The sequence below is a fragment of the Scardinius erythrophthalmus genome (assembly GCF_964197995.2).
Source record: "Scardinius erythrophthalmus genome assembly, chromosome: 14".
Classification (NCBI taxonomy): Eukaryota; Metazoa; Chordata; class Actinopteri; order Cypriniformes; family Leuciscidae; genus Scardinius; species Scardinius erythrophthalmus.
Window position 1 is genome coordinate 24390476 of NC_138234.1, and position 72089 is coordinate 24462564.

The window sequence follows — 72089 nt, forward strand, 5'->3', positions numbered from 1 at the left end:
TCATGGTTTGCCGCATTACCGCAATTGCTCGTACATTTACTGTCATATTATTTGGAATGTGATAAGTAGTGTTGGGGAAAGTTACTTTTAAAAGTAATCCATTACAATATTGTGTTACCCCCTAAAAAGCAACAAATTGCATTACTTATGTTACTTTACTTTTGTGTTAAGGCTGAGCTTGCTTGTCTGTTTTTAAATAACAAACAAAAAAGTTATATTTTTGGAAATTTTAAAGGCCCTTTAGCACCAAACATATAAGCGTCAGGCTGAAGGAAATGCAAATTCACACATGTACGTATACAGGGCAGCCAGTGCTTAATTTGTGCCGGAACAAGCCGGATAGATCCGCCACCTCATTTGGGAGATCCCCCATCTCACACACCACTCAAAGATATTTATGTTATGACCTGTGTAGATATGTTCAGGAAAATTAAGTATATTAACGATAATGTTATCAATCACTTGCTATATCCTTGTCAAATGTATTAAAAATGAGGTATTAAAGTCCCCCTGTGGTGAAAATCAAGCTTTTAATGTTGTTTTTATGTCTAAGTGGTGTTTTTAATATGCTTTAAGACAAACCATGTGCAAATTCATAAGTCAACACCATTGCTGAGTATTTTCTCCTTAAAACAACCAAAGACAGTCTCAAAAACGGGTTTGAAATCGCTGGTGTTTTTGACGTCACAATCTACCTAACCAATCAGGTCAACGTGATCATGAACGAGTTGATCTCTGAGTTGGTGTGAGTGAGTGGAGGCGGGGCTAATTTGCATATTCATAGAACCGCGCATACTAAATGAGGCGAGGGTGTAGAGTTACATTCAAGCTATTTTAAGGCATTTTTTTCACATTTTCTAGGAAAAAAACGTTTAAATATGTCATTTTGGTGATTAAAGATGAGTTTTAAGGGATAAAATGATTGACTATTGGGGGACTTTAAGAAGTGAAGAAATGGCGCTACAAAGTGGTCCATGCCATGTTTTGCCAATGATCTATTGGATTTGACCGCTATTTGCATTTCTAACACATGACAATAAAATAGGCTAAAAAAACTTGAATGGCCTTCTGTTATTTGTGAAGCGATTTTCTGAAACTTATGTATGGCATAATTGGCTTAATTTGGCTGTTGGAATAATGTAAGTATAGACTAGTATTTTAAATGGGTCGCATAATAGGCCTACCCAACTTTAATGGTTTTATGAAAAACTATATGCATATTTTTGGATCTCCAAAATGAAACTTGTACACTCGCTTGAGGTGGAACATTTAGCCTGTTATTTGACAATAAGAAATGCACAAAGAAACATATTTTGATGTAAATTTCAAATGAATGCGTTACATACTGTACCAGTTATTTGAAAAAAGTAATCTGATTACTTGTGCACTTGTCACTATGTAATGCATTGCCCCCAACACTAGTGATAAGAAGATTATACAAGGTAACATTTAAGTGACAAGACTATGAATGTGAATAGCTGGCACAACAATGCCAGTACCACCATAGATATCTATGGGTATAATATGCATCACATGACTAATAAATAATAATTATTTATTATATTTACAGTCCCAAAAACAATGTTTTCAAATTTATCCACTTGGTAGAGCAGCTTCAAAAAGCGGTTTTCACTGGACAAAATGCCATCTCAGTGTAGAAGGAAGGTCAAAACAAAGAGAAATAAGTTTTTTTTTTTACTTATCTAGATTAATGTGGATGACGCATGAGTGTAGATGCCATTAATTCTATCAAAAACATCCAGAAGACTTTGTTATGGCCTTTGTGTCCTACTTCCACATTTTGTTTAACTTTGACTTTGGGGAAAGGAGATGCCGTAGACGCAAAGCCCCTTGCGATTTCTCTTCCGAGTAATCAGCCGGTCATTTTCAAGGTATGTTTTTAATAGCAACATGCTAGATTTATTGTGCTGGTGTTTGGGAATGCTTATGGGTACTGCTGTGAGTCAAGGCTTCCTGACACTGAACTTAATGGTGAGTTGGCTGGTTTGGAATGTAAAGTTCAGTGGGAACTCAAGGGGTATGTGTTTATGAGTGTAGGAAAATGGAAAATCTCTCGGGCCTTCACCTTTCTGCCCCGGCCCATGCCTCCATCCTAACTGCCCCAAGCCCATACCCATACGCCTGCGCTCAGACACCAAACATCTGGCTTTTGCTTATACAATAACTTACCACATTTTACTAGTTCCCATCAATAAAAGCTTCCTTTTCCATTAGTGGCACGCCACATCAGAACATAACGGCATGTTCTCACATCCACGTTCTCATGATCCTTCAGGGATCCAATAACGTCTACTAAAATTCCTATTTGTATACCAATCAGAGTCCTCTCAGACACATATCTGCTGATACGGGTGTGAAGACTATCTTATCTTGGCTTTTCCCATTGTCTTATCTACTGGCGTTTGGGGCTTTACAGTCCAGATGTTGCTCTAAGAATACTTTTGACATTTGTTGTACCTCCTACAGTCCTATTAAACTGCTTTTTTCTCTACATTTTAAAATCGTGCACTTTACAGTGTACTTACCTAAGAAAGTACTGGGTAATATACGGTAACTACATGGGTTAAGGTTAGGTTTAGGGGTAGGTTCAGGGTTAGTATAGTTATTACATATATTGACATATATGTTCTTATAAACAACAAAGTTATACCTTTTTAATTGTAGGTCTAAATTTTTTATTTACTTTTCTAACCGTCATAATATAATGATAATGATCATATATAGCCATAATGACGCTATTTGAACATAAAGGTCTTTTATCAATGTATGTGTATGGGGGTCATGTGTGGGATGTCATTTACAAGAGGAACTTTTTAACAGTGTAGATTTATTTTGGCGTGCAAACACTTGCACTGGCTTGCACTAAATAAACTTCTGCCCTTAGATGTTGAAAATAACTTGTGAAAAACTTGGATGGCCGTCATGTAAACAACTCTAGCACTTTGAATCTACTCGGCACTTTCAAGACAACAGCAAGGCTGGGAATGCTTTTCTAATCCAAACGTTTGAGGGTGGGGATGTGTCTCCTAGATGTGTCCATGTTAGATGTCGAGTGTAGAAAGAGGTCATCTATTAAATCAATCCATCTCTGTCCCCATGGATTGGACCAAAGCATTTGTCTTCTCTGGAATTAAAAAAATATGCATTTTGGCCCCATATATCCAAACAAAAGCTATTCTATGTTTAGTGATAGTGTAAGACAAGGTCAAAATGAGACTCCCTCAAGGGTGTCACAGAAGGCTGGAGTGATTCTGAAAGTGTCTTATTTTGACCTTGTCTCACACTATCAAACATCTGGACCAGTATGTCTTCAAACAGCCTGAAAAACATCTTATAGTCCATGAGCCAGGGCCCCAAATTTGGTCCATCGGTATCATCTGGGGGGACAAAGTCTCATAGTGATTTTTGGCAAGGTATACACCCCTAGTACTAGAAAAATCACGATAGCAGTGCAGGGGTGGTAGCGAAATCACTTTTTTCAGCTCATGAAGTTACTAACCCCCTAAGATAAATTCTGTTTTTGAAATCTGGTGTATATCTGGTTTAGGCTCATGCTAGGGATATTGTCAATATTCTATAATATGGTGCTTGGTATCGTTGGAAAGGGGACCTTTTAGGCTTTCATTTAAGCCCAGTACTGAATCTGTTTGATAAACACAGAGGTCACATGACTTCTTTAAACCAGAAATAACACACATTTTTTCACAATTTACGCCTAAACTGTATGCTTTCTTTTATCCCTGTGGCATGAAAAAACACCATGGACACAAAACTCAACAACTTCAATAATCAAGGCACTCTGATGACTCAGATGTATAGTCCAGGGCCAAATGGCCTATTTATTCATGTACAGTTGTAATAAAAAGTAATTGTTTCAACAGTGTTGTCAACATAACATTTGTAAGTGGTTTAACAAAATGTTTCTATCATGTATTTTGATATTCACCCACTTTCAGTTAGAATGTCAGAAAGTAGCTCATGCACGGAATGTTGATGGATTTTGACAGTTTGACAAGGTTTTGTCAGTTTTGTGAAAAGATTGTTGGTTCAGTTGACTGGTTATAACAACACTACCAACTATGCCATCTTCAATCAACTTCCATTGAGTTCCAGGGGTATTAAATGTAAGTACAAAATACTTTTTCTCTTGTGCTTGTGAATTGGTGGGGAATAGTAGCAGTAGCTAATGTAAGCTTGGTGTTTTTAGCAGGCTAGCTAGCTTGCAGGCTAAACAGTGTAACAGTAACTGTTACAGTGCAGTCAGTCAAAACTGCTACATTTTACAATCATTCGCTGTAAAAATAGAGAGATGAGCAGCACGCCGTCCGTGGTCTGTGCATCTTCAGGTTTATAATGGACGTGCGCTGCTGTGAAGATGCTGCGGCAGATGTGTCGCGTTTGAGCTCTGTGTTTCTCTTACGAGAGTACTCTCGTGTTGTGTAAGTTTAGCTATGGGAAAACTCCTTTTCTCGAGAATACTGAAGCAAAAAATTATCCTTAATTTTTAGAATGTAAAACGCATTTGCTGCAGCAGGAAAACCTAGGCGAGACAGCTCGTGCGCCTATTGGCTGCTCTGCGGCAACTGCTGCAACCTATCAGTGCGTCACACATGACGTCAGCGCCAATGAGAGGCTCGCCTCGCGCTGTTGTCATGGCCTGCCAAGATGGGTGTGGCCTTAGCCTATAAATACGCATCGCCCAGGTTGCACAATGATTTCGTCTCTTTTCAGCGAGTGACTACACTTCGCTGGATCTCTGAGAGAAGAAGCTGCACCGTCGAACAGCATTATCAGCGGGACAAGCTCGAGTTCTGAGGACGCCGGCTGGATATTCGCGGCCTTCACTCGCCGTACCTGCTGCGCTATCCGGCGCCTATATCCTTTCACTGCTCCAGCAGCGGCGAACACACGCGTTTCTCTCTAAAAGATGGTTCCATCCCTGACCCCGCCCTGTCGACACAGGAGTCCAGCGTAAGGGCCTCTGTCGACACTGAGCTTCTCCGCCTCCTCACGAAGGCCGTGGAGGACCTCGGCCTTGACTGGACTATGCCCGAGGAGCCCACGCCCAACAGGTTGGATGGCTGTTTTCTGCCAGGATGCCGTTCTGCACCTGTTCTGAGGCCCACTCCCTTCCTCCCTGAGTTGCACGACGAGCTCTCCAGGTCGTGGGGAGCCCCGTACTCGGCCAGGCTGAGGTCCTCTGTCTCTTCGACGCTCTCCACGGTCGACGGCGCGAAAGACAGGGGATATCTCTCTGTTCCTCCCATGGAGGAAGCCGCAGCGACGCACTTGTGTCCGCCCTCTGCGGGATGGCGGGCCAAGTCAAGTCTGCCTACCAAAGCCTTCAGTGTTGAAGTGGTCCTACGCGGCCGCCAGTCAAGCTGCATCTGCTCTCCACACCATGGCTGTTTTGCAAATTTACCAGGCCAACCTTCTCTGTTCACTGGACGAGGCTGGACCATCAAAGGATTGTGTGACGGACTTAAGGAGTGCGACGGACTTAGCTCTCAGAGCAACTAAAGCCGCTGCCCAGGCCATTGGCCACAACATGGCCTCCCTCACCATCACAGAGCGTCACCTGTGGCTAACATGGCGACATGTCTGAGTCTGACCAAGCCAGCTTTCTAGACGCTCCTGTTTCACCAGCCGGTCTCTTCGGTCCCTCGGTGAAGGGCTTAACGGAGCGATACTCGGAGGTGCAGAAAACATCTCAAGCTATGAGACACTTTTTGCCGCGGTGCTCCAGCTCTGCAGCAGGCCGCACTAAGAAGCAGCCGCCCGCTTGAAGAACAGCTCCCCCACTAATTATAGCACATTCGAAGGAGGACCTGGTGTTACACAAAGCATTACTGCTGGCCCATCTGGAACAGTTGGGTCTTAGAGTCAACTGGGCCAAAAGTATTCTATCCCCCGCCAAGAAATATCCTTTCTGGGGATAGAGTTGGACTCCGCTCGCGCTGGCACAGGTTTGCTTCGTCTCACGGTGAATCAGACATGCGCAGCAGCTCTGAAACCGTGGATGAAAGCCAGCTGGTACCAGTCCGGCGTGAACCTGGGCATCACCTCATGAATCAAAGTAGTCTCGACGGATGCTTCCAACACGTGTTGGGGTGCCCTATACGAAGGGAGACCTTCTATGGGCCTGTGGTCAGACGCAGAGAAGCGTCTACACATAAGCTGTCTAGAGATGAAAACGGTCGAAAACGCCCTTCAGTTTTTCCTCCCCGTGTTAAGGAACCACCACGTTCTGGTCAGAATGGACAACACGTCAGTGGTGTCCTATATAAATCGCCAGGGCAGCCTCAGGTCCCGGAGCCTTCTTGCAATAGCAAAACGCCTCCTCATATGGGGCCAGCACAATCTGTGCTCGCTGAACGTGGGCCCAGATATGCTATCCAGGGCCAAACTTTCCCCAGAGGAGTGGTCCCTGCATCCCCTGACGGTGCAAAACATCTGGGACATTTTCGGCAGAGCAGAGGTAGACCTGTTCATGTCGCAAACCAACACTCACTGCCCAATGTTCTTTTCAAAAGAAAGAGACGCGCTGGCCCTAAACTGGCCCAGGCGTCCCCTCTATGCGTTTCCCCCGGTCGCCTTGTTACCACAGGTAATCAAGCGAGTCAGGGAGAGCAAATGCTCGATACTCCTGGTAGCCCCGCTATGGGAGAATCAAGTTTGGTTCCCAGAACTGATAGAACTGGGGAACACAGCTCCATGGCCGATTCCGCTGAGGAAGGACCTGTTGTCCCAGGCCCAGGGCGCAATTTGGCACCCATACCCCGAGCTGTGGGCCCTACATGTGTGGGCGATCAACTATCATCATTTCACCACCCAGAGAGAGTGCTGAACACAATCACAGAGGCTGGAGCTCCATCTACTAGACGGCTCTATGCGTCTAAATGGTCAGTGTTCGCTGAATGGTGCTCAGCTCATGACTTAAACCCGCTAGATTGTGAGGTAACTGTTGGACAGCGGGAGAACCCCATCCACGCTCAAGGTGTATGTGGGGGCTATAATGGCTTTTACGAAGCCTGTGAATGGCCAGTCGCTGGGAAAAAATGACCTCATAATGTGCTGGCTGCACAAGTCTAATTTAAGGCTCTCACAAATAAATAGTATGGGTATATTATACATTTTCTGAGTCATCAGAGTGCCTTGAGTATTGAAGTTGTTGAGTTTTGTGTCCGTGGTGTTCTTCCATGCCACAGGGATAAAAGAAAGCATATAGTTTAGGCGGAAATTGTGAAAAAATGTGTGTTATTTCTGGTTTAAAGAAGTCATGTGACCTCTGTGTTTGTCAGACAGATTCAGTACTGGGCTTAAATGAAAGCCTAAAAGGTTCCCTTTCCAACGATACCAAGCATATTCTAGAATATTGACAATATCCCTAGCATGAGCCTAAACCAGATATACACCAGATTTCAAAAACGGAATTTATCTTAGGGGATTAGTAACTTCATAATCTGAAAAAAAGTGATTTCGCTACCACCCCTGCACTGCTATCGTGATTTTTCTAGTACTAATGGTGTATACCTTGCCAAAAAACAATGATAGCATTTGTCCCCCCGATGATACCGATCAACCCCCCTGGCTCATGGACTATTAGGTCCAATCATCATCCGGTCCTCACTCTTCTTCAGCACATCCTCATTTTCAGCATTCTGTAAGTTGTCAAAACTATTTTAAGTGAAGAAGACATTCCAAGAAATGTTATTACTCAACTCCCTCCTTCTTGATGTGCATCTGCTGGAAATCCGACAACTGAAGATTGCAAATGGACCCTGGATGCATAAATATGTGACTGAGAAATTCTGATGAAGACACTTTGAAAATTACATTATGTAATATACATATGTAATAAATAATATACATATATAATAAAGTTACACTGGCGGAGCTAGGGGGTGGCCAGGGGGTGGCCGGGGGTGGCCGGGGGTGGCCGTGCTTGGTCTAAGCTTGGCCACCCCTCTCACAACTGCTGTTTCTGTCTCTTTTTTATTGACAAAAATTGCGTTTTTTAAAACGCTGAACCGTCTCTTTAAGACCACAAAAAACATGAGACTTTTCAGACGCACACTCCAACTTCACCTCAGCGCCAGGCGCAAGCCAAACGAGTGCGAAAATGAGCAAGTGCCGAATGAGCTTCAGCAGTGCACATAGTAAATATAGAGTCAATCTTTCTCAACTGGTGGGTTGCAAGAACGTTTTAAGTCGAATAGTGTGCAGTCAACAACAAACGTAATTCTCTTTTTTTCAGATGCTACTTTTATTTTAGAAGATGTGTGTGAAAGCTTGTGACACTTATGTCAGATGCTGAGAAAAGGGCGGCGTTGTCCTTATTCAGTTGGCTATCTTCGGTAAGATGAGATGTTGTAGGCTACGGCTGACAGCAGTTGTAGGCTACTGTGCTTGCGGTACGCACATCACGCGCAAATGCGGCGTGCTGTAGCTGTAGTTGTCGTCAATTAACTCATGTAAGAATCAAAAAGGCGATTAAAGCTGTCAAAACTGCATGCATGTATTTGTTATACATGCGTCACATGTGTCTGGATTAAAATATTCTGCTATAAGGCACAAACTGATATGTAATGTTTTAATGTCCAAATAAATGTGAGCACTGTGCATTTGTACTAGACGATAGGCATTCATTTTGCGTTAATTTGTAAAGGACAAACAAAAATGGATACATTTTAAATCCATAAAATAACTAATTTTACCTTCTGGCAACATTACATTATGAAAAACATAACATTTTAGCCTACATTATGTGCTGTTGACTTCCGCCTTGTTCACATTCTTGCACATGGGGATTCAAAAGAGAACTTTTGTTTTCCTTTTTAATTTCGGTATTATAGAACTGTTGCAATTATTTATTTTGACAACTAATATAGAAAGTTAAACTTTTTTTTGACAAACTCAGAATTGGTTGAATAGTTCATTGATTATATCAAACGCATTGAAGGTTGGATAATCTTTGGACTACAGTATTTATCTGCATGTTATCTCATCCATGAAGATGCAACAATGTAGAACAAGCTATTGGAGATTTTGAGAACCAGAACCAAGCTAACTGAGCAAGTTGAACTTTAGCTATAGAGTGTGCCCTTTTATTACTATTTAATTCATTTTAATATGAGGTGTTGGATAATAATAAAAAAATATAAAATTCACTCAGCATTCCATGATTCCTAATTCACTATCTCAATTACAATTAAGTACAAATTAACTTTATTCAGTTGTGTAGACACTAAAACAGTCCAATACATAAATATTTTTTTATGATAAAATAATTAATATTTCTGTGCCACCCCAGACTGGTTGCTGGCCCTTGCCTGGCCATCCCTATGAAAAAATCCTGTCTCCGCCACTGGTTATATACTAGTAATATTTTTATTGTAGTTATTTAATATTGTGTGTGTGTGTGTGTGTGTGTGTGTGTGTGTGTGTGTGTGTGTGTGTGTGTGTGTGTGTGTGTGTGTGTGTGTGTGTGTGTGTGTGTGTGTGTGTGTGTGTGTGTGTGTGTGTGTGTGTGTGTGTGTGTGTGTGTGTGTGTGTGTGTGTGTATTAGTGCACTGTAAAAAATTGTCGTTTCAACTTAAAGTGTTCATGCTGCCTTAAAATTTTAAGTTTAGTCAACTTGAAATGTGAATATGAAGTTGTACTAAGTGACAACTTGAATATTTGAGTTGACCAAAGTAATATTTTAAGGCAGCACGAAACATTTACTTTTTTCAATTTAAACTGTCGATTAATCGCGTCTAACATAAAAGTTTGTAAATATACACACAAACAAACACACAAATATGTTAAAATTATTAACACATTTAACGCACCTGTCCCAGAACTAGCTCACCTGACATTTCAACTCCTTCTGTGATGGAGCCAATTAGAATGCAGTTATAGACCCCTAAAATTCAAGATATTGGGGCAAAAATGCCCCTGTATGAATTTTTGTCTCATATTTATATCATATGTGATATAGTTAATATCACACAAGTGCTGTTTTTATTTCCGAATAGCACAAGTGCAAATGTGATACTGATTTTATACAACTTTTCAATACATAAGAAGTTAATATTTTTGTAATATTTTAGACGCAACATTGTCCGTTTTTGTCAACGAAAATGATTAAACAATTGTGCATCTCTAAGCAACACAGCAGTGTTTCTCAATGAATTCACGTTATGAGCGAATCAATCGGGTGAACCAATGATTCAATGGCCGATTCATAAAGAGAGCCATTGACTTCATTCGAAAATGAATCAGCCATTTAAACAAATGAATGAATGATCCACTGGCAGTTTTAGTTTCTTATTTAGAGAATTATTTGATTAAAAAAAAATATTTCATATTCCATAAATTAATAAAAAATTCAAATTTGGTCTTGATTTACTCACCCTAATGGCCTCATGACCATTGTAGCCTAAAAGATTGTCTAATAAATTCTTTTGAATCAAATTTTTGTTGTAATGTTTTAATTTTATGCCTTTCTCATTTAACACAATCATGACTTTAAATGATCATTTGGTGGTTATTTCTCAGCTAAATTTGATGTGTGATTAATTTGCATGAGAAAGTTGCAATAACATTGTCAAATAAGTTTTTTAGTTATTGTAAAAAGTAAAAAAAAAATATGAACAATTTTCACATTTTATAAATGTGAAGCATTAATCATTAAGAAAAATATTAAATAAAAAGCATTAATAAAACTAAAAAATAACATTTTATCACTATGTGTGTTTAAAAAGTCTAGTTAGTTAATTATATAAAAGCCACAAAAGACTTAAAGGTTTGGTTTACATGAGTTCAATCTCAACAGAGTGAAAAATTGAGAAGTATCTTCCAAAACGCTAAACCTTTTGAAATGTATGGTATGATCATTTGTAACATATCCTCTCATTATTATTTCTGTCCAGCAGAAGAATTCAGTGCCACTATTCCACTATACAGACAGAAGAGAGGATGAATAGAGGAGTGACGACATAAAGAGCGGAGATAGAGATCTGCAGAGGTAGCACGTGCCCTGTTGACCTTCTCACCGTATCCAATGAAGAACAAGACTGTCTAACTATTGAACCAACCTTCCCAAAGCTCCATGGCTCCATGAATGTGCCTCACCAACCAAAGTGCTAAAAACAACATTTCACGCCGTATTACCCTCAATAACTTTAAAACCCCGTCACTAGAGAACTCCGCCTGATAGTAAATCCTTATTACCCAAATAAGGGTTCTTTTTCTCCCTGTGTTTCTGCAGTTCAGTGCGCTTTAGCTTCATAAACATAGACATGAGATATTTTTGTAAAGATGATACCATAATTTTCCATCCTTGATACTGTCCTTAAACTAAGGTATTCTTGAAATGCCGCAGATAGCCACTATTAGTTCTGCTAATAATGCACTTAAATGTTTTTGTCCAAAATTAGTCATACTTTTTGTTTGAAATGTGTTAAGAAAAAAGTTTTATGCACTTAAGGGAACCACCATGTTGGGATCACATACTATAGCTTTGGTAACCACAAACTTCTGCTTTTGCAGAAGTTTTACATTGAGTAGGCCTGTGGATGTACTGTTCACTGTTATAAATAACTGCATTTTACTAACCATGAAATTCCTTGTAGGTTATGATCTGTTGCATTTCAAGCAGCATTAAGATAACAAAGTCTGGCGCGGTGGCGTTGCCTGCTGGTCTTGAATCAGCCTACACACAACCAAGACAACAGACTTGAAAAAAACCCAAAAAAACTAATTTTGGACCACTCCTGAGATCTTTAAAGCGCATCTGTCTGGCAGATTTTCTCCTTACCGCCCTGCATCAGCACCTGTGTTTATACACCTCTGAGACTGAGCGTGTTTTTAGAACTGGGCTCTTTTTGTGGGGGGTCTGCAGGCGGACATAGCGTATGGCTAACGCTACTACGGCGCGCTTGAATGGATCCTTAGAGTGACCTGCGGTGAGGTGAAGGTGTGGAGGTTGGTTGAAGATGCTGGAAGGTCATGTGATTCTGGCTGGGAGGCTTCCTTACGAGAATGTGGTGTGAAAATAAACTTAGCATGAAGCTGGGCGTGGGGAAGGAAAGACACCAAGAAAGAATTGAATTGATGTGGAATTATCTCTCTAGTCTCTAATGAGCTCATCCTTTCCTCTACCCCCTCCCAACTGACAGACTGGATGAAACGCAGTCTCTTTTTGAAGGAAAACACAGTTTGAATTAGGTTTCAATGAAGAGTCTAGTTAGCCATTAGCTAAGTCAGATTTGGCGTAGGCCTATGTCTTTTTTTGCCAGGTATTAAAATTGTTAATCCAGGGTATTTTTAACATATTTCTGGGTTATATTGTTGTATGTCACATTGTATGTTAGCAGTTCACTTTGTATACATTTCCATTTGCAATAACTTTAGCTCTGTTAGGGGCCATTCACACAGAACAAGTTTTTGCGGTTAGAGACGCAGGAAAAGGAAAGGAAAAAACACAATGTCGATGCGAGACGCAATGGTCAAGCACATCCGTCAAGCACGTTTAAGAAAAAGAATGGAAAAGTAACGCAGTAGAATGGAAAAACGTGTTCTTGGCCTTGCTTTGGAATGTTGCTTCCTACCATAGACTTAAAAGTGATTCTAAAAATTGTTTCCGTGAAAAGCCTTTTAGTGTCACAATTTTATCTTGCGTTAAAGTTAAAATTATATATTGAAATTTCAAAGGTCTCAAATGCAAAACTGTTTCAATGATGTGGCATAGTCGTAGCCAATCAGAACGTGATGTTTATCACACAGTTATGAGGAGCCAGTGAGATTCCGTAGGGGGCGGGGCTACCAAGTGAAACCAATTGAAAGCAAGCCAATTGAAAGCAAGGGTCGCGGCTGGTTAGGACGAAAACGTTCAGTGTTTTGTCACTTTGTTGTGCTTGGGTTGAACTGTCAGAAATTTCAGTATGAATTTTGTTTTAAATAAAAAATAAATTTGTTTCAATATAAATTCACAACTTTTAATTAACTTTAAATGTTTAAGATTCATAACTTTTAAACATAGCTACATTTTCAAGATTTGAGTGATTTAAAGGGGTCCTATTATGCCCATATACAAAGTCTTGATTTTGTTTTTGGGGTGTATTAGAATGCTTTCATGCTTATTACAGCACCTCTGTCCCCAGTCTGGCTTGAATTCGTCATTAGTTCCTGTTTCGAAGAAGCCCCTCCTTCTAAATACGAAATGTGCTGTGATTGGTTAGCTGGCCCAGTGTGTTGGGATTGGCACCATGTCTTCGGGAAATGTCATGCCCCTTACCATAACTGCGATGGCGATGGCGTCAATTTCAAAACAATTCAAGCCTGATTCAGACTTAAAAATGTAAAAAAAAAACAAGAGGATCGTCCAGAACGGATTTCATGTCCGGACTTTGCAAGCACGGATTTCACAGGACGTTTCAGAGTGGTATGGGTTTTTTTGTAATTTTTTTTAATACATTTTAAATACTGTGAGATGTTATTCACCATTTAATCAAAAACTATGGAAATACAAACAGTAATCGATCACAAAACCATGGTTAATTTTCCTAAGGAGCGGTGAACACTGAACAGCCTTACAAAAGCGAGAGCTTACAAAAGCTACAGTAAACACTACATCAGTACTGTAAAAATGTTAGTTAGCAGGTGAGTGGAGGCAAAGCTTTGCCCTTTGTTTACATTGTAACAACATAAAAACTTATAACTGGAACTGTTAATGGAAAACGCAACTAACAAATTAGTTTTGGAAATGGGGTGGACAAAACACTGTCTTCTCTAATGCAGCTCAACCAGGCCTCGTCCCCTTTTTTGCGCATTCTGTGGGCTGAGATTATTAAAAATGAGTAACATTATGACTTCACAAAGCCCGGAAAATTCGGGTTGTAGTCCAAATGAGCCGTTCATTGTAGATCTTGGAAAGTGGATTCTGTTAAATAAAAGATCTCCCTTTGAAGTGGACTTTGAGCTTTGTAACCTCACAGATCTTTTTATGCTCAGTCAGCAACATTACACACCAACTAAAGTTGAAAAAGTGAAATAGCATAATAGGACCCGTTTAAGGTCTATTTATTCCAAGGATGATAACCATAGCGATACCTACTGTACAATTATAAAGAATAGTGAACATACCACCAATACAACGATAATAACACGGAGGAACAATATTGTTAGAATCACTTTCAGAACGATTTTTTCCAGGTGATGAGCAATAAAAACATTGACAGCCAATCAGAATCCACCCGACTTGGTGTGGACTCTAAGATTGTTATGTTTATTGTCATCGTTATTGTTCTGGGTGTGAATGGACCTTTAGTCATATCCCCTTCAGTCTCTATTAAATTGTAGAAAGGGTCTGTGCCGTTCAACAGCAGTTTTCCAAAGTATTTTTAGCTGTGGGTCAACACGCCCATAAATGGTTCATGTTGAGGTGCCTCCAGGGAAGGAGTTTTATCAGTAATAAAGTGCCTCATATCAAATCACCGCTTCGCAAAAGGGTTGTTGATTCTCACGGCATCCATTCCACATCAGCTCTGAAGAATTGTTTTCTATGGACTGGAACCAAAAGATTAAAACAGAACCCTCTGAGGAGGCTGACAGTCACGACTAGCGTTAAAGGCTAAGCCTTTTTTTCTTCATTCGGAAAGAGTGACAACACATTAATAGTATTTGATGGCTTAAAATTTGTCCTCAAACGACATTTTAAGTTTTGTTTAGGGTATCGAATGAAGTATATTTTGCTGTAATACATGTTTATGCAAATGAAAAAGAAATATGTTCAAATGCTAGTTGGTGTCCAAGGCTATATTTACATTGGAAAGCGCTAGGCACTGAATGTTTAGCTTAACACTCAGTATCTGTCAGCCAATGCTTTTCAAGACGTTGCTTTTTCATATAAGACCTTTGGAAATGGCCGTTGAATGATTCCACAACACTTCGAGTAAATCAACAATGTTGTGTAGCGTGTTAGTCCTAACCGTTTGAGTTGAATTCCTACACAAGAGAGGAATTGTGTTGGATATCTAAGGCACTTGTGTGTACCTGAGTCAGAGTGTGAATGCGCTGTGTGTCTGGCCGGTTTAATGACACCACTCATGGCCCAAATTACACTCAACTTGCTGTGTATGTTTGGAAAAATAACACTTAAAGTCCTGCAACACTGAATCTCTTGTGTCACATCAAGAGGTTAAATTAGCGCTACATACAGCTAGCTAATCCTGTTGACATCCTTGGTTATTTTTTTGCCTCTTAATCTCACTTTTTTGAACTCTGTGATACACCAAAGGCAAAACTATTTAAGTTAACTATACTGAAGGAAAAAAAAAACAGCCGAATGTGAGGAAAGAGAGGGATATTTGTAAAGGTAAACAGAGAGGCTGCCCTGGGTAAAATTGTCAACTTTAATTGCTGCTTACAGGAAACTCTCCTCCGAATTACCACCTCTGGCTTTACTAGAACTGCCTCCAGCTATAGTCTACAATGACCTGAGAGAAAACTATTTAAAAACTGCAATAAATGCCATACTAATTTACAATTTAGGAGGCGTTTTATTATTACTGTCACATTTTTATATCAAATTGTCGTAAGAAGACATATAATCTTTTCACAAAACTCAATGCTACAAAGGTGGTTATTAGCATGTTGCGTCGCAAGGTGGTTTCTAATTGGTCCGCCTCCAAGATTCCTGATGGGAAAACTGGTTTAAGCTGGTCTCCCACTCTGGTCAAGCTGGTGTTCAGCTGGTGTTTTTGGCTGGACCAGCTAAGCCCAGCCCTCTAAACCGGGTACGACCAAGACCAGCTAAAACCAGTAAACCAGCTTAGGCTGTTTTTTTCCCAGCAGAGATATTGTGGTTTCTTGTCCGTTTAATCATTCGCAAGTTGAGTCTAATCACTCATAAAAGTAAATAGCATGTTTTGAGTTGTTATTATGCCCGTACATCTGCGAACATAACTTTGCATGTTTACTTTCGGATAATCCTATTTATTGAGAACTCAGACGGTGTGTTGCTGTTATGAAAAGAAACCCAGGCTCGGTGAAATAAGCACAGGCAATTGGGATCTGATCCTAAAACACGTCGCCTGCCGCTACAGGAAAAGCTTCAGACCTGCGGCAGTCTAAACTAAACAGAATGGAGGTTTTAATCCCAGTTAATCTAGATTGAAGAATGAGGTTTACTCTGGGAACTCACTGGGCTATCTGACCATCAGCTCTGGGTTTGTCTACGTCCCTTAAACTGGCATAAACATCCTGTTTATACTGTGAGAGAGAAAGAGAGTGAGACATGTTAGTGTAACAATGTTTTTGTCCACGTTTTACCATAAGCAAGAAAAATGAATGATCTTGTGAAAATAGTAGAATAAGTAGTATTAGAATTAGTAGAAGTATTGCCTTACATTTTTAAGTACAATCAACTCGGATGTTTTAGTCAGTTCAACTTAAATTACATTAAACTGACTTAAAAATATTAGTTGAATCTTGCCTATTTTTTTTTTAAGTTTAAAATAACTTATAACTTGAGGAGTTAAAGCAATGTAAAAACATAGGTTGTCATAACTTATTGATCATATATTTTTTTAGTGTGAACGTAAAAGCAATAAATTACATTACTTTAAAATTCCTCTGGCTAAGTCACATGATAAATCCGTAATGCTCAGGCACAACGCAGGACATCATGTTATCCCAGACTGGTTGTGACATCCACAAACAGGACCACAAAAACATGGACCACAAATATTCTTCCTCATTCTGTTTACATTGACAAACTTGTTTATTATTTCCCTTAAACACCAACACAGCTGACCTGACCACTGTCAGCCTGTGTCCGCCTGAACCAGTGCGTGAGACAGGCAAAAGTGACTTGGCTGGATATATCAATGCTGTCACCACGATGCGGGACAACCTTCGTAAATAACTGCTATTTCTAGAAGACTGATATGAATGAAGACGTCATCTTGTGTCAGTGTATAATTTTAGATATTACTGTAAAAAGTTCGATTAATTTACTGTCTACCTCGTCTAGAAAGAACACTTTTAAGAAAGTCTTGAGGTGATGTTGCCCCCTTCTGGTGGTTTGTTGGTACCACTGCAAAACCACAGATCATTTTGATGGTGTCTGCTTTAAAAATAATCAAAACAAATAATGATAAAATTAAATATCTCGAATACTGCACAAAAAGAAAATATATTACTATCAGTGACAAACTGTGCAAACATTCTAAAATGAGCTGTTTTCAGCTTATCTGCATTTCAATGTCTGTAATGTTTTCATTGCGATAGAAAATTTGGCAAATGGCAGGAAATGGTATTTATGTTTATAAAGGCCCGAGTAACTCATTAATTTAAACTGTCAGTACTTCTATTTTAAATGTTTCAGCGGAAATTAAATCATGTTTTTTATTCGGTTCACCAGAAGAACATGCTTTCCAACACCTTAAACCACTGGAAAAATATATGAATCAAAATAAAGATTACATTTTTAACAATATGATTCGAATCTCAATTCTTCGTTTTAATAACGTGTCGTCGTTTTTAATTTTTCAAAATCCTCAAACGTTCTGTTTATTTTAGTTTTAAGTTTGATTCTAAATATGATTCTGTGGATTCAGACGTTTGGATTCGAAATGAATCGAACTTCACAAATTTGAGAAGAAAAGCCTGAGTTCTGAATTAAACATAGAAATGTTGTTTTAGCCTAGTCTATGCTAGTTCCAGTCATTAGTTAGGCTAAGGCCGAGTTAATATTTTTGCCTAATCGTGTGTTCGATATTCTGCTATTGTTTTGGCGATTTCAGAAAGGAACACATTAATAAAGTAAGATAACTGATGAAATTACAAGTGAGTAATTAGTACAGTGATTTGATAAATCAGTTTATGTCCAGGAAATTTGAGCTATAACGAAGGATTATTCTCAAAATGAGTGTCTGCTTTCATTTTAACAGCTCATAGAAAAGGGAACGATATGATATAGGCTTACAGTTAAAGAGAAGTGATGACTGGAGAAGGACTCGTGAATTGTTGAAGCCTTGTGGATGCGCATGAACATGCATATGGTTTATTAGTAGGCTACTTTATGCTGACTAAATCAAAGTTGAAGTTGCAAGCGATTTCTGAAAAATGCTGTTGATAAATGAAATCACCAAAACAAACACGCCCCTACCCAATAGGATCAAACCCCTATCTTGATAGCTCCACCCCCCTATTAAGTGTATACGCCCCTTACTGCTGATTGGCTAAAAGTGTCTTTTGGCTCTCTGTGTGATGCACTTTCAACAGCACTTCTCAGAAATCGCTTACTGCATCTTTAACGACAGGAAGAGGGTTGCCTACAGACACTACCCCCTAGTGTTTTTCGGTAATATTAAAGTCCCCCTGTAGTCAATAATTTTATCCATTAAAACTCCCCTTTCTCAAAAAATTCTTCATGCCTTAAAATAGCCTGAATGTAACTCTACACCCTTGCCTCATTTAGTATTCGCGGTTCTATGAATATGCAAATTAGCCCCGCCTCCACTCACTCACACCAGCTCTGTTGCCGATCATACATTAACCTGATTGGTTACAAAGTAGTTTGTGATGTAAGAAACACCAGCGATTTCAAACCGCGTTTTTGAGACTGTCTTTGCGGTTCACTGCCGTTTTAAGGAGAAAATACTCAGCAATGGTGTTGACTTATGAATTTACACACGGTTTGTCTTAAACCATATTAAAAACACCACATAAAAAAAACATTAAAAACTCTATTTTCACCACAGAGGGTCTTGTTCATTTGCAAAATGTTAATTTCAAGTTATTTTAAGCACCAAGGCTGTTGAGTTTGTTCTACATTTATTGATCATTTAGTTTTCAGACAAGTTTCTCAGAACACTCCCCTCACCCGTCATTGGTCAAGAAAACAGATAGCCCCGCCCCTGACGCACTCCATTGATTTCATCCAAGGTTGTTGTGCAAATGTATGTTTCTCATTTTATTGCATATGTGCACAAACATATGTGATATATGACAGATTTTTTTTGCATTTGTGTTTTCATTGCAATTTTTTGTGTGTGTTCGGTCTTTAGATCAATGAGACCGTATATTCACTTTCATTCTGAAATATTCAACCCAGAACCTTAAAGGTATTATGGTAATGTATATGGAATTAAAGTGTAAGTTTCACTAATTAGATCAAAATATTTATTGATACATACAAGCAATTTTGATAAAATAATTTGACATAATTTTGAGTTTAAATGAACCCAGCTGACACCTTTCTCATGAAATATTTGGGATATAATATACATCTGATAACGACTTAAGGTTTTGAGTTCTTACTTTCTCACTTTGATTATTTCTGATTGCAAGTGTATGTAAATGCAAACGTGAATGGAATCAGTGTTTTGTGTCTCTGTGTCAATGAGCAGGATATTAAACAAGCTCTATTATCTCTAATAAAAGCTTTCTGAATCAAATGACATGGAAGAGTCAACAGAACTGAAATATATGGCAATCAACTGGAATTCAATCTGCATCTCTTGCATTTGGTTTTACAGTCATATTTTCTCATCTGTCAATAGCCAGAAAAAAGGTCAAAATCAGCAGAGAAAAAGTCGGCCTACTTATTTAATGCAATATAATTGAGTATTCCTCAAAATAATCTATTTTAAATACAATGTATTTGATCTATAATTTATCATTTCAATTATTTTAAACATTATTTATGAATGTTGATTTGTTCCACAGCAAATAACCCGTCAGCTCTTTTCAGCCAGACCACATCCTCTGAGAAACTGCACAGGTGTTGGCAGACTTTACTGTTGATTTCTGATCTGAAACCAGTGGTGTGGTTTCTGTTAGTCACTAGGATTGGGCTTTTGGCAATGAAGCATAGCTTATAGAACAACAAGGCAAAAGGACAACCCGTACTGATACACACACACTGTTATACATGATGAGTTTATCTGCAAGCAACACACTCGCCACTCCCCCCTCATCCTCTCCATTGAATCTCCATCTGATTATTTGCACAGATCACATGGAGTCTACATGCCATCCAATGACAAAACAACACAGTCTGAGAGCATGTGTGCAATTCAGGCCTTATATTCAAGTCAAGTCACCTTTTATATAGCGCTTTATACATTTCAAAGAAAATACTTAAAGAAAATAATGTCATTGTTCAGATGAAGTCAGTTCAGTGTTGATTCAGTTCCGTTGTAAAGATCATCAATTATTAATTAGTTCATTTCATAAAGCAGTTCTGCAGAAAACAGTGATGTCATCATCCAGCTCAGTTCAGTTCTCATACAACAGCGTCAGTGCAGTCAAATCAATAATATTGTTGAATATTAAGTGTCCCCAACTAAGCAAGCCAGAGGCCACAGTGGCAAGGAACCTAAACTCCATCGGGTGACAGAATGGAGATAAAAACCTCAGTTCTCCTCTGGCCAACGTATGAACATGGTGTGATAATGATTCAGGCAAGTCAGAAATCAGATTGTGGATCGGTTCACAATCTAGCTAGCATTCAAATATTTCATTCAGTTCCTTTTGCTTGAAGATCGGATTCATCACGCCGGTATGGAGCCGAAACTGGTCATAGGGTCTGTGCAGTGGACTTGTCTGGTTCTTGTGGTCTCTGCTGAAGATCTGCGTTGATGGCTGTCGTGTCGACAAGGTCTTCACAGAGGATTGTGTAGTAGACGGGGTCTCCGCTGAGATTCAGGGCCGTTGTGGTCGTCTTAGGGTGCAGGTTCACCATCTGATCTGGATATGGACACGGCTGACGGTAACCTCTGGATAAACAGAGAGACTAATATTAGCATGGACGCCATTCTTCTTACGATGTAACAACATTGGGTGTTATGGGAAGTGTTCCCGGTTCCAGTTGACCTATTTTTTGCAGCCTAACACTTGCTGGTTCTATGAGCTGCTGTGTTTTGGACCAGCTGGAGTTTGTTTATTATGCGTGCAGGGCAACCACAAACCATTCAAAACAAGATCTTTACAATAGACTAACATTTAAAGTGCTCATCCAAAGGGGTTTTTGGATTTGCCTTTGGATTAAATAAGAAAGTCATATCCAAGTCATCCAAAACTGCGTGCATTAGGATTTAATAGTCCAGTTTGTAACTTTAAAACATGTTTGAAACATAAATATCATATGGAGTCTTTACCACATGCATTCTGTAACCACCGTAGACATTGAGTTGGTGAGTTTTTCAATGCTCATTTCTTAGAGTTTACCCGCTCCCGTGCATTATAGATCTTTTTTTTTTTTTTTTATAATTAGAAAGTTGTTTAAGAACAAATAAAAACCTACCCAAATCATATGCAACTTATTTAATCCCATTATTTAAGAATGTGTATTTTACTCCTTTAAACAAACTACTTTACATTTTCTAAACTGTAATAATATTGAATAATAATAATAAAGTTCAAAACAATAGTGAAAGAATGTGTTTTAATCTTGGTCAAAAACGGTGGAAAACTACTGAAAAAAAGAAAAGCAAGTTAAGACCTAAAAGAAAGTTGCAAACAACAAAGTAACATAATTTAATATTAATATATTTAATCATAATATTTTGAAATCTATGGGGATTTTTTTTTTTTTTTTTCAATTTACAATGTAGGCTAAATCAATCAGTTAGCCTATATATTCAAACTGGAGCTATAAATCAAGGACAAACGTCGCACAAATGTAGTCAAATATAGCACCAAATCAGCATATTAGAATGATTTCTGAAGGATCATGTGACACTGAAGACTGAAGTAATGATGCTGAAAAGAACCAGTTATTTTAAATTATAGCCTATAATGAATTTTCACAATTTCACAATAGGCCTAATTTACCTATTGTTGATCAAAAAATGCAGACTTTTTCAAAAACATCTTACAGACCCCTTAAATTTAGTCTATAGGCTACGGTATTGTATGTTTACATGGATTGTGATCGTGATTCATATGAGACAAAAGAGTTGGAAATATATTAACAATAAACACTTTAAAAATATCAGATGTAGGCTACCAAATATGGTAGAAGTTTTGTAACCTTTTTCACGAACCTGAAATTAAACATCTGCTTATGTGACTGTACACTAGCCATGTAAAAAAGGCTCACGTGAAGTCAAGACAGTTGCAATTTAAATCATATTTGATCACTTTGAAAATACACAATCTATTTTAGACCCTTCGAAGTATATTTTGCTCACAAATGTTACCGGTGGGATCCATTTCTATTCAACACAAATATATACACCGCATAAGAGAACCTCTAGGATTAGTTTGACATGGTTTGGTAACTATCATCAGTGCTGTTAGTCAGAATGTAAGTTCAATAGGAGTTCTACACAACATCCGGGCATTCCACCGCTTGCGCAGAATCGGAATGGCGGAGGTAAGTGAGCTGCGGGGCTTGGGGGAAGAACAACACAGGGATTAAACGTTTCAACCGCTCCGATACACTTTAACCGCCAGCCGCGCATTAACAGACAGCTTAAGACCCCGGCCGTCTGACCGACCGACGCAGAAAACGGCAAAGATAGTCGGTCACTAATAAGGAGGAAGTTAAAATGGGAGCACTCCTCAGCGTTTCGCCACTCTATCTATCTCTCTGTCTGTACGCGTTCACGAGCGTTTAATTCGCCAGATCGAGCGCCGTACGAAACAACGGGAGAGCTGCGCGAGCGCTGGTGCTGAAGTGTGTCCCAGGTGCGCGCGGAGCAGGACGGATGGCAGGTCTAAACTTTCAAAACTTCAGATATACTGTCACAGCCTCCTCGACTTCCCTAAAACTGTTTCCTTCTCGCACCGGTTCGGAGTCACGGTGCAAATGTTCAGCACTGACTTACAGGAAAGCGCCTGAGTGACTAACCGCTGCAAACTTCAGCAAAGCCCAAAGAGGTCACATACAGATGCGTTAAACCGTTAGGAAAAAATGAGAAAAAGACACATTAAACATGTTTGAGGTGCTTAAAAATTCTTTACTTTGAGTTTTAGACTAAGTCTAGAAGTGTCTATGAGGTACGCCTTGAGAATTAAGTTCAATTTTGAGGTATAAAGTCATTTTCTAAGGGAGGCTTGTTAAAGAGACACGATGTGACTAAACCATGTGTCTTAAAAACAAAGGTTCTTCATTGGCACAGATTGTTCCACGGAGAACATCCATGGAACATTTCCATGGCACATAGTGGAAAAAGGTTCTTTGGATTATTAAAATGTTCTTCACACTATGGCATCACTGTGAAAATCCACTTTTGGAACCTTTATTTTTAGTGATACTATTGCAATTTTGATCAATTTCTTATCACATTTCTACCGTAGAAACAATAACTGCTATTTTGGTGTGAACAATGTTTACCATGGTACATTTTTGTAAGGACTTATGTTCTAAAAAATCTAGTATTAGTATTGGAAATAGTCTTCTAGATTCAATATTTCATGAAGTAGTCTAAAAGTCTTTGAAGAGTAATTCACGAGGTCTCCTGCCCCTTCAGTCTTAATAGTTAATGGTAAACAAACTTGGCTTGCTGTCCTCGATGGAGGCTCGAGCTCCGAGCTAAACTCTTATGAAGGACAGGACTGAATTTTTAGGCTCCTCCCGAACCTACGTTTGGAACAATGATTTAAACAATGTAATTTTGGTGAAAATTATGTTTTTTGTGGGAAAATTTTGTAAGGATATTGTCAGATTTCTTTTTTGTCAAATCAACTTCGATAATGAACGTGGTTCAGATAACATACTATTTTGAGTTTCTGTTGATTAAACCAATCTGTTCAATGAACTCAAAATTTGAAGGCAACCAGGTTGGTTACTTTTTTTTAAGTTAAACCAACTATTATTTTTTACAGTGGCTGGCCTATTTCATTTTTCCACATTATCTTTGTATATACAGTGGCTTCAAAAGTTTTTTGGACACTTAAGTCTGAATATCAATGCTTGAGAATCAAAATATATCGGTGCCATCCGCCTACAAATAATGCAACACCTATTCTCAAAACATTTTTATAATCCATTTGTCCAATTACTTTTAAATTGAACCAACATTTAGCAATGTAATTGACTTATAATTGAATTATTGATGTGAAATATGTATTTTGAGAATTCTCTGCTTTCATTGTGCTTTAGCTGTGCGAATGGGCTCCAAGGAACAACGGCACAGTCGTGTAGACATTTTCCACCAGGGCTATGCGGCGCCACTGGAGGCCCCTTCCCGGGCATCCACGTTCCTAGAGGAGCAGGACTGGAACTTGGCAGCCCTGCGGAAGCAGGCGGTAAAGATGGCAACCAAGACCCATTCAGTGAGTGGAACAACTTCTTGCTTTGCATTGATAGATTAAATTAGCTTCTAATTACAAAAAAAGATTGTTTCATTTACCTTTCCACAGGGTGGTGAGATGCCACTCGAGCAACTGCTGGCACTTTATGGGTACAACATGCCTGATCCTGTCCTGGAACAACAACAGGAGCCGAATGAGCTAGCAGCTAGTCTGCCTGAAATAACACTGGACAAGGTCACTATCACTGGTTTACTCTTGGGCTTGTCCTCCATAGAAGATTTAAAGTAACATATTACTTCTTATAATTGCAAATAAAGTCTGTAATTTTGTAGGTTCAGACAGGTAAAGATCTGCTCTCAGGTGGAGAGGATGTGGACAACCATTCCCCTGCTGATGACTTCACACTCTCCATCACGTCCCATGCATCTGACCTCTTACACCACCTAAGAGGTAACACATTACATTACAATGCCTCTTATTTTACTGTTCTATCAACTCCTAAGTGAATATTTTTGTAAGCAATGTCATGCTAGCTGCCTTATTTTTATTTTGTTAAATCCGATTTTTCTACACTGCGCATACATTTGAAACTTAATCATATTTTTCTCTGAACCTGTTCTTAATCTTGCCAGGTGATGACAAAGACACTTCAGTCAGCTGCTCCGAAGACGACTCTGAAAGCACCTCTAACCCCTCCAGTGATGGCCGAAAGGTAAAAAAATGATTCATGTTATAGTTTACTATGTTTATATTTAATTTAATTTTAGCTTTATTTCAGTGACCAAAAATTATTTTAATAGTTTTAGCTTTGGTTAACAATTATATTTAATGAAATTTTAATGGTCCGAGAATAGAGCCTAGTGGGACACCATAGTTAAAAGTATCATAGGCCATTCTGTGCCAAATGAATAGTTTTCTGACACAATACTTACAAATTTCACGTTGGAAAACATGACCATTATGTTTTTTAAAAGAAATTTATACTCTTTGATAATAATTGTATCAAATTGAAGTACTTTTGTAAAGTACCAAATCAGCATATTAGAATGATTTCGAAAGGATTATGTCAGCTTTGCATCACATGGGTAATTTACATTTTTAAATATTTTCAAATAGAAAACTGTCATTTTATATTAATTATTGAATTTTGTATTAATATTTCACAATATTACTATTTTTAATGTATTTTTGATCAAATAAATGCACCAATGGTGAGAATAAGAGACTTCTTTCAAAAACAAAAAATTTACTGACCACAAATGTTTGAACAGTTGTATCTATAAAATAGAATTTATAACGATTTAAAAGCTTAGTGGAAAAACAACATTGTAGTAATGCTTTTATGCCATGTTTTGGTTATCAGGACATCATGGTGGGCCCCCAGTATCAGGCTATAATTCCTTCTCTCTGTACACACACTTTTTATGAAAGAGGTGAGTGTCTTCTCTCGGCTGGTGTCCTTTACACTGGCTCCAGGGTTGTGGTTTCAGTGGTCTATTTTGCATAACCGACCTGTCGAGTCCCCTAGGACCCACACCTGTTTTGTTACTGTTATCCCCAGCCTATGAAAATGAGGACCAGTTGTTGTGGACTCCAGATGTGTTGTCCAGTCTGGCAGTAGAGAAGTTTTTGCTTGAAGTCCAGAGAAAAGGAAGTGACAGTGGACCTTCAAACAGTCTGACCACAGGAGATATAGTCAAAGACAATGAGCAGGTTGGGTTGAATCACTCAGATATAACTCTTTATTTTTCATGCATTTTGGAAGTGGCTGAATTGGAGGGTGAAGCATGCTAGCAGTGTTATTTTAGTATTATTTATATACTATTATATTTTGAATTTTAATATTTTGACAGTATTTCTTAATGTGTTTCAGTAATGTTAGTAATTTCAGATTTAGGAATGTTAGTATTTCAGCATATATATCAGTTATTTTCCATTTAATTTAGTATGTTTTATTTCAGCTTTATTTCAATTTTTAATCTTTAGATAACAATAACAACACTGCTTTCTAGACTGATTTATTGAATTTTGCTTAATTATTTTTATGACAAATAATAATGTATGACGTGTTTGACAAGTTACATCTTGTAATTAAAGGAGAACTCCGGTCAATTTTAACATTGAGCTCATTTTTTTGTAAATTTGGAGTGCTGTCAATACAGAGAACAACGACAAAAATCGGTGTTGCCTACACCATGTTATCCTCTTTTTAAAATTTGCACCCTGTTGACTTTAGCCTCTTAACATCCTTGATGTGTCATTACAAGTGCACAGGTCATTTGAGTGATTCCTTCAGAGTGATCACGGTGAATCTGACTGCAGTAAATGTGAAAGATATGAATAAAAATTATGTTATTGACAGCACTCCAAATTTACAAAAAAATGAGCTCAATGTTAAAATTGACCGGAGTTCTCCTTTAAACTTTCACACACACACGCACACACGCGTATGTATATACAGAGGTTGGACAATGAAACTGGCCAATATAGTGTTGGAGGTTTCATGCCTATAAATGCGTGGCCTGATGACCAATCTTTACTGATTTTACATTCCATCAGGTTGAATTAGCAGAGCAATAGCATAGTTGTACATGAAACACAATCCACACAACATAATGGGAGACATATCAGAGTTCAAAAGAGGACAAATTGTTGGTGCATGTCTCGCTGGCTCATGTTATCCAGGATAATGTCGGCTTACCACCATATTGGATGAATACCACCAACAGAAGTAACTGTAGACACAAGAGGAAGCTGTCTGAAAGGGATATCCGGGTACTAACCTTGATTGTATCCAAAAAAGCATAAAACCACAGCTGCCCAACTCAATGCAGAATTAAATGCGCACCTCGACTCTCCTGTTTCCACCAAAACTGTTCGTCGGGAGCTCCACAGTGTCAATATTCATGGTCGGGCTGCTATAGCCAAACCTTTGGTCACTCGTGCCAATGCAAAATGTCGGTTTCATTGGTGCCAACAGTGAAAATCTAGGGCTGTGGACAATGTGAAGCATGTATTGTTCTTTGAGTCCACCTTCACTGTCTTTCCCTCATCCGGCGTGGGAGTTATGGTGAAGAGAAGCCCCAAAGAGGCTTAACACCCGGACTGTTGTTGCCTAGAGTGAAGCACGGTGGTGGATCAGTGATTGGGCTGCATTATCATGGCATCCCCTACTGTGCTCAATCAGCGCGTCACTGCCAAGTACTACCAAACCACTCTGGAGGACCATGTGCACCTAGTGGTTCAAACATTTTACCCTGAAGGAGGTGCCATGTATCAGCATGATAGTTGTGACAGCAAGCAAGACACAGCAAGACTAGTGACAGTATGGTTTGATGAACACGAAAGTGAAGTTGAACATCTCTCATGACCTGTACAGTCACCAGATCTGAATATTATTGAGCGAGTCAGGAAACGTTTTCTTCCACCAGCATCACATAGTGACTTGGCCGCTGTTTTGAAAGAGGAATGGCTCAAAATCCCTCTGGCCACTGTGAAGGACTTCTACCTGTCATTCCCAGGACGAACAGATGCTGATGCTGTATTGACGCCAAAAGGAGGCCCTACACCATACTAATAAATTATTGCGGTCTTAAACCAGGTGTTTCAGTTTCATTGTCCAAATATATAAACAGTGTATATACATATATACAATTTAATCTCTCTCTCTCTCTCTCTCTCTCTCTCTCTCTCTCTCTCTCTCTATATATATATATATATATATATAATGAAATTATAATGGTCCAAGAATAGAGCCCTGTGGGACCCCATAGTTAATAGTGTCAGTATCAGTAGACCACTCACAAAATTAATCAAGTTTTCCAACCCAGTACTTTCTTAAACTATGTAGTGACATTCAAAATAAATAAATAATAAAAGTAATATTTAAGATTAGTCTGCATTATTTCTAATTATATAAGCTTTTTTTTTTTTTTTTTTTTTTACAAAACATGTTGGAAAATATGATCATCGGGTTTTGTAGACTTCATACAACTCTGGTGCTACTGTCATTGAAGCAAAGCGGCAACATGCCACATAAAAAGACATTCTGAAATTACATAGATGCATTTCCACTAGTGGTTTCATTCTTTTGTATCTCGCTGTACGTTTTTATTGTCTTTAGTGGGTCATGTTTTGATCTTTCAGTGGTTGCACTTATCTCTTTTGTAGGCTCTTTATGAACTAGTAAAATGCAACTTTAATCCAGAAGAGGCACTAAGAAGATATCGCTTTAATGTCAAGGTTTTCAATGGTAAGACCTCTGTATTGTCTTTCTCAAACCTTCTTTAGCAGGAATTGACAATCCTGATATGTATTGCTGGTTAATCTCAAATATTTGTAAAAAAATTCCCAGAAGAGCTTTGTGCCTGGAGTGAGGAGGAGTGTCGTAACTTTGAGCATGGCTACCGTGCCTATGGGAAGAACTTCCACCTCATACAGGGCAACAAGGTGAGTACCAAATTTGTCTTATAACATAAATTGTTTCCCAGTAGGATTTGCTGCTGATGTTTCTACTTTTAGAGAAATTAGAGTGCCTTCATGTGTCGGTCTCTCTTATTTGGTCCAGGTCCGCACGCGCTCGGTGGGTGAGTGTGTAGAGTACTACTACATATGGAAGAAATCAGAGCGGCATGAGTATTTCACACAGCAGGCCACCAAGCTGGGTCGGAAAAGGTGCAATCTACCATCTGGGAACACGTGAGTGTGTTTTTTGTTTGTTTGTTTGAAGTTTTCACATTTTTAGAATAATGATCTGATGATATTTAAATGGTTCATGTGTCTCTTAGAGAGGATGCTGAGCCGGATGGAGATACTGGTGATGTAGAAGGTGCCAATCAAGGTTTGCCAAGTAGGTCTTCCATTCAACTCCAGCCTCCATCGCCACCTGCAGTCATGGAGCTGGATAAACAAGGTACGCTTTAATAATTCTTGGATATAATACTTACTTTTCCACATGCATATGTATTCATGGAATCTTCCATTGCGGCCAATTTTTTACAAGCTTCTTCATTAATGTTCATTTGTTTATGTCCAGCATAAATGCGTTTTTCTTGGTTTTGGTCTATGATTTGTTTCATTGTTGTTTTCCATCTGCCAGCATTTTTCCTATTGTGTTTGTGTTCTTTTATGTTCCGTCACCTTTCATTTGGTCGAACAATCCAGAGGAGAGCCTGAATTGCGCAGCTCAGTTTCAGGGTCGTCCACGACGAAAACGCACACCGCGCTTCCTATTAAAGCCCTGAGCTTGCTGCTCACAGACAGCCTAAAACTGACAGATATACAGGTAAAAACAGAAGTGGAGAAGTCCCGGGAAATGGATCATTCCTGTTATGTAGTGCATTTTCATGCCCATATCATATATGTCTTCATATAGTGAATAAAATATTAAACTCACTTTTTTATTATATAAAAAATAAAAATAAATCATCTTTTAAAAATGGTAATCATATTAGTTATGTCGGCTGCTTTACTAACCTAAAAATGTACTTAAGGAATATTCCTGAAAGTATTGCAAGATTTTTTTTTCCTGTATCTAATCAAAATGTTCTGCACAGCTTTTTTTTTTTTAGGGGTGGAATATTTTTTTAATTTTTAATTATTTTTAGTGCTGTTAAATTGATTAATCACATCTAACATAAGTTTTTGTTAACATAATGTGTGTATTTTATATATATAAACATTACACATATATATATATATATATATATATATATATATATATATATATATATATATATATATATATATATATATATATATATATATATATATGTATGTGTGTGTGTATATATGCAGTGTCCGAATTGTGTCAAAGCTCTTGGGGGGTCCCCACAAAAAAAAAAAAAAAAAAAAAAACGTAATAATATACATATTTTCATTTATTTATTTCATATAATAAAGTATAGAGTATTTTTGTGGATTGAGCTCGGTACCTCTAGGGGGGTCCGGGGGCATGCCCCCCCGTAAGAAAATTTTGTACATTTTAAAGATAAATTCATTAATCTGGTGCACTTTGAGTCCCCCGAATCTGCTGTTAAAACTAAATAATCCACCCGCCAACCTCCCGAACCTATGATATTCTCTGATTTAGATATCTGCATCTGATCATCACATTTCAATTATTCAAATTCTCAGTGTTAAGCATGATAATATGATGAAATATCACACTGTAGGCTGATTTAAAATTAAGATTTATTTAAAATAAAAGTTCTTCTTTTGTCAAAATTACATTTCCAGCCTAAACAGAGGCTTTACTCCCTTCAAACTTAAATTGTCAATGTGTCATTACATCACTGTTGGAAAACACTCTTATCAGAATAATTTTTTTAGCTTTATAAAGGGCATTTCTTTCCCTAATTTGTACTCTCTATACTCTTTCCCTACTCTCAGGGAACTGAGGTTACGTTAGTAGCCTAACCGAGTAGGCCTACGTTATTTCTTATTTTATTTTTTTTATTTTATTTTTTAATCAGGGCATTTGTTCGGTTGGGCAAGTAGGCTACAATTCTCTTTCACTTGTCCCTTAAAAAACTCACGCACGTGTCCCGGACAACCGTTAATGTCGAAATTCTATTCAGATCAGTAAATTACCAAACAATCATAAAAGAAAGAAATATTATCTTACTGTCATCGTGAGGTGAAAATGAGGATCCACTCTGCCAGACTCTTGTGAAAGTGCTTATCTATAGCACGAAATTTATTTCTCGTACCATTTATTCGCCAAAAATAGTTTTTGCGTGCATATATGATACGCACTTTATGGCGTGCAGGCCTAATACGCACGTACTCCACACCCCTAATCCTACCCAAGGGGTTTGCAGTGTGTATCATTTACACGAAAAACAAACAAACAAACAAAAAAACTATTTTTGCCATATAAATGGCACGATCAATAAAATGTATCTGTTTATAAATTTGAGCGTCTTTTCAGACGCAAATCTAATTTGAATTACTTTCTAATAGGAGCGGCAGCGAAATACTTTGATTAAATATATATATATATATATATATATATCCTAATAAATTATGTTTCTATTATTTTAGTTTTAATGAAAAACCAGGGGACCCCCGAGGTAATTTTTTTGGGCCTTATGGGGGGGTCCCTTGATGCTTATGGGGGGTCCCGGACCCCCCCAGCCCCCCCTCAATTCGAACACTGTATATATGTATATATGTATGTGTGTATATAAATGTGTATATATATATGTATAAATATGTAAAAGTGTGTGTGTATATATATACTGTATATACACAATACACAATACACACACATATTTATACATATATATACTTTTATATACCTTATTTATACACACATATACACATATAATGTGTGTGTATATATATATATATATATATATATATATTATACGCACACATATATTATATGTGTTTAGGTGGAATTTTATCGTGATTAATCGATTTGACATGATTAATCGATTTGACAGCATTAATTATTTTATAGGGTTTTTTTGTCCTCAATATTACTTTCCGTCCTGTTACTCAGTTTAAAACATTCCACACTGTGAGATAAAAATACAGAAATCTGTATATCAAAATTTTACAACTTTATCTGTTTTTTTACATCAGTGTTGTTTTGTTATTTTTAGTATTTATTAATATTCTGATCTAGCGTTTATTTTTTATATTTTCAATTTTTAGGTTTAGGTTTTATTGTTTTTATGTGCTTCATCTTTTTATTTTTTCAGTTTTAGTTTTAGTAACTTTAGTACCTCAACAAATTTCTTTCAGTTAGTCAGCATTCTAATTTTCTAAGTTTTTCATCTAATGTTTATAATAAAATATAGTTATAAACGGTCAAGTCCCTAACTTACTTACGCCCTATTCAGTTCCATCCTGTTCATTTCTTTATTTCCACCCTGTTATACTTTCATAACATTGTAAAAATAATGAAGCTATAATTAAGTTAAGTGTCTGAATGTGACCAAAGCATATTTATTAAATGTGGTAGTGCGTAACAGGAATGATCCAATCACTACAAGAATAAACAGAGTGGAACTCCTTTGGAAAAGTTGTCTTTGTGCATGCGTTTTAAATTGTAAAACAGAAACTCATCATACATCTACTCGTTTTTTCTTTTCTGTTTTCCCCCAAATGCTCGACCACTTTTTCCTTAATATTTTCTTATTTTTCCAGGTTCTGAGCGAGACATTGGGGAGCTGGAACTATGTGCAGGTACTTGTTCTAGCCCACAGGTGGAGCAGTTGTTCAGACAATCTTTGCCTCTCCCACGAGCGCTCCAGACGCCAGACATAGCCTCCCCGTCCACCCAGCTTTACTTCTCCTCACTCCCCCTAAGTCACTCCGTCCCTTCATCCCAGCCAGACTCAGGGCTCCTGGGAGCAGGTCTTTACCAGCTACAACTGGGGTCTTTTCCTGAAGATCCTATACCTGCCTGCTCAGAGTACGTTGCCTCACGGAGGCTTCAAATTGACTCTTCTTTGCCTTCCTCGCCTGTCCCACCCGTCCCAGATTTTGGGGTACTCGGTAGCCTCTTGTGCCCCCCTTCCTCCATCTGCTCCGCACCCATCCAACACAGCAACTCACCCATTCAGCGAAGGGAAACATTCCAGATCTAAGCAAACGTGACAACTGTCATTCACCTGGAATTTGCAGTTGTTGCTCTTCATGCTACTCCAGAAAAGCCTGTCTTAAAGGGATAATTCAACCAAAAATGAAAGTTCTGTCATCGTCACTCACCCTCGTGTCGTTCCAAATCTGTTTGAACACAGATTTTGACCATACAGTGAAAGTAAATGGGGTCCAAAACCCACAAGCTCCAAAAATGACGTAAAGGTAGCATAAACGTAATCCAATAGCTACTAAAAGTGCACTACTTTTATCTGATGTTCAGATCCCCTTTTCCACACTTTTTTATTTCATATTTCTATATATTGTGTTCTGCCAGAGAAAGTAAGTCATACAGTTCTGGAATCGACATGAGGGCGAATAAACTTTGACAGAATTTTCATTTTTGCATGAATGATCCCTTTAATCAAGGAATGTGTTCAAGAATTCCTCATTTAAACCACGCTGTCTTCAACTACTAAACTAGTAACCAGGTGTTTTAGGGAGCTGGTTGTCTCTGTCAGACTACTACATGCAATGAAAGTGTTTTTTAACTACCTAATTGTAAGCTTCTTTGGAAATATGCGAGGATTTACAGTCCCTTTGAAATATTTGATGGTCTCGTTTTGTAAGCGCTTGCGCAGTAAATTCTTTCTTTCATTGCATGTAGTTCTTATAAGCTCTCAGAACTTTAATTTTTAAATCTATTTCTTTTTGCTAAAGCATAAAATGTTTTACTTGTAAAGAAGATATCATCAAAAATGAACTACTAATGCAGTTGCTTCGTCCGTTCATTCGTTGGCTTTCCCGTTGTAGGTTCTCTTTGTGCAATAATAATAAAAAACACAAGTTCCTCAGGGGCTTCGATCGTTTCCCTCTCGGTCTGGTCCGTCGGTACTTCAGTACTAAGTGTTGAAGAGGGTTTTTAAATGGGTTATGAATATACGCTCCGTATGCTTCGCCAACAAATCCTGATGTAAGTGGCGGATTCACTCTATTAAGTTTCTCAGGTTTTGCAGCCAGTTGTCTTTGCGTGATGCCACAACCTGTCAGCCCACCATACTACCCAGAATCCTTCACTTTCCAGACAAACTGGCACCGTCAAATCTAGTGCAGTACCTCATTTGTGACTGGACTTCTGTTATTTAGGATAAAAAGCATCATGTATTGTCATCCACATCCCCTTATATGCTCAGCTTCAACATGTTTTCTAATTGGCTTTCAGTTTTGTCTGTAGTTTACACAAGGTTTAGAAGATACGAAAGGGAGTCGAACACTGCCTTGACTTATTTTACTTTTTTAAAGCAATTTATGTATTACTGCTCCTGTTATATTGATTTATTGTCCATGTTATTATATTTTGTAAATAATAATAAAAAACTAGAAAACAAACTGTCTATATACTCTATCTATCTATCTGTCTGTCTGTCTGTCTGTCAATATATATATATATATATACTCACCTAAAGGATTATTAGGAACACCATACTAATACTGTGTTTGACCCCCTTTCGGCCTCCGAACTGCCTTAATTCTACGTGGCATTGATTCAACAAGGTGCTGAAAGCATTCTTTAGAAATGTTGGCCCATATTGATAGGATAGCGTCTTGCAGTTGATGGAGATTTGTGGGATGCACATCCAGGGCACGAAGCTCCCGTTCCACCACATCCCAAAGATGCTCTATTGGGTTGAGATCTGGTGACTGTGGGGGCCATTTTAGTACAGTGAACTCATTGTCATGTTCAAGAAACCAATTTGAAATGATTCGAGCTTTGTGACATGGTGCATTATCCTGCTGGAAGTAGCCATCAGAGGATGGGTACATGGTGGTCATAAAGGGATGGACATGGTCAGAAACAATGCTCAGGTAGGCCGTGGCATTTAAGCGATGCCCAATTGGCACTAAGGGGCCTAAAGTGTGCCAAGAAAACATCCCCCACACCATTACACCACCACCACCAGCCTGCACAGTGGTAACAAGGCATGATGGATCCATGTTCTCATTCTGTTTACGCCAAATTCTGACTCTACCATCTGAATGTCTCAACAGAAATCGAGACTCATCAGACCAGGCAACATTTTTCCAGTCTTCAACTGTCCAATTTTGGTGAGCTCGTGCAAATTGTAGCCTCTTTTTCCTATTTGTAGTGGAGATGAGTGGTACCCGGTGGGGTCTTCTGCTGTTGTAGCCCATCCGCCTCAAGGTTGTGCATGTTGTGGCTTCACAAATGCTTTGCTGCATACCTAACGATTGGTTATTTCAGTCAAAGTTGCTCTTCTATCAGCTTGAATCAGTCGGCCCATTCTCCTCTGACCTCTAGCATCAACAAGGCATTTTCGCCCACAGGACTGCCACATACTGGATGTTTTTCCCTTTTCACACCATTCTTTGTAAACCCTAGAAATGGTTGCGCGTGAAAATCCCAGTAACTGAGCAGATTGTGAAATACTCAGACCGGCCCGTCTGGCACCAACAACCATGCCACGCTCAAAATTGCTTAAATCACCTTTCTTTCCCATTCTGACATTCAGTTTGGAGTTCAGGAGATTGTCTTGACCAGGACCACACCCCTAAATGCATTGAAGCAACTGCCATGTGATTGGTTGATTAGATAATTGCATTAATGAGAAATTGAACAGGTGTTCCTAATAATCCTTTAGGTGAGTGTATATAATCATAATGACCAATGCAATCACAGCTGACGGCTTGTCATTTCTGAAGCATGAATATCTGTGTTCTGTTTTCATTTTAATTACATCATTAGGGGATGTAAATATGTGTAGACTGATTAAGAAGCCTATTTAGTACTGTCAACATAATTCTCAAACTGCACTAGTTTTACTGTGTGGCCTGTCAGTGTCCACTAGAGGGCAGATTAACATACAAATTAAATGTAAAGCAAGCGGATAAAGAAGATTGAACTGAGGCACAAGCTTCGGTTTACACCCTACATTCTAGGCTGGACCTTTAAAAAAAACTGTGTAATACTAATTAGAATAGTAATCTGCCATTATTTCCTGATGTGAGTGACGCCAACTATAGCCAGCTATCAGCTAGTTTTTTTAAACTAGCCTACATTTTGAAAGCATTTGAACGTCACCATCTATGAAGCATTCAGGAATTAAACTATTAAAATGTTTGCTATACCCTACCAAATAATGTATATAGCTAAGTACGTAGGCTACTTTTTAGGTTTTATTTATATAGCCTAATTGTAATATTTGTAGTGTCAGTGACGTTTCCATAACGTAGGTAGCCTTTGGGGTGTGGCGATGTTAACGTGCTAGAAATACGTTAGGTGTTCCCTTAACTTTAAAAAATACATTGTTTTGTGTCATATATAGGCCTATCATATTGGCAGAGGTGTGTTCAGACAGTCAACTAAAAATATCTATCTATCCATCCATCCATCCACTTATTCTCAGAAATAGGGCTACTTGTAAATCACAGCATGTCCAGCAACAGATGTAACGATGAATGTGAAAGATACATGTAGTAGAATGAATTGACCAATTTAATATTTATGGAATGATGTGCAATAAAAATAGCCTATGTGTGTCATGCTCAAAGTGCAGAGATTTATATCCAGGCGACTGCGCATGCGCCTCACACTGTCAGCTAAAGGTGTGACACGGCGAGAGAGAGTACACAAGCGCGAGTGGGAACACAAGTGGCTTTATTTTTGGAAAAGGAGTGGATGCGTCCTCAAAAATCTGCTGAAGGGCTGGACACAAGTCTTTTCTTTAACAAAAGCAATATGTGCACCTACGCGGCACTGCCGTCAGCATTTGAAGTTCTAGATATATAAAGTCGTAAAGGACGCGAGCGTTTCACCGTCACCTATGAGCTGAAGCGGAGCACGAGCACGAGCAGCGCAGGTAGAACAGCAGAGCCGGAAGAACTCGCAATACTGGTCGCGTTCACTTTGTTTTTCTTCTTCCAAGTGGATTATCTTTGACATTATCTCATAAATGAAGTGACTTTTAAAGTGCTAGTTTTAAAGTGCATCCGAGCTAAAGAAATAATGACGGACTTGAGGAAAAAGAGACTCTTCGTCCTGGTTGACGTGCTGTGTGTAGTTGTAGGTAAGCGAGTTCAATGTTTCAACGTTCAGTGTCATATTCTGAAGTTCATTTACAAAACTTCTGCTACAAGTTATTTTTGAGGGCTTTCACCACGTTATTCATTTCTTTATTGGGATTTGTCTTTTTAAACAATATCTTAGGCTATGTAACTGGGTTGTTGACAAATAACATACACTGACGTTTTTTAATCAACAAAATTATTTTAGGAGAAATTATGTATTTTATTAAGAACTTTGTTTTGAAAGCTTGTTTTCAGTTTGTGCTTTATGACAACAATACGTAAAATATGCAAGTATGTAAAAACAGGTTTATGTTTAACCTGTGTATATAATCTGATTGACCGATTTTTTTTTTTTTTTTTTTTTTTTTTGCCTGTATAATTTATAAATGTATACAGCATTGGTTATTATTAGTCATTTAAACATAAAATATGCTTTTGTTGTGAGAGTTAACATTTTTTTAAATCAGGTTTGTTTTCCTCACAAGTTCACACTTTGCAAAATTGCCTTGGCTTTGCACTAAACTGCAATATAATGTAATATATATTTACAACTGATCTGGGAGTGTATTTGACTTTTGCCGATATTTTATGTATAATATTTTATTGCAAAAACAGGTGCTTTAGGTGCAATGTGAGGGGCCTATCTTTAGAAGATTTTCATATTTAAATATGTATTGGGAGGTGTGTTCTCTGTGTTGAATGTTGAGTTGCATTCGTTTCTTTTCCTGGATTTTGCACGTTCAGGAAGTTGAGTATTTGTTTATGGAAATGTGATCCAAGCCTGTCAGTATTTCCCACAGTGTTTGGCAGCCTGTAGTGCCACAGAAATGTTCCTCATCTTGCATTTTTGGCTTTATTTAGGGGTTTGCTTGCAGACCAACTGTGAGACAAACTCAGGGACCATAAACATCCTAACACAGTCACATTTACGGGAAGATTCGACTTGCTTCAGTGGTAAAGTGAGTGTGGACCATCATGACCATTACTTCCTTTGGAAACATTGAGTTTGAGCCCGTTTTTTTTAACCACATGAGGTAACCCTACTATGAGATGAAGTTTCTGCACCTGCCCTTTGAAGTCTGTGTTGTGTCTGTGTTCTCCAACCTTCAGCTTTGGATTTCACGAGGGCTAGAATGTGCCCTAGGCATGATCCTTCACCTTTACACCTTTACAGGTGCAAGTGTCTCTCGTTTTGAAATGATCCATGTTGTAGACAGGGATAGACAATATTGTCCGTCTAGTCTATAAAGGGCATCAGGTGGTTAGGACAATTTCGGATGTTTCTTTTCTTGCATTTAGGCTATAGGAGGCTCAATGACATATGCGAGAAAAAGGAAATTCTTCTTAAAATCTAATGGATTTTAGAGACTAGGATTCTAGTTTAAAATGGATGTGCCACATTCTTAGTGTAAGATATGAGTTACATATAATTTTGAAATTCCATTTTCAGCAAACGTTTAAATGTAATCACTCAAAAAAAAATGTCATGTGGTGCAGTGTTGTTATAGTAAACTAAGACCATTAGTTTTTTTTAAATAGTTTTCGTTAATTTAAATAAAGCTGAAAATAAAAACAAAAAAATTAGATTAAGAATTATATGACCTTTTTTTAATGTTTTCTTGCCAAGTTAAATTACTAAAATTACTTAAACTGAAATAAGCAAAAAACTAAATAGTAGATCTGCATGATTAATTGTCGGACAAAATGGCGGATTCGGCAGATGGCGAATTATGATTGGTCAGATCGCATGTAAATCAAACCCCCTGCGAAGGGTGAAATGACAATAATTCAACTGTCTATTAAACCTTTGACAAGTATGATCACAGCAATTCAAATCTGTTTCTGCTGCCGCTGACCTAGAGAGAGCAATTATCATGTTTAAGTATGAAACAGCTTCACAAAGAGTCTTTTTAAGTTTCATTATTTCTGTGTTACAAAAATTTTGATTATCACAGAAGTACTGGGATAAAAGTTAACAGTGTGGAAAAAAGGATAAATCACCTTTTGAAAGTAACTTGTCGCTTCTAATAAGTATTGTATCGAGTGCATTGTTACACCAGTAGGTGGTGACAAGCGACTGCTAAATTTATTTGTCATTGAATCATTCAATCAAGAGATTCTTTCAAAAAATCTTGATTCATTCAGTAGTGAAACAAGTGAAGTGTAAATGAGTGAGTCATTGAATCATTCATTCAAACCATTAAGAGTTTACGTAAAAAAAAATATATATTTTTCGTACAACAGAATAGTTTACCAAATACGAACATTCCATCACTATTACAAACCTTATTAAAGAATTTCCAACTTGTTGTAAATATATTCAAATGTACCGCTTTCTGCTAGAAATTAATGTAATGTATGGGAGAAAGGGCACAACTAAGAAACCCATAACTACATTATGTATGGATAGTTTGGGTTCTGACATAAAAGATAGTTCAAAGTCCTATAAATTTGAGACATTTGGCCTTGAGGTAATGAAAGTACAGAAAGATTTACTGCAGCACAGGTGGAAATATTCAGTCATTTTCAAATAAACATCAGCCTCTCAGATTGCTGTATTACTAACAGAAAAGTCCCTGAATCCAGTTGACTGCGAATTTCGGTAAGTGTTTCAGGGACTTAATATCCTTTTCCCAGCCCTGTATTTGACATTCAATCCAGCCCACCACCCTCTGCTTCTCTTTTTCTTCTGTCTAAGTAAACTTTCCCTCCACACAAACACAGTCTGGCTTTTGGTTTCGCTCACAGGCTAACGGTGTGTATTTTAATGCTGCCTTTCTTTATGATATTTTACATCATCAGTCATTGAGTACTGACAGAAAAAAGAGTTGACATTTAATATTCTGCCTCTGTTCTTCTGTACTGATACAGCAAGCCAAAGTCATAAGATCAGCATTTTACTTCAGTGAAAGTGAAATTGGTGAGAATTATCTAAGCTTATCTGTGGCAATAAAAAGCTGAGCATTTGGCTCAGTACTGAAGGACTTTCCAGGCCTTCCTTCCAGGTACCTCTAGTGTATTTTGGTATGTTTTTAATAAAGCTTGTTATTTCTTAACTTTCTTAACATTAAATTGTGAAATTGTTTCACCCTTCTAAACCTCACTCCGATTCGGGTCACGGCACCAATGTAACCTCCCTGGTTCTACTCGCATTGCTCCAAGCAGGATTCGAACCAGCATTTCCGGCATGGGAAGCGGGTGCACTAACAAGATGCTAAAGACCACTGCCTCTAGTGTCAGTCACTAGTGCGCCTCTTGAGGTCAGGGAAGTGAGGTTTACATGCACAGCTCTTGCTAGCTGGCCTCTGTTAGACTCACCCCTCTAAACCTCACTACCATCCGGGTCACGGCACCAATTGACGCGTTTCCACTGTCGGCCCAAAATCGATCATGCTTGTGCGTGCCAGGGCCAGTCGCGTTTCCACTGTCACTTCCAGGGCTTGATCGGGCCTGCTCAGGGTTTCCTCTGGCTAACAGCCAAGGGTTATTGGCCCGCCTAATACCTTGGTCCAAAGCAGGCCAACTGGGGCTTGAGGAGTGTACATGAACAAAGGCAGAGTCAGGAGAGGGACAACATTGCTGCTCATCTCCCATGCTTTATATCAGACTACCAGCTTACTCCAACATTTAAGACATTTTAAAAAAATTCAGCTCAAAACTCACTTTCAGACACCAGCGAGTTTCTGAAATAACTTCAGAGCGCGATCCGATGGGGATTCTAATCTATTTTTTATTTACATGCGATGCTAAAGGCTACTTATGCTAAACATTGCCATAATAAATATACATGGTAATGGAAAATACCAAAGACAAAGAACTTCAACATTGTGTATTTATTTGGTTTCATGTTTCATCCATCTCTTCCCTGTCCCTTTGTTGATGCAGATGCAATGCATTTGCATATGTCATAAATTAAACATAGTCCGGTAAACTCGTATAACTCCTGTTTTCTGCTTGTGAGCTCCCTCTGTTGCTCCAGCTGAAACAATAACAGTATAGTGAGATGGAAAAGATTGCTCAAACCTCCTCAGATCCCATAATTTCATGGAAAATAATGATAAAAAATAAATAATGATAAATATGGTTTGATTGAGCATGATTGATGTGCAGTCCTGACACAAATTAATAAATTACTGTCACTGTGAAAAAATTATAGCGTAAATTATTGGTCAGATATCGATGCTTAAGTATTTAAAGGAGAACTTGGTAACTTTTTTAACTTAATAAAACTGTCTAGAAATCATTTGGATGGTTAAACAACCTGTTCTGGTGATACTGGTGACTTTCCCCGCTCCCCCCAGCGTTCCCAGGCGGAAAACCAACCTTGCAACTTGGGGACTAGCGTCCCGGCAAAATAGAAATTGGAAGTCTCGTGAGAAGCGGGAACGAGAACGAGCGCGAAACACGAATCGCTTTACGGCAATTTAACATAAACACACACGCATGTATGATGTATTACCAGATTACCCACCTCGGTAGACAAAGCTCCACACGATTCAGTTGGCTTGCTCCGACCAAAACAAACGCACATGAGCAGCGGTAGAGAGGGGGAGGAGGCCGCCGCAAGTGAGTTTTTTACGACCGTGTTGTGACATATACGCCCCCCCACAGCTGTAGGGGGAGCTCGTGTGGAAAACATGCGACAACAAAAGGGAAAATCAGCGAAGAAGTGACTAGAGTTCGCTAGAGTTGCCGAGTTCTCCTTTAAGTAAAGTAAAGACCAAACGTCATGTTAATTTTACAATCTAGCTAGTTTTCAGTCAGCTAGCTTCACCATGCTGGTGATGTGGGATTTGTGACGTTGTTCTCTGAAGGCGTGTTAAGGGTGGGTTTTAGGGTAGTGCTGCGGGGCTACTGGCCCGACAGTGGAAACGCAAATTGATTTTGACCTCGGTGCTTGAGGTCCGAGGCTAGTGGCCCCGCCTGGCACATTGTTAGCACAGGCTCGCATTGGCCCGAAAGTGGAAAAGCGGCTAACTTAACCACTCCGAGCGGGATTCAAACCAGCGTTTCTGGCATGGGAGGCAGATGCTATAACAAGGACGCTAAAGACCACAGTCACAGTCTCTAGTGTCAGTCTCTAGTGCGCCTCTTGAGGCCAGGGGAGTGAGGTTTACCAACACAGCTCTTACTTGCTGACCTCTGTTAAACTGTTGTAACAGGCACCTTTTTACATTTCATTTTATTGGTATTTTTAACAATTTTCTCAACACAAAGATAATTGTTATATTGCTCACAGGACCTGTATGCAGATCCTTTTATCCAAAGTGACTTACGAATGAAGAATTGTACAGCGAGCAATTAATGTAAAGTAGTAATGAAACATGAGTGCTGCGATCCAACATTTTTTCAAAGTGCAAGCTAGGACAGAGATGGAGATGTAGACTATGTGTGACAGTTAAATAGTAAAATGAAGTAAAAAAGCCAGCTGTTCCGGTATAAGGTTCCACCAGCAAGGAATAGTGAAGGTTTTTAGCATCATATCATTGCGCTATAACCTATAAAGACATATTGCCACACGATTTGGATTCATTCCCTAAAACTACTGGGGAAATATGGGAGAACGACAAGAACAATTGCAGGATGTTGGAACCGTCATTCTTTATATTTCAGGTCTTGGATAAACTTGTTCAGAACCATCTGTGTGAGATAGCAATTGCAACATCAACAAAATTGTTCAGATATTGGTCACATCATGAGACCATTAACATAATGATGCTTTTACATTAATCACAGAAGCTATTTTTAAAGCAAAACACACTTGCTAAACACTATTAGCGTACCAGCTAACCTGTTTCCCACGCAATATTATACATTTCCATGGTTTCCAAGAGTGTAAATCACACACTAGCATTAGCGTGGGGAGGTAGAGGGCTGGGACAGATAGACTTTGGTGTATGGTGAAAGAAAAGAGGAGGAGGGCGGGTGTTTCTTCTTGAAGTAGGATTCCAGACTCTCCTGCGAGGTTGTACGCTCAGCACATAGCTTCCAAATGAGTCAGGCGTCCTTGCCAAACTACCGCGCAGGGAGTGCTGCCGGCAGACAGACCGCCCTCAAAACTCTCACTTAAGGGGCGACAGGCTTGTATTTTCGTAACACTTATGATGGTACTCCAGAAAACCCACAAAAAAAAGTCAAGAACATCTCATTTTCATCTTCAGAGTAGAAACCGAACGTGATCTTTGTGGGTTTAGCCGCTATGAACTGGGTTTCAAATGTTGAAATGAAGCCAGAATGTATCAAGTTAGGTGTTGAAAGCTTAATATATTTGTTGAAATGCCTGAAAATGAGTTAGAATACAAGCGGTCAATAAAAACATAGGGTTTGATAATGAAAGGTGGCGAGCCAATGTCAGGGTGAAGGTCAAAGCCAACCCTAAGAAAACAGGCTACTCCCTCACAGGCTGTGTGGTGTAGACAAAAACAAATGGGATTTTCGTCAGGGTTTTCTTATTTTCAAGTCCTGTGACATTGGAAATGCACCAACTTGTATGTCCTTGAAACTGCAAGCAGTGCAATTCAGATTTACTGTAAACGTATCAGCTAAATGTTCACAGAATTTCAGTTTCTTGGACCAACATTGCCTGTGTTGGGAAAGCTACTTTGAAACTTTAGCTTCCAAAGTTACAAACTATTTAATAACTAGTTAACCATGTAAAGCCTGACATATAAAGTCAGAAGGCCGAAGGCAGTTTATTAGACAATCTTTTTATTTTTTATTTTTGATATATCAGAATTGTATTTCTCATATATGATATAGGAGAATATGGAGCTCATATTTGAGAAGTAAAAAAACCCCCACACAATTGCAAAAATATGCAATTTGGTGCAGTCGCTGATATTTACATGGCCAAAAAGTAAGATTAAATTCTGATAGCTTGTAAAATCAGTGAGATATTTATAACAGTATAACAGACCACTTATATAAAATGCACATAAATATCAGATGTCACTCTAAATCTCACAATAATATGACTTAGTAAGATATGTAAATGCTCAGTTTTTTGATCAAAGCTTAACAAAACATATAATGTAATGCAATACAATGATGCTTGAGAGAAAAAATTATCATATATGGATAATCATGTAAACTTAAGTTGCTTCTGTCCAGTAAATGTTTGTCTTGAAATATTACTAACAATGTAAAAGTCATTTTTAGTTTATCGCTTTTTTTACACAACCTTAAAGTGAAAAAAATAAAAATAGGATTGAAAATAGCTGAGCTAGCTGATGCTAAAGGGAAAGTTCACTCAAAAATGAAAATTGTGTCATTTACAATGATGACTCTATGGTGTTTTTTCCTGTGGATTTTTTTTCTGTATAAGATTTTCTGTGATACTGTGATTCTGTGAAAGGAGTTATTTATAGCAGTGTCCAAGCTGCTCTTTTCCCTTTAATGAAAGTGATTGGTGACCAAGATTTACATACCGACTTTAGTTTGTTTAGTCCTCACACCAAAGCATCATTATGACTTCAGAAGACTTGGAATATAGTGCACATGTCATCTAAACTACTCCTGTAATGCATATTATTTGTCCTCTTTGAACCTGTACAGTCCCTGGTCCCCATTCACTTTCATTGTATAGGAAAGTGAGCAGCTCAGACATTCTGATAAACCTCTGCTTTCCTGTTCTAACTTCACCAATTTGAATAACACAAGGGCGAGTATGGCAATTTCATTTTTGGGTGAACCTTCTCTTTTGTGACTGAATGAAACTGTTGGTTTGGTCCAATAACGGCTCTGGCGTTCCTCCAGCGGTGTGAGGGGAAGTGTTTCAACTCAGTTAACTCAGATTGCCAACAATTATCTTCCTACATACCATAACTGCACATCAGATTGAACCAAATATAGCAACACTCAGTTCTGCCCTTCATATTTATAGTGTTTGTGAAGGAGGATGCTCCAAACAATCTGGGAAACCATGAATGAATGAGGTGGAGACTACAGGAGTGGCAAGCTCATTTTTGTCTGTGGGATGGGCAAAAGGATGTGAATCCTCAGCCACTTCAGCAATCACCAACCCAGAAACATTTTACTCTCTCCTCCCCCTCTTGATTTAGTCTCTATATTGCTTTGTTGCAACTCAACTAATGCAACTCAACTCAACTTAAAATTGGGGTTGCAAAGGGCCTGAAAATTTCCTGTAAATTTCCAGAAACTTTCCAAAAGTTTATGAAAATTTACAAAAAGTCTGGAAACTTTGCAACCGTGGTTAAAATATTTTCATTGTTTTTTCCATTAGGAGCATGAAGTCATTCATGGTTTACTCTTTGCTTACCGTCATGTTATTCCAAAACTACATCACAGTCTTTATTCTGTGGAACCGAGCGCCGCCACATACGATCAAAGATAATGGTGACCAAGACTGTCAAGCAATGTTGTTATTGTTTACTAAAACTAAAACTAAAACTAGAAATCATGGTCATTAAAGATGAAATGTATTCCTATATAAATATTTGGTGGGAAAACTGAAACTGAAACAAAATAGGTTTTCGAAGTACTAAAATGACTAAAACTGAAATGCATATAAAATAAAACTAAATATACATATTTAAAAAAAGAAATAAACAACATTGCTAAAGCAAACTAAACTGATAATATAAAAATAAAAGCTAATTCCAAATATTATTTGAATATTAGAATAGTATATAAATAATACAAAAAAAACTAAAATACTAAATTGGACTTAAATTCCAGGCTGTTTCTCACACAAAACTATGACTTATGACTTAGGAAGACTCGGAATATAGAGCAGAAATTGTATGGTCTTCTTTAATTTGAAGCCTATCCACTTTCAATCCTTTCTTCAACTTTTTTTCAAGTAAAAAATGCATGATGTTAGGTAAATGACGACTTTTAATTAATTAACTATTCAGAAAACTAGAGTACATTCCTTTTACTTGCATAGCATGAAGGGGGGAAAACACAGTCCATGGACTCATAAAAAGAGCTCATACCAAAAACGGGGTCCCTTAATGTTTTACAGGAAATTTGACTTCCTGTACCTTCAAATGGAACTAATTTGTTTCAGGGAATGGTTGGAGGGGGACGGCTGGTGGCAGTTGAGACGAGGTTTGTTTTTCAGTGCAGCCCCAATATTGCAATGTGTTGGGTGTCAACTGTGACTTTCTTCAAGACTTCTTGCCCTCTCACTTCTAAGCGCCACATGTCTCCCTGCAGTCCTGTTTCATTGCGTAATTAAACGTCCGCCAAACTCGCACCTGCCAACTGAGGCTTTGAACTCGAACCGTTTGAAGTTTTTTGACCCTTTAATGTACCTTACACTGACTTAATTCCTTGGGAACACAATCTGGAAAATATTTCAGAAGTAATGCTCATGAATTTCACTGACGAGTACCAGAATATACTGCTTGGCCTTTTTAACTGTGCAGTTGACAATTTAGACTTAGTTCTCAGTGTTTCTAGGTGTTTTAATTGTGTTTGGCATTAATCAATGACAGTTTGAAATGAAAAACTACTCCTCAGGGTTAATTTTTCCATTGATCATAAAAATCTGTATCAAAAACCTTTCAGTCTTACTAGTCTTTTTGTTTCCTAGTAATGTGTCTCAAGAGTTGAAAAGCCTGGAGAGGAAGAAGGAAAAATGAGACTTAAGTTTTATTGGGCATTTATTTTCATTTGTTTGGAGATTATACAGCTGGCAAACATACAGAAAAGGCCATCCAAGCTCAGCTCCAGATCCTCAGAGTGTCTGAATCTCAAGTTAGTGTTAAAACTGTAGCCATTGTTTGGGGTCTCGAGTCCCTCAACATGATGATCAATTGGAGGGATAGTTTATTTTTTTATTTCATTGCTTGTAAACGGTAAATCTCCGTAATGGCAATAAAACTAGAGGTTTACATTCTGTAAACAGATTTTAGCAAGTGGATCACATCCTTTCGAGCTAACTGGTTAACTAAGGTAAAGTTGTTTTGTTTTTGTTTTCCCAGGAGGTTTGAACAAAAGAAAACAAAACTTATTTGTAAATATTTTTCAAAAAATGTTTTTGAAATCTGAAAAGCAAAAGAGATCAAAACATATTTGTAAATATTTTCAAAAAACATTTGTTTTTTTGTTTTCCAAGCTGCAAAACAAAACACATATTTGTAAATATTAAAAAACACTTGTTTTTTGTTTTGTCTGGTGCAAAACAAAAGAGAAAACATTTGTGAATATATAAAAAAAACTTTTTTTGTTTTGTAAAATGCAAAACAAAAGAAAACAAAACATTTGTAAATATATACATCTATATATAAAAAATGTAAGGTACAAAGCAAAAGAAAACAAAACATTATAATTGTTAAAGAATAAATCACAAAGTTGGGCCACATCTGTTTGAGGCCGGAGTCTGATTTAACAGTAGTTAATTAGAGCTGTTTGACCTGAGGATACAATTTGACCCAGATTTTGACAATTGTGAATCATTGCTCCAAAATTCACAATTGTTAGTTCAATAATATACAGCGTAATAAACTAATGACTGATTTTGGGGCAAGGTTACATGACCAGTGTGTTTTTATTAGTGCACCATTGAGGATGTCATTATGATGTTTTGTAAGTGAGTGTGTGTGTTCTCACTGTCCCAGACCAGTGTATGGAAATACAGTGTCATTTCAAACACCCTTGTTCTTTTGTTTTTGGAATACAAAGACACTCATTTGTTCTTAAGTGACTCTCTATGACTCGATTACTCTTTGTCTCTTGTCGTGACGTGAACGTCTCAAGAATACATTGAAACTCAAAAGGACTTGTTTTGGATGTGTTTTTTGCACCATTGCATTTCAACTCCTAGTTAGTTCAACATCTCTAGTGCTAAAACTTTAAAATTAAATTTCAATTAATGAATTTTTAGTTGTCATTAAGCATCAAGATTAACTTGCTAAGGTGATTGATTGGTTGTTTTTTCATATGACCCAACAATTCAATTCAGTAAATAAACCCTTTTTCTCTCTGTCTATAAACTGACAAAATACGAATTTAAAAACAGGCAAACTTCTAATTTTCTTGTACGTTTCCCTGGTGTTTCCATATCTAGAACATTCATTATGAAATTGTAGAAATGCTTTGTTGTTTTAACAAAACAAAAGAAAACAAAACATATTTGTAAACATTTCTTTGAGGCAAATTATTATTAAAATTATAAAATTTAAAATTAAAATTATATATTATTTCTAGTTGGAATATATTCTTCTAAATTCTGTTAGTAAGCTCCATATGTGCAGATTATGAGCTTGTTGTTTGTATATTTTTAATGGCCCTTGTAGAATAATATTGAAGAATAAACCATGTGTAAATATCACGGTGAGCCCAGAGTTAAATTTTGAGATGGACCTGACCGTCTGTCTCACAAATGCTCTTGTACATTGTAATACCGCAGTGGTATAAATGGCACTTGAGCAATCCTGGATTTGTGTGGGATGCTGCTCATCCATATTTAGACATAAACTGAGTCAACCATAATGTCCAGAATCATATTTTTGGCTTGTACCAACAAAAAACATGTTTTCCTGCTGATGTAGCATCTTCCTGATGTTGACTGGAAGAAACAAGGTCATTTACATTCTTAGCCTGCTTAAAATATCTACACAAGTATATTCCATTCAAACAGCAAAACGGTTTCTGGCAGTTAAAGATATGCAAACCTACTAGAACACTGTGCTATTATATGTCCAGAAAATGGAATTACAGGAAGTAGAATTGCTCCTACTGTTCTCTTTAAGTGCTGTGGCTTAGGATCACGTGGTTGCAGAGTGATTTTGTAACATTTCCAAATGTCCCAAGGTCATTTTCCATTCATTAAAGTATCACGCTGTAGCAACAGTCAGACATGTGCATCTCCAGCCACATCAGTCCACCGATCAAGGCGTTGTGGAAAGGATGTCTAGGCTGTGGGTGTGTTCAGGAATGTTTATGATGTGGCACACAACATGTTTTTGGGTTAAGACGGTGTGGTCTGGTGACTTCCTCATAGCTGTGGGATAAATGTGTTTCCTTGTGACTCTGGAAAAAAGAGGTACTATAAATACACGCTGCTTCCATGACTTAATTCAGATGGTGTTCTGAGTGTTACTAAAAAAGTCTATACAGTCTTATAGTAAATAGTTGAGAGAAAACCAGGTGGCAACCGATCTCTCTTTTGAATCCAACATGGAAGTGACTTAAACTGCAATTCATCGACTGACCACTAGAGACAGGCTCCAAAAGAGAGTCAATTCCATAGACCCCCATGTTAATATGCCCAACTTTACAGCAGAAAAAGAATATGCTTACAGCCTCGTACAAAAAGTGGTTTTGGTCTATACAGCTCATTTTGCCCTTCATGACAACTGTGAGGGGGGTGAATTTTTTTATAACTTATCCATTTAAATTATATTAAGCCTTAAAGTTCTGCATAATTAAGGGCGTGGCCACTTGAGTGACGGGTGGATTGCCGCTGCTTCACTACTAGCCGTTTGTCTTCTGTCTGTTAGCGTCACGCGTCACCTTAGCTAATCCCGCCTCTTTGCCCATTTCCGGTTATCCGGGAGACACGCACGGTGACGCGCTGCCAAGATGGCGACGGCCAGCTCCTCCCACTTTGGGTTTCAAAAATGCTCTTCAAAAACCTACGGGTGACGTCATGGACACTACGTCCATATTTTTTTACAGTCTATGGAGAAAACGCATGTTGTGTAACACTATATTGGATCCGCGCATAAGCTCTTAAAGTGACAGCAGCCTAATAAACCTGTCTGTCATGTTAATCAAAGAACAACAACAACAACAAAAACTAAAAGAAAATCACTTGCTGCACTTGACTGAAGAACTTTTGTAACTGTAATTGTAAGTATTAATCTGTATTTTTAATAAAATAACACTGGATAGTCTTCGCATTTGATTACTCTTGATTATTTCGTACCTAAATACTACTGTTAGACCCACCTGAAAAACTTGCCATGTTTATTTAATTTGTCTCTGTATTATATTGTATTTATTTGTGCTATCATTTGCAGTTTGTTTATTTGTTCTTATTTTATTACTGACTACCTTTTTTTTTTGTAAATTTAGTTCAACGATTCAAATAAAGCCTTCATGTGCTGTGTGTAAGCTATTACAACAAAATTATCTTAAAATTATGAGGTATATATGGCAATTTCCCCTGTGATATCGAAAATGGTATCTAATATCGATACTTTATAATGTAAATGTATTGTTTTTGGTATTAAGGTAGTGAGAAATGGTTAGGGAAATGTTCTTATGAAAATAATGCCACAATGGAAAAATAAATAAAGTTATGCAATTATTTTTTTATTTGATGTATGATTTTCCTAAAAATAAAGGCAGTGTAACAAACATACAATGATGTATACATATAATGAAAATAATATAATGTTGGTATTGTTGATATGTATTTGGTTCTGAAATGGCTGGATAAAATGTACTTGTCATGAATATATGGAAATTTTATTTTCTTGAGGTGAAATATGACCCAGACAGGTTCTTTCCAGGTTTTAGGAGATTCACCCTGTATATTCTCCACATTAGTCAACTCATCATTTAGGAAGCAGATATTTATTTCTCTATGTATTTATTTTTTTATCATCTCTTCTTCTTATTCCTGTAGCTTCTCTGCCCTTCGTTATAATGACTATCACATCCCGGCCATACGAGCGAGAGATCTACTGCCAGGACGAGAGCATCGGTTACCCTGTAAGGCCGGACACCATCACGCACGTGACGCTGGCTGCGGTCACCATCACCTGTACTATCATTATCGTGAGTCGCTCATTCATTCATCTCCATCATCCCTCCCATGATCTCATCATCCCTTGAGTCACATGCTGATCCTCAACAAAGTGTCCGTTCATGACTCTGCACAGAAGAGGGGTTTATTATGCACAACAACACAGCATTTTGTGCTAATGGACACATTTATGACAAACCTAATGTAGCGTAACCGTTCTGATCCTTGTTGAAAGCTACAGAAATGCATCACGTTACTTAACTTTTACCTCTTCTGTTCCTCTAGATATCGTCCGGTGAAGCGTATCTGGTGTACAGCAAGAAAATTCACTCCAACTCTACATTTAATCAATATGTATCGGCCATCTATAAGGTGCTGGGCGCCTTCTTGTTTGGGGGAGCTGTCAGCCAATCACTGACGGACTTGGCTAAGTACACCATTGGGCGACCACGTCCACATTTCTTAGCAGTGTGTGCCCCCAAAGTCTGCAAAGGATACGTGACTGCGATCAACTGCACTGGCAACCCACGTGATGTGACCGAAGCCAGGTATGTCTCTCATCATAAATCCTTTTAACGCTTTGATTTCAGTGAATTTCTGTGAACTATATGTGATTTGTGTGTCGTAGGTTGTCCTTCTACTCAGGTCACTCCTCCTTCGGGATGTACTGCATGCTGTTTCTAGCGGTGAGTGGTGTAACATTGGGGACCCTTGGGATCAACCAACAGTTTGGGAGTGGGACTATTGGTTTTTGCAACCAATGGCAAATGGGGAAACATGTTTGAATAGGCTTTATTTCTGCAGTTTCGTTTGATTTTACTAGAGTCACTAAAAGTACCCTCTGGTGCTGTTCGGTCTTTTTTGGCTGAAAAATGTTACATTTTAAGAATTTTTTTACTTCATCAGAATAGTATTAAACTCAGTTAAGGTTTTGGCACTTGCTATGTGAACACACACACATACACAGTGGCATAACGAGCCAACACCGGGGCGGGCCCCTCTACTACAACACGTGATGACGCTAAGCGCACCAAAAAAAAAAAAAAAACTGCTGGTGACGGCGCACCATTACACATTGTTTCTGTTACTGTCACTGCTATATACACATAGGCCTAGGTCCAAATACATAAAAAAAGATGTTCAAGTCACTTACATTATAGCTGCATTTTCCAGGCTTTCCTCTGTGCAAAGTTGTCGATCATATCCTTAAGATCCAGAGAGCGCGCACGGGCATTCTCAATTGACAGTGTGACTAGCAATAACCACGGAGCTGCTACTACCAACGGTCGCTTCTGGTGCTTTACTCGCTTGCACTCTCTTGCTCCATCTCAATCTCGATCTCCCCGTGTCATCTTTTTAAAGAAGCTTCCTATTTTGGGTAATTTATTAATTAATTTGTCAAATTCCTCTTTTCGTTTGCGCTTTTGAAAGCCACTTTTGTGTTTAAAATTTGATGACTCCATATCTGTCTCAAGTTCAACGTTTTTTACTGTTTTGCACGCAATCAGTCCCAATTTGAAACAAATTACACCAAATTCATCATTGTTCGTTTCAAACATTTATTTAATGATCAGTCAAATATGTTGTTGTCATTATTTATTCAAATCAATTCGCAAAAAATTCAAATGCGATCAGACTAAAAGTAGTAAAATGCGATAGGGGGACCCGGCTGTCAATCAATATCTTCCAGTAACGCGGGCGGGCCCCTGATTGGTCCGGGCCCATAAGCAACCGCTTACCGATAGTTACGCCTGTGCACATACACACACACAAAAAGGTTAAATGGTCCTGAAAAAAATAGTCACACTTGTACTTGACCGCATTGGAATCAAATGGGAAACGAATTTAATCTAGTGGAAATGTTTGGTACTGCGCCCAAACAAAATCTTACTGAAAGCTCAATGTTTGATCAACAAAACTTGTTTAGATTTATTTGGTTTTCTCACAGTTTTAGAGCAAAACGTGTTTTGGAAAATATATATTTAATATAAAATAAATAATTTATTTAAAATATTTACATAAAATATTTTATGCATTTTCCATCATAATAAATTTTAACTTCTATTAATTAAAAAAAAAAAAATCACTTCAACAATAATTTGCCATGTGTCTTCTTTAAAAAAAAGACCAAATTTAAGTCTGTGCAAAAAAAATTAAGATTTATGACAGTTTAAAGGGTTAGTTCACCCAAAAATGAAAATTCTGTCAGTAATTACTCACCCTCATGTTGTTCCAACCCCGTAAGACTTTCGTTCATCTTCGGAACACAAATTAAGATATTTTTGATTAAATCTGAGAGCTGGATCACTCCTCCACAGGCTTATGGACACCTTAACTTGCTGGCCCAGAAAATGTATTAAAGACATTGTTAATATAGTCCAAGTGACTCCAGTGGCTCAATCTTAAGTTTATAAAGCGACGAGAATACTTTTTTTTGTGAGAGCAAAAGATTTCTGAATCAGGTTCAAATTGTTCACGCAAATTCGCAGTGTTCGCCAACAGAAAGCTGCCTGGTTTCAAAGAGACTTGTATATGAGCTGTGCTTCATAAAATTCGGTCACATTCGAAAAACTATGAGGAATCCAAAGGAGTCCAAATCCACTATAAAGAATAGATGGTGTGCGGGTATTTACAATAATAGGAGTTTTTCGTTGCAGAGTTTGCAAAACCAAGAAACTAATTTAATGAAACTATCAGAGAATGATACATCATTCTTAAACGTATAAATGCTAAATGCTAAAAGCTCACTGAGATAAAACTGTTTTCGCCATTTGCTTTCATTATTTCCTCTCAACAAATTAAGTCATTATCGTTCAGCAAATGAAAGACTCCTCTTTTTCTTTTCTTTCCCTAGTTCTATGTCCAGGCCAGACTGAATGCGAAATGGGCCCGTCTTCTGAGGCCAACCATCCAGTTCTTCCTGGTGGCCTTTGCTGTGTATGTAGGTTACACCCGCGTGTCCGATTATAAGCACCACTGGAGCGACGTGCTGGTGGGGCTCCTCCAGGGGGCGCTCATTGCAATTCTCATTGTAAGTTAACACTTTTTCTTTTTAGAGCAATTTTACCCAACATTTTTACATCTGTCATCATTTCCTCACCCTCATGTTGTTCCAAACCAGTATGACTTTCTTTCAAACCTCAAACTTTTTTTTTTTTACCCCACTGAATATTTCCTTTTCTGGTAAAGTGACCCAAAAGTAAGAGGCCATTCAGTTTAAAATGTAGCATTATGAGGTCTTTAACTCTTCTAACATTCCTTGTCTCTTACAGGTGCGATACGTGGCGAATTTCTTCAAGGTCCGTCCTTCACCTCAATACTCGAGTTCAGAGGCAGAAGCAGAAGCCGAGGAGCAGAAACACAGCTTTCGAGGTGGACCACCATAACCATTTCGGCTATTACGGACCTGTGTGAGAGAAATGAGAACAAACACTCGCACTACATCTCCCACAAACCACTGGACTGACGGGAGGGGACGGAGCAAGACTGCACATGCTCACAATGGTCCTCCTTGAAAAAGCTTTAGTGTCTGTTCCTTTGTTTCAAGTGAGAGAGAACTCTTTATACGTATTTAATCAACTTATTTTAATCAAAACGATTTGCCGCGGATATTAAGGGACCGAATCTGTTTTTTAAATCTGCGCACTGGATCAGGTTTTACGTACAACATGTATCTTTGTTTGAACTGTAAATCTTACTGAAATAATGGTGAACCAAACAGAATCCCATATTCTGTGGTTTAAAATGTTGGAAATCATTGCTTGTCTGTGTTTTTCCAATATTATGTGCCTTAGTAATTATATCTAGTATATAATTATAAATAGTAATCTGGATTGCAGAAAGTGAATAATGTCATAAAATTGTTAGGATATCTTTTTTTATCCCCCTATGTTTAAAATTTAAAATTGAGATACCACTACAACATCTGCAAGCCTTGCGTAATTTTTAATTTTCGCATTCAGCTTCATTGAACTTTGTACTTTGTGAATTGTTGTTTACATTTGTCTAAATTCCTAATAAATATTTGTAATAATAATCTGCTTGTTGTTATTAAGTACCACACTTTAATGTTATGTATAGCACTACTTTAAATGATAAATATCATAAAATGTCTACATTTGTATTCTAGTGTACTTGGTACATTTAATGTTTGCATATCCAGTTAGCATATTTTAATCCAGAAGGACTATGTCAATAATATATGTATTTATGTAAGCATGAACAAACATGAATTCAATCCACATGCAAACTTTAGTTTTTCATACCCTAAAGGACATATCAGCCAGAAGTGGTTGTCAAACACTTTTTATTTTATTCGGTTTGCAAATGTAGTTTACTTTAGCCATGTTCTACTGGGCACTTTCCTGTCAGTCCAGAACTGCAGTAGCCAGACATCTAATGATGACCATCTATTCAGCCACAGCTATGACTACAAATGCGCTAAGCAAAATTAGTTTTCTTTCAAAATAAAAGTCTCAAGAGTTCAATCAGACCCCCAATTCCATGTCAGGGTGAAGAAATTGAGAAAGAAATGCACTGTTAATTATATTCTATGATTTTTATAATACATATAAGTAATATTATAGGCCTAATTAATACAAATATCTCTTATTTAAAGTATATATTATAATATTAGACCTATATAAAATTTTGCACTGTGATTCGGTATGAGTGGTTGTTACATGCGCTAAGTTCATTATTTGTATCAAAACATATGTTAGTATGAACTGTAATCGCTAGTCAGGATGGTAACAAAACTTCCATCCTACCCTTGTGTTCCTAAACTGCAATGGTAAGACAAAACCCCTCTTGCTACTCTATATCATGTTGCGTTCCTTTTACCTCAGCTGTAAGTTGTTATTTTGTGGGTTTCCATCTGGCCTGATGCCTCTGCTTATGCAAGACAAGATTGGGGTTTAGAAGATGTCAAAGAAAGCATAGGCCGTTCAAACATATTTAACACCTTTATTTGTTTGGGGATTATTGTCTGTTGTCACACCACTGTGTTCAGAACTATTTTAGCTGTGTAACCAGTCCTACTTGACCGTGGGAGGCGTGGGAGGCTGGCACGCTAACAAGGACGCTAAAGACCTTGAAATCAGGGGAGTGAGGTTTACACGCACAGCTCTTACTGGTCTACGTCCGTTACACTCGCCCTCCTAAACCTCACTCCCAACCGGGTCACGGCACCAAATGTAACCAGTCCTACTCGACCCACTCTGAGCGGGATTCAAACCAGGGTCTGGGAGGGAGGCACGCTAACAAGGACGCTAAAGACCTTGGGATCAGGGGAGTGAGGTTTACACGCACAGCTCTTACTGGCCTACACCCCCCCCCCCTTAAACCTCACTCCCAACTGGGTCACGGCACCAAATGTAACCAGTCCTACTCGACCCACTCTGAGCGGGATTCAAACCAGGGTCTGGGAGGGAGGCACACTAACAAGGACGCTAAAGACCTTGGGATCAGGGGCGTGAGGTTTACACGCACAGCTCTTACTGGCCTACACCCCCCCCCCCTTAAACCTCACTCCCAACTGGGTCACGGCACCAAATGTAACCAGTCCTACTCGACCCACTCTGAGCGGGATTCAAACCAGGGTCTGGGAGGGAGGCACACTAACAAGGACGCTAAAGACCTTGGGATCAGGGGAGTGAGGTTTACACGCACAGCTCTTACTGGCCTACACCCCCCCCCCCCTTAAACCTCACTCCCAACTGGGTCACGGCACCAAATGTAACCAGTCCTACTCGACCCACTCTGAGCGGGATTCAAACCAGGGTCTGGGAGGGAGGCACACTAACAAGGACGCTAAAGACCTTGGGATCAGGGGAGTGAGGTTTACACGCACAGCTCTTACTGGCCTACACCCCCCCCCCCCTTAAACCTCACTCCCAACCGGGTCACGGCACCAAATGTAACCAGTCCTACTCGACCCACTCTGAGCGGGATTCAAACCAGGGTCTGGGAGGGAGGCACACTAACAAGGACGCTAAAGACCTTGGGATCAGGGGAGTGAGGTTTACACGCACAGCTCTTACTGGCCTACACGCGACTAACCAATCAGAATCAAGTTTTCCAGAGTGCTGTGTACAGGGCCTAAAAATTACCACTCGCTAACTGCCAAGTGCGAGTAAAAATCAGTGTTGGTGATTATGTGAAACTGTATCAATCGCCAGTTGGCCGCTAACATTTTTATGAATTCTAACAATGCAAAATTGTGAGAACGTGAACAAACGTGAACGATACTCGGGAATGTTAACGAGCCAGTGATGCATCATCACTAAAGTTTAAGCCTAGGCAAATTTAAATATTCAAGTTCAAGAAGACACAAAAGGAAATTTCAATTCGTTACTTGCACGCAGTATGGGAAGTTTTCTGAGTGCAAACATCCAAAGCGCATACCCAGAAACCCGCGTCTCAGACAGTGCGCAAATACTGAATTGAGCTCTCTTTCAGGTCCTCTTGTGCTTGAACAGACATATTCAAACAAAATTATGTCAAAATACCCATTTGAGGAATAAAACACATATGTAACATTATATTGGATCCGTGCATTAGCTCTTAAAGTGACAGCAGCCAAATATTCCTGCTGCTACCTGTGTTTTTAATGCTAATTTTCCCCGCCACTGACGGTATGTTCCGGCTTTCCGTGTTTTCACTGTTATACGGTAGGGGGCACTATGCCACTATGACTCATTGCTCTTACTGAAAAACTTTTGGAAATTTAATAAGGATTATTCTATGTTTCATGGCTGTTAAAACATATTTATGGCCGGTAAATTTTCTTAAGTCACCGGCCATTGGCAGGAGTGGCAAAAAGTTATCACCTTTTTTTTTTTTTTTTTGGAAAGAAGGGCACGTTTTCACGTTAAAGAATCATTGGTGAGTTTTGGCTAGTTTTCAATGTTTCTGAAATGTCAATAGCCTGGTACTGTATATCTCATAACTTTGTTCATTTACATAATTTTTGTTTTTTTTGTTTACTGCTTATAAATGCAAGACCAACTGCTACAAAAAGGTACTTAGTTGTTAGAATAATTTCCTACAGTTCATTATTGCCCAGAGAAAGCCTTCTTCCTTTATGGAAATAGTAATTTTGACTCATATGTGGAATATAGCCTAGCAAAAGTAAATAATCCAGAAGGGCTTGTGTTCATTTTGAAATGCACCGAGCTGGAGGCCCAGAGAGACAATGCTACACTTCTTTCAGCCCAGGGGTCAGTGATGCCTGGCTCCCGGCCATACCCACCACCGGCTGGATGGGTTATATATATTTATACTCGCTCACTGTTGCTGCTGTTCTCTGCGGCTCCGCGAGGAATTATTACAGGTAAAACACATTGGACGGTTGTACACGTTGCGAGTGGTCGACAGTCGCGTAAAAGGGAGAAACTACAAGTCCTTTGACCAGCCAAAAGCATACTTGAGTGAAACAAAAAAAAGTTTCCCTATTTAATTGTGTTTAAAAGTTCAAAGTAAACTTTTCCATAGCTTTTTATAAGTTCATAATTAAAGTAACTTTGATGCACAAATGCTTGATCCAATGAAAACCTGTCCTGAACACCAGCCAAGCTAAATTTCCTTCTTACTTACACAAAAAAGCATGTTGTGGTGGTCAAGACAAGAAGACTTGTATATTTAATAAATTTGGAATTTTATACCTACAAATTACAGTCATGTACAGTCCTTTGAGCCTGAAGGACTGACCTTTGAGCCTGAATCCACAGACATCTGGAATGGGCAGCAGTGGCTCAGGCCTGGAAAATGCAGGGTCTGTTAAACTGCCAAGTTTAACAGATAGTGGGGAAAATGTGAGTTCTACGACTGGAGAGAGGAGAGAAATTTAGTATTTTAAGATCTAGAGAGTGGAGGGACTAAGAAAATCAAGGGAGCAGATTGTGTATTTGTGTAGGGGTTTCTTAGCTATACCAGAAGTTAGCTAAATCTGACAAAACCTCTCTTTGTTTGAATCTGGGTACGGCCCTGAAAGGTTAAATGATTAATAAATAAAGTAAATCATGTTTTTAATTCATGTTAAATGTTATTAAGCTTATATATTTCCCTCCTTCTCCATATTAAAATATTAGTAACATTGATGAACTCGAAACATGCACTTTTTCCACGTTCATGTAATATGTGATACTGACTCCTCTTGGGCATTTCAAGTATAACACCTTAACTGTCACGTGACTAAATGCTGCTATAACTACTTTAGTAGGAGTTTTATTTATTTGTTTTATTTTATTGAACTATTTAGGAGTTATTCCTCAGATGGCCAGAATACCAACAGTCAAGATGTTTTTACTTGAAAATCGATTAAAAATACCGTTTAACTGTAATGATATCTGGACAGTGGACTGAATCACGTGATACAATGCAGCATATTTTAAATATTTATGATGGAATAATTTAATTTACTATTTAAAATAAAATTGGTTAAACAAATTAATATTTAAAACAAAAAATATATATAGGCCTATATAATAATAATAATAATATTTCAGAGTAGTAAACAGTAAGCAGGCGACCATATAGGTAGTCTGTCGTCTTTATCGTTCACATAGGAATTTCGTCGAGTTCTACATGTTGTTTTCGGCGTATTTACTATTTGCGATACTTCGATGAAAAAATATTAGGTTCTACCGAGATTTGAACTCGGATCGCTGGATTCAAAGTCCAGAGTGCTAACCATTACACCATAGAACCGCGTGAACACGTGAGTTACAGCATGATATTTGACAATTCAACGAAACCATGATAATGCGTTTTATCTATAAAACAGTCATTTTACAAAACAGGTAGACCCTTTTTGTTTTTGAGAAAACATCTCATCGTGTCTTCCTAACTTCGAGTGACAATTCACAGATTTTTTATTTATTTAACATGTCTATGAATTTTAATGGTGATCTGCTGACTCCCTCACTTGCAATACTGATAATGAACTGAAGGGGGCAGCCGGAGCTCGTAACACACGCTATATGTTGTCATTATTAGTACTGCGATTGCAGTCTTTATTAGAAGCAAATTAGCGGGTTTGCAATGAATACGATAATGAGCACACAAATTAGACTTATTTAAAATCAGTATATTATTAACCAATAAATAAAACAATATATTTTAGGCTAATATATAGCCTACTGTTTTATTTATTAGCATAGCATATTGCTAATCACTTACATTTACTTGCAAAACAAAATATATAATTAGAGGGATAGTTCAACCCAAAAATGTAAATGTTGTCATCATTTACTCACCCTCATGTTGTTCCAAACCTGTATGAGTTTCTTTCTTCTGTTGAACACAAAAGAATATATTTTAAAGAATGTTGGTAACCAACATTCAGTTGACGTAGCCATAATAAGAAAAAATACTCTGTAAGTAAATGGTTGCTGTCAGCTGTTTGATTACCAACAATTCTTTAAAATATCTTCTTTTGTGTTCAACAGAAGAAAGAAACTCATGGAGGTTTGGAACAACTTGAGGGTGAGTAAATAATGACAGAATTTTCATTTTTAGGTGAACTATCCCTTTAAGACTTTAAGATTTATGTCATCATGCAGTTGGCTTATAAAAGGTGGTCAGAAAAATACAACAATAAAATAGTTCATTTTGTAAAAGCCAATTGCCAATCTGATCAGATAGGAATTTGTTCTAATAAAAAAGAACTGACAGGAAGCCAACAGCATATTGATACAGATCTATGATAATAGAGACATATCTCTGTATATGCAAATACATTGTCTTGGTTCCAGGTTGAAGCCTCATTTTTGTCTGAATGAATCATCTTAATTATACTTTGAATAATGGGTGCCGTGGAATTTCTGATTCCTGTTTTTTTGACGTTTGATATCCTGTGAAAGGTGCAAATGTGCTTGAACGATAGGGTCTGTGTGTGTGTGTGTGTGTGTGTGTGTGTGTGTGTGTGTGTGTGTGTGTGTGTGTGTGTGTGTGTGTGTGTGTGTGTGTGTGTGTGTGGATGCTGATGTGGGTCATTACCCCTTCTCTGCCCCCTGGGGAAAGCAGGAAAGAGGAGGAGGGATGGAGGGATGGATGGGGGAAAAGGTGGAGGATGGTAGGGGGTTCCCAGGGGAGGAGAGTCCAATAAATCAGCCTCCCGTCTCCGTGCTGACATGGGGCTTGTCTGTGAGGGGTGTGTGTTTGTGTGTATGTGTGTGTGTAGAGGGGGATCACAACAACAGCATAGCCTTGTCTAGCTGTCAGTCACCTCCATACTGGCCAGGCAACAAACTCACACGCCTCCAATCATGAGGTCGCAGACCTTCATTACCATACATCCATTCATTTATCAGTTTCTTACTTCTCCTTTTCTTTCTTTAGTGTTTTGAATGTCAAGTTTATACAAAAGTGGATAAGTGTGTATCAAGTTTACATTCATATTAAGAGCTTTCTTAGCAAGACCACATTATTTTAAGTGCATATATTGCAGCAATCACATTAAGCAGATTGTCAAGTACTACGATTGTCGCACGAGAGCAAAGTACCAACACAAATGGAATAAGTGACCATTTCTGCTCTAAATATAGTTCTTTAATTGGAGAAAGTGAAGTCAGCGCTGTCAGTTTGATATATGTGTGCAGGTATGTTTGCAATCCAGTGCGTGAAACAATATATCCACCATGGAAACTGTATGTTGTTAGGGAAAGGGGAAACCAAAAGCCTTGTGTTTGTGTTGAAAGGGATAGTTCACCCAAATATGAAAAATATACTGTGGAAGTCAATGGGTTCCGTCAACCGTTTGGTTAACAACATTCTTCAAAATATCTCCTGTGTTCAACAGAAGAAAGAAACTCATACAGGTTTGAACAACATTGAGTAAATGATGACAGAAATAAAATGTTTGGGTGAACTGTCCCTTTAATGGAATATTCCAGTTCCAGAATAGCATTATACATACATATTTGTAAAATAAATTTAGTAAAATGTCAGGGTGACACAACTGTCCTGATATCATAATGAAACAGAAGCCTCTTAAAACAGGAAATTATGTCATATAGAGGACCCCTGAAGACATTCTTGACTGTCAAGGTCAATATGTCTCTTAAAAAATCTGGTAATTTCACTTTTAAGGTTAGTTCAGGTGGTAAAATGTAGTGCAACTGTTTTATCTTGAAAAATACATTGCACGTATAAAAAAAAATCTGAAAATACTCTTTATTTGATGGTTATAACATTTAAAAAATAGCTGCTGCCTTAAATTAAGTACAATCAACTTGGATGTTTAAGTCATTTCAACTCAAATTACATTAAACTGACTTAAAATATTTGTTGAATCTTGTATAACATTTTTGATGAGTTAAAGCAATGTAAAAACATACTGTCATAACTTATTGATAATTATACAAGATTCGACTCATTTTTTAAGTCAGTTTAATGTAATTTAAGTTGAAATGACTTAAACATCCGAGGTTGATAAAAAAACTTTTTTTTTTTTTTTACAGTGTACTATCCCTTTAAATATTCTCCCTACTGCAGTTCTAAATGCTAAAAGCATATTTTCCCAGTACCGAAGCAAGTTGGTCTTTTTCTGTTCAGCTTTTAAAAAAAGCTCATATCTGTGTTGTTGCAATTGTGTGGGCTGCATGTGAAAGTGAATTACGGGGGAAGATCATTGATCAAGTTTGTTACTTGTGAAGGACGTCTCTGGAATAAATAATGTCAAACATTGTAGGGGATAAAAATGTCTTTTTGTTCGGTTTTCTTGGGCCAAATGGAAACATGGTTCAAAGGCGTCTCTCTCGTCTGATCTGAAAAATGGAGATATTGACCGTTGCTTGTAAAACTTTTGTGAAATCTGAGCTTTAAAACGCTTATTTTTCTCTCTGCCCACACACACACACACCAAACATCATATATCAGACATCCTGCAGCATGACTCTAATATGTGGCTCGCTTATGACTGTTTCCAATATGGACCGCAGTGGCCAGGAGACCTGCTCTGAGCATTAAAATTCATGGGAAAAAATGGCAATAATGACCCCCCTCCGCCTCCCCCTTCGACTTCCAGTCTCCATACATCCTCTAAATCTGTATCTCTCTTTTCAGCAGATCCCTGCACTCCTCCTTCCCTCTATTTTCTCTCCTCCTCTGCATCCCTTCTTTCTGTTTTTCAGCCGCACTGCTGCCAGGTAGTGATTTCTACAGTGGGAAAATTGCTTTTTCAATATCTGCCTCTCTAATTATGAGCCCAGCTAAAGGGGTCATGCCACTGGAATACTAATAAATAGCTCATGCGTTTTTGCATTTCTTAACACCAAAAGAGAGTTTGCGTATTTGATTATTTATGTCACAGCGGTGCATGAAAAAAGCTATCCAAGATCTTCCATGATTCCTTGGGTTTATAATACCTTTGTGAGCATATTAAGCTGTATTCCCTGACCCAGAGCAACACACACTCACAAGAGATTTGATTTAGGTCACACACTGGTTCTTATTGTTCCCCGGAGCATGTTATCTTTATAGTGAAGGGATGTTTCGTGTGTCTTCGAGATCAAAGATCAAAATACCTGACTTACTATCTTAGGAATCTTCAAATCAAGACATTTCATAAACAGATTAAGAGACTGGTGGCCTAAACAAAAGGCGATTTACATAGGAAATAGTCCCTCGTTTTAAACGACTAGCCGTGGGATTTCATTGTGGTCGCCCTGAAACAATGCAAAGCGATTTAAAGTAATAAAATGGAGAAGAGAAAAAAAAAACCTACTTTACATCACAAAAGGAATTTGAAATCAAATGTCTCCACCGCGCGCACCGAAAGGGTTAAATGGTTTTCTCGGTCGCTCTGAGCGCCTGACTGACGTTTGGGGTTCTATAATTGTGACGCGCACCAATCAGAGAGCGGTCAGCGTACCCAACGTGGGGCTCTCTCGGCGCTGATTGGCTACCGCAGCCAGTGTTGATTGTGGCTGGGTCAAACCCCACGTGGAGATTTCATTCAATCATTGTACAGTTAGCTGCACCCTTATTTTTCAATCGAAGTCCTGTGCATAAAATTAGACAACGTGAAGAGAACGTGTGAATAGCCGACATAGACGGTGCTATATTTAAACCACATCTCAAAATATAAATTTTTGTGCACTCAGACCTATTTATTTTAATCCTCTTTATCGATATATTTGCTAAAACACTACTTTGGATCATCTATTTTGCACATAAAGTCGTGATACTTGTATTTTACATTATTGTACTAAAATACATAGAAAATTAGTATGCTATATACAGAAAATGACTTACACCTATATGTTGAAATTCGTATTTAATGAAGTTTTTATATTTCAATATTTATATAAATGTGTAGGTGGTGTTATGGTCAACGGATCATCACAAATAACTAAAGTCTCATTATACAGTTTAAATTCGTTAAAAAAAAGATAGAAAAAAAGAAGAAGAAATGTTGGCACAAGTTGTTTGGTAACCTTTTTATTTCTAGAGCATTGAAGCAAACAGTTCTATACTTTTTATTCAATTATTAATATTTGAAAAACCTTTGTCTGCCAAATTAAGGTTAGTGGTGTAACTGAAATGAAGGTCGCCATTTTGTTGTCATGTGCCATAAAAAATAGTAAAAACAAATCACAGACTTTCATATAAAAATGCGCTGTTTGTTCATTTCAAATGGAGTAACCCCAAGAATGTCCTCATATTCATAAATCAAAAATATGTTTCCTTCAAAACTGTTCTTAGGTTGTGTGCACTCACTACTTCTTGATGGTTATACTAGGCTACTGCATTGTAAACAAATATTGTAACCTGTAACCTGGTTGCCTTCAAAATTTAAGTTCACTGAAATTAAAAAAATTGAGTTAATACAATGAAGGAGATTGGTTTAATCAACAGAAACTTACAATATTATGTTATCTGAACCATATAAATAACCATTATAAATGATTATAAATTAAAGTTGATTTGACAAAAGAAAAAAAATGTTGTGATACCAAATCATGAATATAATTGTTTACATTTTTGGAGTCATTAAATCAGAATGTTTGTAGAAAAATATATAAATTATTTTCAAAAATGTATGAAACCAGCATAAACACTGACTGCAGATCACATTTTTAATAACAAGTCACAAACTAATTTCTCTTTTTAATCACCTCAGACATCCTTATTTGTCATTAACAACAAATACAGCACTGAACAGATCAATCCTTCCGTTTTAAGGGTTCCTACTCCCACCGCAGCCTAAAATGAGTGTAACTTGAGAATTTAACTCTTTGCTTCTGGTTACCACAAGCCAAACCCCTTCTCATTTTTTGCACAGGGGGGGCTTGCGTTTCTCTTGAAGAAAACAACTCGCATGAAACAGCTGAGGGTCGAAAGGAAGGAGCGGATGAGAGAGAGAGAGAGAGAGAGAGAGAGAGAGAGAGAGAGAGAGAGAGAGAGAGAGAGAGAGAGAGAGAGAGAGAGAGAGACAAAAGAAGCTGCGGCTGCGTAGAGTGTCGCGTCTTGGGAGCACGATAGCTCGCCATCCACTTGGTTTCTTTATTATTTTCATCAGTAAAACACATCAAGGGTGGGGGAGCTCTGAAGGCCGAGCATTCTGATATTTCGAGGTGCGTCGTATTGAGGGACTCGATACCGGACTGGGCGCATCTTATATCGCGCGATAAAGCAGAACAAAGGGAGTCTTGAGCGAGGAATGCGCGGACCGAGCCTGGCGCCGCCGAAACAGGGCCAAATGTTCTTCTGAGACCCACAAAAAGGTGCAAACTCTTCTGAAACAACGTTTAACACAACACCGAAACAGAAGAACCTCAAACGGCAACGACCCCGTTATTCGCCATGTTTCCCCAGAATCGACCCCCGGTAAGTTGCCTTACTACTCTGTAAAATGACCGTCTGCTTGGTGCGCAATGCGCTTTAGTGCATTTCACATACAGGCTAAAACAAAGTGTGTTTGTACCCTTTGTCTCATCACTTAAGGTACACGTTCACATGGATTGTGAAACTGGAGTTGGCCGAATAGTGCAGCTCATCAAGGCATGATTAGATCAAATCAAACCACACTGAAATGTGCTTTAAATAGTCTGTTTTTTATCCGAGATATTCAAGGCAGCCAATTCGATAAATTAATCAATGTGCTTAAATGATACTACCTTCCCGTTATGTTATTGTTATAGCCTACCCCCTAATAGCTTATAGGCAGATCTCTGTATTTCTGATGTTTCAGCTACTGTAACTTTCAGCTACTGTAATTTCAAGTGCCACAGTACATTGCTTTTCACCTTTCATACATGTAAGTTTCATGAATATTCAAATTTCAGTTCTGCATGAATCTCCAATGTTGACCACTCTTTGATAAAGGTCTTTTAGACTTGTATTTGTTGCTTTATGGTCTCATGTATGCTCATTTTGCATTGTTTTTGGTTGTTGTTTTGTTTACCATAAGTATCATCCCATAAAGCTAGTTTGAAACTTGATATATCGGCCAGACCGATAAATCAGCCTGTGTCTGGCCATTATGATGTTAATTGGCCGATTGCACTGCTTGGCCGATTAATAGATGCTGTAGATCTCCCTTGTGTCAGAAAAGTTTGTTTGGTTTCAGTGTACATTGAATTTGCTCAAACCTAAAGAGCCTTATGAAGTATATCGGGTGTTATCTTCTTGGTCACCATGCTCTCTAGTTGTCATATTGGCAGTATTGACTGTTGAAAAGCTCATACTGGTCGACCTCTATTTAATAAAAGGCAGTTATTATTGAATGTACTGGACTGATTGAATCAAACTATGTGTTAAAATCCTTCATGAGATTTCTCTACAGTCACCATACACCCCTCCCCCAGCACCCCCAACCTTCCCTAAGAGTGCTTTGACATTCATTTCCTAAGGGATGGAAATTAGATTCCACTGGGGTGTGCAATTTCGTGATCTGAAGGACATGCATGGTACATGGGTGAAGTATTTAGGTTTTCCAACCCTTTTGGTTGTTGCTCTGCAGTGACCAGGTTGCTCGGTTCTTTTCTTATTTCTCCTTAGAATGAAAGATTGGTCCAACCTGTTTTTCCAGGGCACCCAGCCACTTCTGAATATGGCCTCTCTCCGCTCACCTTGAACAGCCTAAAACATGAAAAGGTGGTTGGGATGTGATGCAGCTGTTTTGTCGTTCAATAAGGAAGACATGTTCTTCAGTCCAAATCATTTTTTAAAAGTTTCTAGCCAAAACCTGTAGGCTAAGTATCAACATAAAGAATGAAATCTTAACAGAGTGTTACTATGGCACAGGCATTTAATTTAGTCAATTATGAGTAGAAATATCTTGATGAAAGACCATGTGCAATAAATAAAGCGGTTGAAACAGACAGAACCAACCCACACATTCCTCAACGTGTGAAAAAGGTTAATACATACAAAATTACCATCTTGTTTAAAACAAGCATTTTAACACAAAACATTTTGTTTGATGAAGGGATGGTTTCAGTAAAAAAATCTCTCAATTCCACTCTTAACCAAGACTAATTTCATGCTAATTAGTCAGTCCATCCGTTTTTAAAAGTGCATTTAACATTGAATGAGAGAGTTGTACACAGTTTAACTTTAGGCTAATAGGGAGAGTCATATATTTTAAGGGATTAAACAAGGCTTTTGTATTTGTGTAAAGGAGAGGAAATTATTTGCACCTGTATTTATATTGCTCTTTGAGTAAACTACAGACTGGGTTGTTTACAGATGAGACTGCAAATTTCAGCATTATTGACTTATTTTTATAATTACATTGCATATAATTTAACTACCAAGTGGGAAATCTTATTTCCCAGTTTGAAACAGTGGGCAATTCCTACAGATTGCCTACTGACACCTGCTGATTGGTTTTGATTCTGTTTTCTGGAGGGATCTGCTCTGACCAAGATGTCTCCAACAGAGGTGCACCACTATCCTTCCTATGTGAGGTATTTCACAGTATTCCTCCCTGACGGTGATCCCATTTCCTCCAGCCTTCTGTTTCCAGAGGAATCCAAGGGAATCAGGGCATGGCCCATTCCGGCCTTGGCAACCTCATCCATTAAGTGAAGCATTTTGGGCAAGGTTTGCAAAAGTCATTGGAAGAAAGTGTGGAATTCCTTGAAAGCAAAAGAACAAACAGGCTGCGGGTTACCTCATAAAGAAGCACCTACAGCAATTACCACAGCTGACAAGCCAACGTTGCGGCACTGCTAATGTATCCTGACAGCGGGGAAATTTGAATAACGAGCTTGCGGAGAGGGTAGAGAAAAGATGTGATGTTAATGAAACAGGTGCTTGGCACCATACTACACCCCATGTCCCCTCCCCCCGTCTAAGTAAGGGATTACTGGGGCATTCCTTAAAGCTCTATGCTGCCGTAGAGTACGGAATCAATGAAACAAGGCCGCGCCTAGGTCGGATTCCCGGGGAGGTTTTTTAAAATGCAAATGCCTGCCGGTTGTTGACACTGTAGTCGAAAGATTTCATATACAATGCCTGAACTTCAAACGTTGCTGCAGAAAGCAACGCCTGGTTCCTTGGATTTGTGTGTACACCTAAAAAGAGGTTCTTCTTCAAATGGTTCAGAGATACAGAAAGTCCATTCCAATTATATTTAGCCTATCTCCACCCCATTTCCTAGGGTGGATTTTTTTTTTTTTTTTAGGGAAAAACATGATATAATTAGTGGGGTTGCTGGTTCTCAGAGGCTTCACTTGGGGAGGTTACCATGAAAAGACACCTAAAGAGAATATACAACTGTATTTAAAGCACAGTTATAATTTATACTCTGGTCTAAAAGAGTTAGAAGCTTTGGAGAATCCCTTATTGGGCTTTGTAGCTATTCTCTGGGAATGGAAACGTCAAGCATGTGGTCTGTTCTTTCCAAGTGATTTGTGTGTGAAAAGAGAAACGGCTTTATCAAAGGTTAGGCAACCGTGTTGACAGGTTTTGCCATGTCGGTCATCATGGCCCGGCCACAGCATTTCACAGGCTGTGTAGCAATTCTCAGATGTAGGCCATGTGGGAGTCTTGTAGGTCCCTCAGCCAGACCTCTGACAGAAAGAAAGAAGCTGTGGTTTGGACAGCTCAGTGGACACAGAAGCAGCAGTTCTCTCTCTCTGTGTATGATTGTTTGTAGTGTTTAGCAGTCTCTTTAGTCTTCTACATTTTGTCTTAGTAAGTGGGTGGGTAGGGGGATTTGGGAGATCATTATTGGTTGATGCAACACATCACCACAGAATGTAATTAGAGGAAAAGAAATGAAAACATTGCATGCACACTCACAATTTCCAAGACTCATTGTTGAGTGTGAGTGTTTACCACTGAGTCTGGTAAAGAAATGGACTTGGACATGCCTATATATATATTTATAGGATTATATATATATAATTTCCAGCAGACTCCCAACTTGATCCTGAGCTATTCCTTACTAAGGGTCATGTGAGAACGAAGAGATTCTTCACTATTTAAAATCCAAAAATTGAGAATTTAATTTAGCCTTGAAGTCATTACTGCCTCAAGGTAACTTTTTCTTCTGTGACCCGTCAGCATGCCATGGCATAAGATATTTAATCAGTTCAATCAACTTGGGTGTTCAGAGTTATGCCATAATACAGATAACTGTGACCATGACTTTCGCTAAGACTAGAGTGGCCCACAATGCTGATTATGTCCTGCCAAAACCATGCCAGGTTAAAACCTTGTTGTGAAACTGTCAAGGTCAAGTGAGCCATTTATTGTGACAACCACCAAGGAAAGTTGCACAGAGGATTTGTAAGGCGATTTAGCCCGAGAAGCAGGTTATAAGAGCATTGGACACATAGAAAGAACCACAATAATGGCCTCTGAGAGGTAGTGACAATCTGGTTTCGGAAACCTGAATGTCAAATTAATGAACATTCAGTTTCCAAGAAGCTGGCTCTTTGGTCTCAGCCTTTCAGTAAAGACCTGCTTTCTTTGTCGTTTTTTTTTTTCTTTCTTCCGGAAGTCTCTTTGCACCTGTACGCAAAATTCAATAAAAAGAGGTGAATATCAGAGTGAGAGGCTGGGTGGGGTAGAGAGAGAGAGGAGATAAAGGGGAAGAAGGGAATAGAGCCAAGTGTCATTCCCCCTTCTTCCCGCCTCCCCCTGTCAAATGGCCTTCCTCTTGTTCTCCAGACTCTTTTCTTTGGCCTGTGAGAAGTAATTGTAGTGTGTGTGTGTGCTCCCTGCTAGGCTGGAGCTGTGAGAGCCTGGGGATCTGGACAGCAGATTGAAATGCAGGGCTGGAGAGAGGAGCTCGTTAGAGACTCTAACAATGCGCCGTGTCTCCTATAAGCCGAAGGCCGAGTAGCTCTATTCTCCCTGTGTAGTTCGGTCCAACCCCTCCTCAAACATCCCCCCTAGTACTCCAAGCCTGCTGCCCCGACACAGGGTGACCCCTTTTACCCACAGACACCCTCCACCCCCCTTGACATTTGCAGCTACATCTGTCCCCATCCCTCCAAAACAAGCTTTAAGCTTAAACTGTCCATGTACTATGTTTTCATTTTCTCTGTAATTCTTGGCTAGGTCAAAGCCTTTTCTGTGTTAATACAGGTCACACATGCTCATAACATCCTATGATACTTTGCCAACGGTTAGCCGCTCAAGTGTTTGGCAGTAAATGCGACTACCGTCAAAACCATGCTCCATGTTAATTGAAGTAATGGGGCTTTATGCACTTTCACATTTGGTCAATCATGTCCCTTTTGGCAGTTTTTCCTTTTAGCTCATTAGAAGAAGAGATTCCCGTGAGAAGTGCAAGAACCCCTGTGATGCGCAGTCACAAGCACGGGGACCTTCGTCAGCAGAGGTGCTTGGAGACAGATAGATGGATAGACAGGCCTTACTGTACCGCACGTAGGCTTTTGTCTGCCTGTCTGTCTGCATTACCCTGAGGCCAAGCTCCTAATTGCTGGTGCCAGCGGAATTCAGTTAGCTTGGTGGGGACCCTTTCTGATGGGGTAGTCTTTCTTGCTCCCTCTTCTAATCCATGCTTAATTTTAAATAAATGTCTTAATTCTAGCAGTGAGCATGGTCCCCACCCCAGTCCCATATCCCAGCACACAACCACTCTGATATAGACACGCATCTGTCTGTAATGCTTTATCCTTTTACAATGGAGCCTATGTCATGGAACTTCCCCAACCCCCATCCACTCTCATTCTTTCATTGCTTTATCTCTCATTCTGTGGAGCTTGTCTTTCATCAATGTCCTTCATTTCTGCCTTGTGCACAGCTCTCTCTATCTTGCTCACAGACCTCCATGCAATGAGCTCCTCAAATCATATTTTCGCACTGAATGATTCTGTTCAGTTCTCTGAATCGTCAGATTTTTTTAAAGAATGCAAAATATGACTATTTTAAGCCTGGTTTCATTATAAGTGTTGAAACAATTATTGACTCATGTGTTACGACAGAGCTTTTTGCAGTTGCCTGAAATTAGCTTTTAAGTGTAATTTCTTTTAAAAATGCTTTTCATCCCCCCATAGGCACCTTTGCAACCACCCCCCGGGTCCTCGGCTTCAGCTGCAGCAGCAGCAGCCGCAGTCGCTGCAGCATCGGGGTCGACCCAACCTCTGAAACTCACTTACCCTGAGACTCTGGACCGCATAAAGGAGGAGTTCCAGTTCCTGCAGACACAGTATCACAGGTACAACCCCCCTTGCTAATAACACTCGCTAAGATGTTCTATGTCAGTATAATCGAAAAACATTTTTCCCAAGCAGGTAATTTAGTTAACCCATGGGAGAATGTCTTTGCAGAATTCCTGATGCAATGTAATTGTAGGAAAAAGGCTGAAGAAAGGTTAAAATGTCAGTGGTTAGGGCGGTCAGGTTGCTTTTTGGAACATTGTGGCTGCTTGACAAAGATGATTGACTTCTTGCCGTCCATCTAAAAATCCATCTATACCAGGGGTGTCCAATCTTACTCCTGGAGGGATGCTTTCTTGCAGAGTAGTTTCATCCATTGTTAAATGCAACTGAACTAGCTAATCAAGATCTTCGCTATTAATAGAAAATTCTAGGGAGGTTAGAGCTTAACTCTGCAAAAAGGTGGCCCTCCATGAGCAAGATTGGACATCCCTTTTCGACACCAGCTAATCACTCGCTTGGACCAGCCAGGCAACATGTAAATTAGCTACCACCAGAGTGTAGTTTTAGTGGGAATTTCTAACAAGTAGGGCTTAGATTTTTGTTAGTATTCAAAAGAAATCCCTTGATGTAGCTTCTAAAAGGGGAAGGCCCACTGCTTTCTCATAACACATACATACTCCTTTGGTTCTGTGGGTTTGTTTTATGTGTACTCTGAGGCTCAGGAATGTGGCCAGACCAGGCATGACCTGTGTGTGATTTCTAGTAGGTGCTGGCATCCTCTCCGGTACGGTAGTCCATGCCCCCTCTGCACACCCGCACACCCT

At 38.5% G+C, this 72089-nt stretch overlaps 3 protein-coding genes across 11 annotated transcripts in view; all 3 read left to right on the top strand.

The window, feature by feature from the left end:
* The first annotated feature begins 22378 nt into the window (after nucleotides 1-22378).
* On the top strand, nucleotides 22379-34229 carry mier2 (mesoderm induction early response 1, family member 2). Of its 2 annotated transcripts, XM_081384398.1 has the most exons (13): nucleotides 22379-22393; nucleotides 24125-24297; nucleotides 24385-24510; nucleotides 24609-24726; nucleotides 24909-24988; nucleotides 25640-25709; nucleotides 25838-25989; nucleotides 28447-28528; nucleotides 28631-28725; nucleotides 28844-28974; nucleotides 29064-29188; nucleotides 29440-29560; nucleotides 32434-34229. In XM_081384398.1, the coding sequence occupies exons 2-12, from the start codon at nucleotides 24133-24135 to the stop codon at nucleotides 29517-29519; spliced, it is 1224 nt and encodes a 407-aa protein (XP_081240524.1). In that variant the 5' UTR covers nucleotides 22379-22393; nucleotides 24125-24132; the 3' UTR covers nucleotides 29520-29560; nucleotides 32434-34229. The 2 variants fall into 2 exon arrangements, with proteins under 2 accessions (XP_081240524.1, XP_081240523.1); XM_081384397.1 differs by lacking the exon at nucleotides 29440-29560 and having other exon boundaries at nucleotides 22380-22393.
* A 2205-nt stretch (nucleotides 34230-36434) lies between these two features.
* plpp2b (phospholipid phosphatase 2b) lies at nucleotides 36435-54712 on the top strand. 2 transcript variants are annotated; one of them, XM_081384306.1, is made up of 6 exons: nucleotides 36435-36953; nucleotides 50558-50709; nucleotides 50963-51225; nucleotides 51306-51363; nucleotides 53532-53708; nucleotides 53950-54712. In XM_081384306.1, the coding sequence occupies exons 1-6, from the start codon at nucleotides 36893-36895 to the stop codon at nucleotides 54061-54063; spliced, it is 825 nt and encodes a 274-aa protein (XP_081240432.1). In that variant the 5' UTR covers nucleotides 36435-36892; the 3' UTR covers nucleotides 54064-54712. The 2 variants fall into 2 exon arrangements, with proteins under 2 accessions (XP_081240432.1, XP_081240433.1); XM_081384307.1 differs by lacking the exon at nucleotides 36435-36953 and adding an exon at nucleotides 37816-37913 and having other exon boundaries at nucleotides 53950-54705.
* Nucleotides 54713-65013: 10301 nt separating this feature from the next.
* tle2a (TLE family member 2, transcriptional corepressor a) overlaps nucleotides 65014-72089 on the top strand; it is a 32595-nt gene continuing 25519 nt past the window's right edge. For 4 of the 7 annotated variants that reach the window (XM_081385347.1, XM_081385351.1, XM_081385348.1 and 1 more), the window contains exons 1-2: nucleotides 65090-65509; nucleotides 71161-71321. In XM_081385347.1, the coding sequence (XP_081241473.1) occupies nucleotides 65486-65509; nucleotides 71161-71321 (185 nt within the window). In that variant the 5' untranslated portion in view covers nucleotides 65090-65485. Of the gene's footprint in view, nucleotides 65510-71160; nucleotides 71322-72089 lie in introns of those variants that run through there. The other 3 variants (XM_081385349.1, XM_081385352.1, XM_081385353.1) reach the window with 3 other exon arrangements.

What these genes read in the sequence shown, in the direction of transcription:
- plpp2b (XM_081384306.1), top strand. Translation starts at nt 36,893, where the DNA reads ATGACGGACTTGAGGAAAAAGAGACTCTTCGTCCTGGTTGACGTGCTG. An exon ending in CGTGCTGTGTGTAGTTGTAG is followed by an intron (nt 36,954 to 50,557) that starts GTAAGCGAGTTC and finishes TTATTCCTGTAG; the next exon opens with CTTCTCTGCCCTTCGTTATA. An exon ending in TCACCTGTACTATCATTATC is followed by an intron (nt 50,710 to 50,962) that starts GTGAGTCGCTCA and finishes CTGTTCCTCTAG; the next exon opens with ATATCGTCCGGTGAAGCGTA.
- mier2 (XM_081384397.1), top strand. Translation starts at nt 24,133, where the DNA reads ATGGGCTCCAAGGAACAACGGCACAGTCGTGTAGACATTTTCCACCAG. An exon ending in TAGTCAAAGACAATGAGCAG is followed by an intron (nt 25,990 to 28,446) that starts GTTGGGTTGAAT and finishes TCTCTTTTGTAG; the next exon opens with GCTCTTTATGAACTAGTAAA. An exon ending in AATCTACCATCTGGGAACAC is followed by an intron (nt 28,975 to 29,063) that starts GTGAGTGTGTTT and finishes TGTGTCTCTTAG; the next exon opens with AGAGGATGCTGAGCCGGATG.